General features: G+C 42.1%; 2 protein-coding genes across 2 annotated transcripts; both read right to left on the reverse strand.

Moving 5' to 3' along the window:
* Positions 1–5,973: 5,973 nt before the first annotated feature.
* Positions 5,974–34,292, reverse strand: GAN (gigaxonin). The gene is made up of 11 exons (XM_048958147.1): positions 34,035–34,292; positions 23,202–23,316; positions 22,002–22,352; positions 20,949–21,166; positions 19,986–20,107; positions 19,406–19,518; positions 18,613–18,762; positions 18,215–18,351; positions 17,443–17,571; positions 11,699–11,808; positions 5,974–10,577 (listed from the first exon to the last, which is right to left on the reverse strand). Exons 1-11 carry the CDS (start codon positions 34,199–34,201, stop codon positions 10,396–10,398), a joined length of 1,794 nt encoding a protein of 597 aa, XP_048814104.1. The 5' UTR covers positions 34,202–34,292; the 3' UTR covers positions 5,974–10,395.
* A 2,726-nt stretch (positions 34,293–37,018) lies between these two features.
* Positions 37,019–50,107, reverse strand: BCO1 (beta-carotene oxygenase 1). Its single transcript, XM_048958122.1, has 11 exons — positions 49,934–50,107; positions 47,800–47,928; positions 46,101–46,230; positions 45,642–45,789; positions 44,648–44,795; positions 44,304–44,524; positions 43,235–43,492; positions 42,023–42,125; positions 40,831–40,925; positions 38,644–38,755; positions 37,019–37,983 (listed from the first exon to the last, which is right to left on the reverse strand). The coding sequence occupies exons 1-11, from the start codon at positions 49,995–49,997 to the stop codon at positions 37,811–37,813; spliced, it is 1,581 nt and encodes a 526-aa protein (XP_048814079.1). The 5' UTR covers positions 49,998–50,107; the 3' UTR covers positions 37,019–37,810.
* Between the last annotated feature and the right edge of the window lie 7,402 nt (positions 50,108–57,509).

A 57,509-nucleotide genomic window follows, 5' to 3' on the forward strand; every position in this document is an offset into this window, starting at 1 on the left:
AACAGTAAGTGGAGTTAGGAAGGAGACGCAGTACGAGGTACCACGGGGTGAGTAAATGCCACGTGTAAGTGAACTGCTCAGAAGGAGGCATGTAGAGGTGAGAGGACATGACAGAGATGAGCGACTCGTGGGATGCAGGACCAGGGGAACAGCACACAGATTGAACAGGGGCAAGAAGAGGAACACAAGGAACAACCTGCACTGGAAAACGGATGCAATGGGAGAACAAAGGATTTTCAACAGTGCTGACCACATGAGCATTTATCCCTGAACGGTGATGGAAGCAGCAAAATCAAACACGCACATACATGCGCAAGCAGTGGAAACAAAAGAACTGGATTTGAGACATGACAGGTATTTGTCACTGTAAGCACCAGCGCCACAACAGGACAACATGGGGGACGTGAGCAAGTCAGACCTACCTGGAGCGTGCAGCACACCCAAAATCCTACAGCAAAGAGATGCAAACACTGTGAAGTGGCCCCAACTGACCCAGTGGGTGAGCTGCACTGGTGGATTTACAAGACAAGCTCCAACTGCAACAACACGAGACTGACAGGGGGTACACTGTGACACCACGCCATTCAGACTCAGAACATCCAGCAAACCAGACAGAGAGAGGCAGAGGAGAAGGAGGAAAACCAGAGCACACAGTTGATTGCGACAAAGAATTCTTGGGCAGCCATTTAGTACAAGTTCTTCTAACCTTGGACCAAGGACTGGGTTAGGAAGGACACAAGAGCCGTGCTTCTTCTGTACCAGCAGGAATCCCGCTCTCTGGGGCTCTATGTTGCATAGTTTGACTGAAGCCAAAGAGCACTTCTTATTTTTCCCCACTTTTTCACAGAAGAGACACTGCACGCTCAGGTCAGAGCATCCCAAGGCCTGGCCCTCAGCAATGACTGGGTTCGTTTTTGAGGTAACGCAAAGATTTGGGGATAGGCACGTCAAAAACACACACACAAAAAAGCAAAAGCTCATTCCCCACACAGGACAGAAAGACACAGAGAACACATGCATATAGAAAGCCTGTAATAGCAAACATCCATCGCACAGTAGTCAAAGCGTGACAGCTGGATGACGGCAGTAAATCGAGCTGTCCCACTGCATGCCAGCAATGGCGACCAACGAAAGTGAGAGTTTCTACCACAACACACAGACATTTCTGTAGAAAAGGCAACAATAAATTCTGACCATATCCTGGCAGTCGTTAATATCTTACATCTGACAGAAGGCTGAGCCTTCACGAGTAGCAGCAGAGTGCTTGGAACGGCATGACACCCCATCGTCCTCCTATTGCCTGGCTCATGGAACACAGGTATCATTAGCTGTTAATCAAGGCGGTTATTTCATTCTCCTATGCTAAAATAAAAATATTTTCATAGTACAAAATTATACTGAATACATTAGTCAGCATTCACCTGTGCATTTTAATTTGTTAGTCCAATCCTGCAAGATTCCTAAGACTCAATAAAGTAACATACAGAGGCAAAACTCTGAAGGCAGAGCACTCATCTGAATAATGGTACTTTGTTTTAAGTTCGCCTTCAAAAGAAAAATCTCCAACTGTCAAGGCTGCTGCTTCAGGCCATTAAATGCTAAGTATACAAAGAGGGAAGCGATTACACGTTTGTTTATTTAATTAAAGAAAAAAACCGGGAGCCAGGCATTCCCAGGCTACTGAGATCTGCACTCATCCACCCTGCAGAAAAGGTTCCAGAGCCTCCAAGCTTTCAGATCTCAGTGCACTAAGAACTCCTTGGATCTCTGCTAACACAGCCCAAAAGCCTTTCCATCCTCCCATGACAGGGCAGTGAGGACGCTGTAATTCACTGAACAGCCACCACAGTGCCAAGCTGCTAATTCCAGAGCCTCCTGCTTGGTACAGTCATCAGAAGCACCAGCAGCCCCTTCTTTCAGCCTATTTGCGTGCCCAGTACAACACTTGCTACATTCACCTCAAGGTTAGGATGAGCTGCCACGCAGAAGAGTTCCTGTGCAGCATTCCTTCCTTTTGTCTCGACAGAAAGGAAAGAAAGGCAGCACTTTCCCATTACACCTTGCATTATTAAGGCCTTCTGCTGTTAGGAAGCTGTCTAATGAAAACGGATTATTTGTTAAGAAAGCACTGAGTACACGCAAACAATAAAAGCACAAACAAAAGCTGAAATCAGCTTACATTGTTGCTTTGTGGAGCCAAGCACAGCATAATGAAATCAAAAGTATGTTAAAGCAGCACCTTCAGAGGCAAAAAGAGGGAAGGGAGGGAAGCTTTTTTCCCCTAAAATTCTTCAAGCTAAGCAAAAACCCCACATGCTTGAAGGTCCCAAAGAAATGGATAAAAATACAACCCTGGGTATGGCAGGTCGGTGTTCATTTGGGCAGCTTTTCTCTGCGGATCAGTAAATGGGAAACCCCATGTAAGTCCACATTTCGCATTACAGAACAAACTGTGAATCTGTTAGGAAAACAGAGGCTCCAGCTCAGAGGCAAATCAGCACAGAACAGAGGCAGAGCAAAAACCCAATCCGCCTTTAGAAACAGCTGACATCCCTATTTTGAGTTTTCTCTTTATAAAAATCACCAGGTCAGTCTTTCAATTGCTTCTCTCATTTACAAGTATAATAGTTACTTTCAAGTCATAATTTTTATTTACTTTTACAGCAGCTGCAGGTCAACCTTGGTCTTTTCGTTACAGAAACATGCATTTAAAATGAAATTAAAGTAAACTGTCCTTGGACAACGGCATCACTCTGCCCTGCTTCGTGTTTGGGTCCAGGTTTTCACTGAAGGACAAAATGCAATGTAAGAAAAGAAGAGGATATGACAAAGTGCAGGAAGAAAAACAATAAAATGAGGTAGCTGGGAACAGGGGCTTCCCCCCTATGGACCAAAGGCAAACGTGTGCCCAAAAGAACAGAGTACACACGGTGTGATACACATGTCCCACATCAAGGATTGCTCACGGCAGCTCAGGTGATGATTAACCTGCAGACAGCACCAGCTTGATGAGCAGCCGTTTTATCATCTGTTAGCCACAAGCACTGAGCAGGTTGTCAGGGGACGCCAAGACGTGCAGAAAGCAGCAACAGCAGCACCGAGTTTGTGCAGACCTTCTCTGACCCACCGAAGCATTTCTGAGTGATCATCTGCAAAAGCACTTGATCCAAATGGAAATTTGGGACAAGGGTGAAATCAAAGGCATGCTAGTAAGACTGAAAGACAGAACCACCAAGGCCAGAAAGCAGTAGTGCACTGAGGGCATGCACAGGAACCCAGATGTTTTGGGTCAAGGCTTTGGCTGGGCCGACCCACAGACAGCCTCTCAGGCACCAGGCCTGACACATCCCAGCCCTGCTTCCCAACAGCAGAGGCAGCAACGGGCAGCATCACCCCAGCTCTGTGCCACAAAGAGCCTCGTCCCATTGGATGAGTACAGCTAATGCTGTGCACAACAAAAAAAAACACTGACACTTTATTGTTCTTTTTCCTCACTGCTTACCAGGCAGTGTTAATACTACCCTGAGATGCCCACAAGAACACAGCTCACTGTTTAAATCAATCAAACTGAGGTACTGACAGAATATCAGAAGTTGCAAAACATCACCTCCAACCCTTAGATACAGAAAGCTTCAATTGGGAGAAGCAAAACTTTAGGTTTGGGAAGCCAGAGAGAGGAAGAAATGCTCAAAATTAGCTGGGCAGGTGTTTGTCCATGCAAACAAAAGCTAGAACAGATCTCAGCCACTGTGAGCAATCCTGAAGAGTCCTTTGGAGTAATTTAAGACCTATTCTCAAAGAGTTTTTGAGAAAGCACCACTTGCAGGGCTACCCTTCGGCTCCCTATCAGGACAGAACTTCCACACAGCTTCAGGGAATGTCTGTTCAACACGACCACCCTGCCATGCCCTGCAGTGCCCCGGTTCACTTATTCCAAGATGGAAACAGGCTTTGCTTTTTAAGAAATGGTGAAACACGTGGCAGATGAGAATGCTTTCCCACTTTCACACACAAATCAATTGAACAGATGCTGCCAGGCTGAAGCTGTAGCGTGTAGATCATTAAGCTGAGACATTCAAGAAGAGTCACAGTGATAAGTCTTTACAGCATACTGCCTACCCCATGCAAAAATGTAGGCTTTCCAAAGTGGCTCCTGCTTTTTAATCAAGTGCAATTTTGTTCCACAGTGCTTTTGATTTCTGTTCTGAAATGCACGCAGGCGGCAGCACACTGACAATGCAGACAGGCAGGAATGATGCTGTAAAGGCAGCCTGCAGTACAGCCCACCTTAACAACATCCCTCAGGTTGTGACTGGGGCTAGGAGCACAGATGGAAGAAACTCGCCCTTGACAAAACCAGAGGACATCATAGCATCAATTGACAAGGCATGAAGAAAGGAAGGCAAAGAAAAAAAAAAGGGCAATACGTGGTGATTCAGAAGCACCCAGCATTAAAAAAAAATACATATTTGTGTTTTATCAGTAACATAATAGATGTTCCTTACAGCAGGGATGCTTCTGTCTATCCTATCATTGTAATCAAATCCATCAGCTTTTACAGGCCTATGGTACAGCCTCATTTCATTACAAACATTCAAGGGCACAGGTAGGCAATGGCATTGAGCATGTTCATTCACTGAGGTGCTGGGCAGGTGTGCAGCAGCCACACGCAACTCCTGCACAGATACTGAGCAGCAAGGTTTAACTGTTTGCACTGAGAAGTTCCAGACTTTCAGCACATTATTTCAAATAACCTTTAAACGCTTCTCCTAAACAAGTCTGACACATAGATGACAACTTCTGGAACTACTGAGCAGCTATCCTGAATAAGCTATTAAAAAAAAATTTGTATCACTAACAAATTTACACCATTATCAGCTGTTGGTAGCAGGTTATTGTTTAATACCCCCATTACTATAAATAGCTTCTAGCAGATGTTCATCTAATTCATTAGGCACTTAGAATGGTTTTAATGCATTGTTTCAGGGTACCTGTTAATAAGGAATTGAGAAAACTGGTTACTGGAGCACAGCAACATAAGGCTGCAGTTCCCACAGGACAAAGCTGACTGGGGTTGTTGCTCTGAAGCCTGGTTGCAATCCCTCCCATTTGAATAAACGTAAAGAAAAAAGAGAACCGAATCATAAGATGACCTGTCAGTAACATTCCCAGCACACAGATGTCATCTTCACAGCAGTGCTTCACCCACATCTTACTGGCTTTACACTTTATATCTCCCAGTGAGCTTTACTGGCCCAGCTTCTCCACCTTCAGACATCTCTCCTCCCTTTTCTTGCCAAAGCAATGTGCTACAGCAAAGCAGACACACCCAGCCCAGCTCAAGGCTCCAACAGCAAACAAGAACAGCAGCAGATGGCAAATATCAAAAGGCTACAGCATCAGTGACTGCAGCACAGGCCCCAGCTCAGCCTTCAGCAGGAAAGTACTCCGAGTGAACACAGAATAAGTAGCCTCTGCCTCAAAAAACGAGTATGCACATAATTAACACCACGCTCTGAAAAAGCTGGTTAATTACTCCAAGGAGTAAAGAGAACACAAACCCTAAAACCTTGATGCTTATTACAGGAAGGATCCATGCTCTACATCAAATAAAAGTCTTTTGAAAGCGTCACTGAGCAGCACAAAATCACTCCTCGGTTAAAATCTGAAGCATGCCCGTGTCCTCTGCCATATCCACATCGCCCCAGAGACAACCTTCCTCCTGCAAATAAGATTAATTCAGCTGAATTGTACTTTACCCAAGTATTTGTCATTTTAAATATTAAAACCTATTGTCAGCTGCCATTTATTATACACTTGCATGGCATCAGTGCTCTAATAGAGAGCAGTGTCTGCATGCACCACACGGAGTGATGGCTGAAGGCAGCTGTGAGGAGTAACACAAAACTGCAGAACAGTACTTAAAAAAAAAAACCTGAAGATTTACAGTGTTTTAAGTAACATTCATTTAAAAAAAAAAAAAAAAAGAACCGCTACTCTTTTCTGGAGCACAGTGAGTTTTCAGCACCTCCGTACAGAACAGAAGAGTTGAATTACTGCTATACACAGAGGAAACAGAAGTTTGGCACTTGTAACAACTACTGTTTGTTATTGCATCCTGCACTTGGCATGGCAAATGTGCATCACCAAAACCCAGGCAGGCAGTACAGACAGTGCAGTTACTGAGCTCACCAGAGATGCTGCAGCCAAAGCAGGGAAAGCACTCCCTAAACCCTTTGCTTCTTGTTCTTCTGCATTTACCAAGTCACGCAGGCACAAAAAATACTGCACAAAAAAATTAATTAAGCTGCCTGATGTTCTCTGGAAGGAGAGTTGGTAAGAAAGCCAGGCACTTGGGAGCTCTGATGGAAACACTTGTACCTTCAGCAAGAAGTCTGACTCAGAAGCAGATGCTGCGACACGCAAGTCTTGTGCTGTCAAACACCAAAGAAATGCAAGCCTGTCTGCTCTCACCATTGAGCCGGCTTGGTAAGTTTGCCTATCGTGTAATCTCATGTTAATTTCAGTTCAATTTAAAGATGAGGCACTGTCAAAGCTACTGAAAGCCACTTGACCCAAACAGTTGAGCTGATATAGCATTTCCACAAAAGTGAAAACTTGAGGAATAGCTGATGAATTATCTAAAGATGTGCAGACCTTGCTGCAGTCCGGAACAGCGCAGAGCACAAGGCCCTACACAGGATATCCCTTTTTCAACTTAGGAAGAGGATGAGAGTTGGAACCCCAGGGCTGGAGAGCAGTCCACGCAGGACAGGTGAGCAACAGGAACCAGGCCAGGAGTTCTGTTACCCAAAAACAATCTCTCATACCCAGGAAAAAGAATAAAAGTCTTTTCTTTTTGGGAGGGGGACAGTGGTAGGAAGTGGAGTGAGGGGGGAAAAGAAACACCACCATGACTCCTGTCTTCTGCAGCCTCCACTCCATCACTGGTGGCTTTCTGTTACAATTACCAGTTTGTCCATCCCTATCACAGTGAAGGGGAAAAAGCCACCCCTGCCGTGTGGCCCAGCCGCTGTGCGGGACCATGCTGGGCTCAGTCCAGGATACGGCCACCCCAAACCTGCAGTGGTGAACACAGTGTCAGGGGGCACAGGGATGAACATCCTGGCCCCAAGAACCTCAGCACTATGGCTGCCTGCTGCCATGATCCCCAGAAAGCAGCACAGTGCCCAGGCAGCTCACTGAGAGGACGGCTCAACGAGTGACCTGTGGGGCAACCGTGCGGATTTATGAAGGCCGATTCAAGCTGGAAGGAATTGAGCTGGACTGGCTATCAAGAGCACCATGCCAAGCAAGGACAACTTAAATAGTTACTAAACTGCCAAATCATTGGAAAACTCCTGGATTGCAAGCTGAGAAAATGCAGGAGCTGCCTCAGGCGTGGCTTGGCCATCCTGTGCAGGGGAGGCTGGTGCCAGGGCAGCACAGGGGGCTGGGTGGCAGCACCTACAAATGAACCCAGTTCAACCCTGTGGCTCAGGAAGCTGGTCAATGCCTTCCAGTCAGTACTTCTGGAATCAAATCCTATCAAGCCAAACATCTCTTCCACCTTGCACAGAGACCAGCCATCCACCTTGCACACCATCAGCAGTACAGCACGGCTCTCTTTAGGAAAGCAGGGCCCTGTTTTCCAGGCCCAGCTCCAACCAGGGGCACAATTTCACATTCCCAGAGAGGCACCGGTCACTGAGCATGCCAACTGACACCAACTGACACCAACTGACACTTCCCACCTTCCTCTGTGCCCAGCGGCTCTCCAGGAACCGCTCACTAACGTAACACAAAACCACAACACGCAAACATTTCCAGGCAAGGCCAACAAAGACAATTTTGAGATCTCAGGAGCGCCTACATTTTTGCCTTGAGAACGTACCTGAAACTCAAGGCGCAGGTGTTGGCACAGGGTTGGTCCCTGACCTCCAGCCACATGCTAGGAAATAAAGTTAACTGTTTCAGGTGAAGAGACTTAAGCTTCTCGGTCAAATCTAGCTGAGCACATTTGCAATACAGCTCGGTTAGAGCAGAACTGCTCGCTTTATTTACCTTTACAAAAAAAAGTAAGAATACCTACTGTTAATCCTACTTCAACTGTAAACATTTGTTCAATAACTTTAACCACAAAACACTGCTAATGTATATATGATTTGGATTCGTTATGTGCATTTATTACTTAGGCCTTCTGGACACTAAATGCCCTCAAGTGTACTGGGGAGCTACAGGGACTCAGGAGATAGCAGCCTGCAAAAGTCTACATACAGTTTCTGAGAGTTTTCTAAGCACTTAGAAAACCAAGTTCAAATACTTAGAAACATTCAATCACTTTTGAATACAGGATCTCAGCACTTTGCCTAAGAAACAAAATTAACATGAAATTTTTGAAGAGGGGAGATTTTATAGATAAGCCAACAGCACTTGATTTATTTCACATGATGGCTGAAGATGGAAATAGTGGTTCACATTTCTGTAGTAAAGCATTATATATAAATTTAAAACCTAAAGACTATATATACACACATATCAAGTTCACCGCAATGCATAAATATATAAACTTTTTTAATATGCCATCTAATAGAGGTCAGAAAATCGATGTCTACAGTTCAAGTTTTGCAGCACTTAAGCATTGTAAAAAATAAAAAAAAATAAATAAATAATGGCCAACAGATTGATTGCTGCCCTCTTTTGTTGCCTTTTTTTCCCCCACCCCTTTTCTCAGAACCGGAGTAATTCCCACTACACATCAGCACTGTGGAAGGACTGAGCAAAAGCAAGTTTCAGAAAGCCTCGTCAAGGAACCTTTAGTTGAATGTAACTCTTGTGTGAGTTCAGGATTGTATTTCAGCAGATCTAAGGAGATTCAACAACAATGACAAAGGTTGATGCTAACACAACCGAGGGCAGATTGGTGTCTGAGGTCCATGAAGTTGCAGCGTGGAAATTACTGTACTTAGTTATAATACTGGTTGTACAAAATCTTTTTCTGAAGGGCAGGAGGCCTCATTTCTATTTCTACCTCTCTCATTTCATTACTTTTAAATAACCTTTAAATAACTACAAGTTGCATCCCACCCATCATAAACAACAGTGAAATCAAGAAGTGAGGTACAGTGTTCTACCAGCCCATCTTTACCAAGAACAGAAGTCAGTCGAAATCACTACTGACGTGAACACGACTCAATAGGAAATAAAATGCAAGATACTGAATTCCTCACTATAACCACACCGTAAAGCCCAGCTTTCAAAATCAAACAGCAGTAAACAAGACTCTGTGCCCTAGCATGGAAATCATTAGCACACCAACTTTTGATCCCAATTTAAAATAGCCGTACAAATTTCCCGCAAGTGATAATACAAAAATCTGATTTCTGTGAAACAAATGTATCTTTGCCATATTTCACCTTTGCTCCAGAGATAAAATGTTTCTATAATCCTCAGTCTTATAAATAAAAAACAACATCCTCCTAGTTTTCAAGTGCCCTGAAGTAGGAAGGAACACAACCTATTCTCTTTAATTTCTCAAGCTTCGTTGTCTTCTACCAAGAGCAGCAGTCGTCATGAACCATTCCAAAAACCATTTCCTCTTATTGCAAGGAAACGACCTCCAAAACCCCATGCAGAAACACATGCTGCCCATCTATATACCAGTTCATCAGGCTATCCAAATGTCAGCATAAAAAAACCACAGTTTACTTCTCTGTAGTATACTGCATCCATTTTAGATTAGTCCATTTTAAATATATTAAAAATATTTTTAGGAATGAAAACATTGCAAATGAATGAAAAACATATGTACACACCACCACCACTTTTAGGCACAGACCTTAGCTTTGAGGAAGGACTAGGAGTGAAAGGTGCAACAACCAACGCCTCCTGTGGCATCACAGTCAAACAGCAGTCTTTGCAGTACACCAGGGAGGTTGGTTTTCATATAGTTTTCATAATAATCTGCATATTAGAGCTATCTGGTGCAAGATAGCACATTTATTCTTATCGGTTCCCCCCAAGGGAAACGCACCTTAAATCTTTCTCTCTTTCCAATAAACTTCACCAAAGGAATACCAGCTCCCACCAGTTCCAGACACAGCAGATCTCCTTCAATAACACACTGTAAAGTCCAAATGGTTACGACTGAAGGTGTTTCCTCGATCCCCCCTCATTTTCCCCCTCTTCTTTTTAATGTTTACGTAAGTTATTTGTTCCCGAAACAAGAACTGAGACTCAAGCTTTTTAAGCATTTAAAACAAAAACAGTTACCATACCAAAGCACAGCATACAGTGTAAGTTTCAGTTGTAATTTCTCAGCTTTTCCTTTATATAGAGCTACATATGGTGGACTGCGCAGAACTCTTCCAGTCTCCTCCACTGCCAGCACACGGATCACGGGGAAGGAACGCGGATGCGGAACAAGCCCTGCTGGAGCTGCAGTCGGAAGAGCTTGCAGTTTGCAATCCTCAAGGCTGCACAGCCGGTACGGCGAAGGTCCGATGGGAACAGCGGCTTGGTGCGCTGCCACGTCCCCGTGCTTCTCTTAAACTCCCTAACGTAGTCGTAATTCGTACCTAAACCCACGTGTGGAGAAAGAGAGAAGAATGCTTAAAGACGTATTGGACCCAGCAGCACATTCCACCTCTAATAATGGAGATGTGGGAACAAGAGCACGCACAGGACTGCAGATTGGCTTCTGGATACCCTGCTGAAATCGTTCTCAAAAGGAAACTGTGACATTTCTTCTATCCTAATACACATCACTTGGACTTTTACTGTTCTATATTCTGCAGAAAGCCCTGTTTTACACACACACAGCCATAAAACATGTACTCTCTCAGATATCTTTTACAGCAGGGCCAGATGCTGAGAGCTGTGTGGAAGGAGTACAAATGTGTTTGTCAGTACACCTGTGTGGTTAAGACTTAGAGGTAAGGGCCACTAACACAGTCAGGGACAGCAAAAGATGAAGGCCCAAAATGCAGAACTACCTGCTTACTGCTGCAAGGATGGTGCAGCAAATAGACAGATCAGTACGATGGGAAAGGCATTACAACAAAGGCAGGATGACAGAAGGACCAGCACAACAGAAAGGTGCTATGAGGAAAGGGAAGAAGATTGCTCACCTGTATCAGAAGATTCCAGGTTCACAGGGGAAAGCTCACCAAAGAGGGATCTCCAGAAAGAGATCCTACCCAGTGGCAGTCAGCCCTTAAATGAGGTCTAAGAGGTGCAGCCAGGCTGCAGCCCTTCTGCTCACACAGCTGAATTGCCTTCACCTGTGCCTGCAGGGCTGCCCGGGTCCTTTCTCCAGGTGCTCAATCAGTGGGTCAGGCCACGGCTCAACAGTTCTCATACAGATGGGATGAACAACCCTGGCACTAATTTTGTTCTCATATTTACATGAATGCAGTAACAATCTCTTAGTCCTGATTTCTTCCGATCTTCAAGCAACAAATCAACCAAATGTTTACAGTGCTCAATTTCTTTTTGAAGAGGTACAGCAATAACAACAAACCACTATAAATCTCTCAACATCTAGCATTAACTCTCTGAAGACAACAGTAACAACGTAATCTGATCTATGATTACAGAGAACTGAAGTTCTAGGTTCTTATTCTACATGTATAATATTAAAAAAAAAAAAAAACATACTAGAAGAAAATAAGCAGAAGTTATTAGTTTTAATTCTGACCTGTATCAAGATCTCCAATCACGTAAATGCTGGCTCCAATAGGCACAGCTCCATACACAAAAGAAGAGCTAGTTGGGATGCATAGGTTCTGGTCATTTAGATAAATCCACCTGTAAGAAAATAATAACAGAGAACTGCTGTATGTTTATTTTTTTTCAATCTAGCACATTAAAAAAAAAAAAAAATCCAGGTTCTCTTTCCAGCCACCATCCTTGAGTCAAAAGCAGAGTGCACAAGTGACTTTAAGAACTGCTGGGAACATTGTCCAGTTCAAGACAATCCTGGCTCCTCCTAGCTGGGAAGCCCACACAGTACTGCTATTTGTCAAGTTCTGATGCTTCATGCTGAAGTTACTTTATTTCAGAATTGCTTCACTCTATAACCCAATCTGAAACAAATTCTTACACACAACCAGTAATCTTATGAAGACAGCAATCATGTAAGAGCCCTTTCTGCAACAGCTGCAACAATCAATTGTCCCTACAAAGACAACTTCAAGGAACTTTACCTTAGAAAAAATAAATCAAAATCATAATTGTAATAGTCCACAGCACAGGAAATAACATGTTGCTATAGCAAGGGCTTGTCACGAAGCAATGCCTTCCCATCTATAGTTCCTCAACTTCTTCAATTGCACATTATCAGCTACAAGAATCCCCTTGCCCAGTAAGAGGAATGCAGCGCTTGGCAGTGCTTCATTTTAAACAATTAAACATTTAAACAAGATTGGAACTCAAAATTGTAAGAGATTTGGAGACAGAAACGTCCTCACCTCGGAATTTAAACAGAACTTCTCAATCAGGTATCAGGCTCTTCTCAATCACCTCCCAGCTCCTTCTGTAATCTTACAACTCTCCCGTGTTCCCATTTAAGATATTACATCTTAACACTACAACAGCCTGACCTTCCTACCAAGCAAAATTCGCTTTTCCTTGCTGAAACCTTTGGTAGCCAAGTGAGTACATACTCTTTACCCACGGTGGCCTTTAAGGATGTCCCCTGTCTGCAGCTGTCAGTTCCCTCTCTATGGCTTTGAACAAAATTTCTGCCACTGCACTTGAGCAGCTGCTGTCATAGTTACTGAAGACAATACAAATTAATGATGCTTCAGGTGACCGCTCCTGGATCTTTTATTATTTAATAATTTAAAGAGAACAGGAAAGTTGGATAAACCTTGCCAACAGCTCCACCTATTTCCAATCCCACACCTGGTTAGTTTGAGGGGAAAGTTCAGAAATATTCTCACAGCTGACCTTTGAAAAGCCTGTATTGCCCTAACTCATGATTCAGAAGTAAGAAGCCTCCCTTCTGGCACCAAAGGAGATGCTGTTACACACCATTTGCCTCGGGACAGCTAATCCCTTAGTTTGGCTTTCAAAAGTTTCTCTCTCCAACTTTGTGTCTGTGCTATACAATAAATGATTGGGATTTTAGGAAAAGCACAGGAATGTTGTCCTCTGCAGCTGTCGCAAAGGACAGCAACCAAACCATGATGAGAGGAAAGCAATCTTTTTCTGAACCACTGTAGCTCTGTTACACCACCAAACACCTTTCAGCAAGTTTCAGTAGCTCCCTTCCCTTGCTGCAGGAAAGGAACAGATTCAGTAGCTTCACATTTAGCACCAAGTTACCTCAAATTAGGAAGGGTGCATAAAAGGCAGAGAAATGGAGGAGGAAGACTGTAGGTTTGTTGGGTAGGAAGGGGTTGTTTTGCTTTCTAGTGGTAAATACAGGCCTATGTCAAGGGAAGGAAACACATAACACTAGATGGGTTATTTTAGCTACTCATCAAGTTCAGAAATCACACGAACTCTGGGGGTTGGCTCCACTAGAAACCCAAGGTTCCAGTTTAAAGGAAAAAGTGTGGGACCCAACCGTTTTACTACTGCTGCACTTCAGAAAAGAAAGAAGAAATTAAAGCATCTGTGGTTGCTTGTGAAAATTCACTCTCAGCCTTTCTCAACACGTCTTTTAAAAGAACAGCCACAACTTTTCAGGAACACTTACAGCAGTTTTCACAGTTAGAACTAGGAAGGAACAAAGACAGGAAGGGCAAGGGGTCACATTTCATCAGCACTTGACGAAGCTCCAGCTCAACGTGGGCTGTGCCTACTGCTGGAACAGTATGGAAAAAACACCATAAAAAAGGAATGTGAAAACACTCTCTGGAACGTAACTCTCACATGCTTCTCCAGGATGGGTCTCCTCAAACCCAACCCGAGAGCAGCAGAGGAGACGGCGCCTAACTAGAGACAAAAACAATTACTATCAAACTGAAATATGCTTCCACTGAAACCTTTTAAAAAGGGAAGAAATCTTTTTTTTCTTTCTGTCTTAAAGTGATACAGACAAATAAATTCATCTGAACTGCTGTAAGCTGTAAGCAGGATGGTAACTTTTATTTCCAAACGGGAAGCACGCTGAGGCACAAAACAGAGCCCATGTATTCCATACACGTCACCGAAAGCTAACACAAGCTGTGAAAGGAAGCCTACAAATGAATGAAAACCTCTTCTGTGTTCCTCTTAACTGGCTGACTGATAGTGCTGTCAGATTTCTCATTACATCTGCATAAGCATTTCTTAGTAACGAGATTCCAAGATACTGTATGTAAGACTCTTCCTAGTACTATGTTACAAAATCAGTTGGTTTACCATTCACGTATCACTGAAAATATCTTATTTCCATGATGGCCCATCAGCACAATAAATATTTTAAGTAGTTGTTAATTGACTGTTCAGAGCAGTTGTTAACTGACTTGTTTCAGAGCAAGCACCCCTCACCATTACTCCCCAAGATAGCAGCAAACTTCTGAATGAGGAGCTAAGGAAAACAAAAATGGTTTAGAAAACCACTCTCCACTGACAGCCCACCCGTGGCTATAGCCAAGGACAGGGCACACCAACAGCTCTGGCACATGTTGCACATCTCCCACTTTCACATTTTTAAAAATCAATTCTTATCTTGAGTAGTGTTTTAAAAGAGAGGATGCATGCACACAAAGCTCAATCCCTGCCTTTAAAATCTGCATCTGCAGCCCCAAGAAAGCTGCGCTCCAATTGTATTCTACTTGCCTATGCTCACTCATGTAAGTCTAAAGACAAACTGACAAAATATTTATTAACTGAAACATTTCAGTTACAGAAATTTTTCAAGTACAATATAAATTACTACAGTACTCTGTTTATACTTCATGTTTATGTTAGTATTCCATCTCACTTCATTTATCTCACTACTTGTTTATGTAGCACAGTGTAGCAGGACTCAGTGTTTGTTTTTTTCTAGGGTGAAGAACTCTGCATATTCCCAGTCCTTGGAGGAGTCTGTATTGTACTTAAGAACTACAATTCTCAAAGACCATGCACTGTGAATTATCTTGGACTCAGGTACCATCAAAATAAAGCTAAGCCTCAGCCTTTTTACCCAATCCAAAGCAGATTTACACACTGATGTAATTGCATATGCTTATTCATATACACTAAACAAAACTTGTAACTCAGTTCCTCACAGGCTCTAGGGTTCCTAGGATGATGCTACATCCTCTGTTCACAGGTAATAAGAGCTATGACACATAAATGAGACGTGCCTATTGCTGCCCATAGCTGTGAACCACCAATATCTGAGAGCTGAACTCAGAGAACCAGAAGTGCTTCACACTCAGAAAGCAAACGTGATGGAGTTCTGAAGTTAATTAAACCCAGAAAACTCTGTGGTTCATTAGGAAGAATGAGATAACAACATGCAACTACTGAAAAGTCACTAGGAATTTTGGCTACAGAACCCTTCTGGATACACAGCTGGAATTTACATGCTGTGCTTTTGGCTCACTGTCATTAAACAGTCTTGCAAACGTATACCACCTTTCCACAAATGTTCCCTTTTATCCTCATGCTTCTAGATTTTTGTCAATCATGTCATCACAGTCAATGTGGTATTTCAGGTTTAATTAGATTGTTCCAGTACTATTTCTTCATCCTGACTAGAAAATGAATAAGCTCTTGGCAGTTCAGAGGTGCTCATTTCCCTCCTCCTGACTCCTTGATGTTGCTGGTAGTAGTAGGAGACTGATTACTATTATTTGTTTTAGAAACTATTACTGCAGAAATACATGCTTTTCAATAATAAATTAATAATCTGTAATAACTGCAAAACATTAAGATGACGAATCAGTCTCTGTACATACCACATTAACTATGCACTAAGGAGGAACTGCCCCTAAGCAGGCCCAGCTCAGGCTCCTCAAGCCCTGCCTTGCCTCTGACAGACGGCACTCACCCTGCAAAGTGTAACTGTGTCTGGATCTGGAGATAACTACCAGTCCGTGCTGGCTGCTGCTGTAACAGACCATGGTATCACAGCACCCTCTTCTGGTAAGGAACATCACTTCTTGCTCCAACGGTGACAAAGGGCTCTCCCAAAACCAGAGAGCAGAGAACTGCTTAGAGCAAAGGTAGATCTGCTGCCTACAGCCCTAACTCAAGGTCACATTAAGACGCATTTCCAAAACAAATGACATGCACTGGCAAGGCAGAAGATAAAGAGACAACGTGAGCAGCTCCCTACAAGTGCCTCCAGCTGCAGCTGGACAGTCAGACTACTGCTACCTCACCTTGTGCCAGCACACCCTTGTGGCACTCACATGACAGAAGGGGTGCAAGATCAAGAGCTGAAGTGACTGGAACTGTATTATATCTTTAGTCGAATCCTGTAACTCCCTAGGATGCCACTAAGCAAAAATAGAAACGCAGGCATTAGAAATGCTGCCTGGCAGGTACCTGTGCTGCAGACAGCAGGTGGCACCAACTCACCTGTGCTCAAACTTCACCAACCAGTGAAACAAGTTTACAGTCACTGGTAAGGAATTGTGAGCCACAGAGCACCTGAAGAATGGCATCAATCTGGAAACATTTCCATCAAATCAACTAAAGCAGGAGGCAGTTTGTTGGACACCATCTATTTCCAGAATTTTTCTTCTGCAAACTCTCCTGCCCTAAGGCTTATTCACTTTTAACATTTCCCCATGCCCCCAGAGGAACAGAAAACACCAGGGAGAATCAGCAGGAACTCTTATAATCTGTCTGCTTCCCATAGCCACCTTGAAGTGTGTTACCTCTCCAGCTTCTTCTGGTTAGAGCTCTTTTGGACATCACTTACAACAACAAAAAGTCAATTTCATACAGAGATTAAAGTCTCCTTATATCTGCACCTTGGAATAAGACTATATAACAAATTCCCCACTGCTATACGATTTTTATATGCTTTTATACAGGTCACATCCTAAGATGTGGTTCTTGTAACAGATTTAGTAAACTCCACCACAGTCAATTCTCTTTGAGATATCTGACTGCAGAGTCCTATTTCAATTTGGTTGATTAAAAAGAAAACACGAAAAGAAATTTATAGTTAAATGCAAAAAGAAAACACTGGAGGTACAAAAGTTTTCCAATTACACCCAAAGCATAAGGTAACTTATCCATAAAATTCAGACTAATATAAGCAATGTTTTAAACAGTTACCACAGGCAGTTAAGTAGATTCTAAAACAAGAGTCAAGAGATAACAAAGTTGTCAGAAGCAGATTCAAAACAAACAAGAGGAGATCAGCCACACACAGTGGTAGAGGTAACTGTGGACTGAACAGCACCCACAGCATCTTTTCTATGACAAGAATCTACACTGTTTCAAAAGCCAACTGTGACTGTTGATTTGTATGTATTCCCTAGGCTTATGGCTATAATTAGTTACCTTTTAAATTCATCATGATAAAACTCAGATTTACACGTCACCATCTCGCTGGCTTGGCTGTCATCACGACTCCTGACCCCACCAAACACATAAAGCTCAGAGGCAACTCCACAGGCCACTGCCCCAAACCTAAGAATCCAATAATGAAAAGAAAAAAAACAAAACCCACAAAAAACACACAGTCAGAAGATATACCAAAACATTCCATCCTTCTGAAAGCTTTCAGTTTTTTACATGTATTTTTATATATACCATTTATTGATGAAATATACACATATACACATTTACCACTACATTATGCATTTATCTCTAATGTTGAAAACGTTGAAGTTCCAACTGAACTATGATTTCTACTCTTCACTTTGCCTCAGGATAGTATTGCTTGTAATATGCTAAGCATACCTCTACAGAAACATTTTGATTGATTGAATACTTCTCTTTGCTCAGCCACATCTTGGCATTACAATTACAGGCCACCATGATCAGGAAGACAGTAAAATCCTCAGTGATTTCTAACAGCAATACATAGGGATTTACCCCATGAATAAAGGCAACTTTCACTCATCAGAGCATCAGCACTTCAGTGTTACAAAGGCCACACACGTTATCAAACACACACTGACACAGCACTGATGACATCATCAGTCAACTCTTCCTTTACTTAAAAACAAACAAAAATAATACTGGTGCTTCAGTGACTATTCTGGGGGGTTCTGACTGACTCCAGCAGTCTAGCCATCCCTCTCCCCTCCCAAGCTCCATCTTCACCCACCTTCTCTCTTTCAGAGGACAGATGGCCGTCCACTGTTGAGTCCTGGGGTCGTAACACTCAACAGACTCAAAGAGCTTTCCATAGGAGCCTCCACCCATTGCATAGATTTTCTTCTTCATAGCTGCATAGCAGCCAATCTCAAAAAAAGAGAAGAACACAAGATTACCCACAAATGCATTATACCAAGAGCTCAAAACTAACCATACACACACTTACATACACTTACATGTATTGTGCACAAATGTTTTCAGCCATGGTTCTAATATACCTAGACAAGAAATGTGCTCTCATTCCCATGCTACTTACTAGTTTCTAGTTGAAGCAAAGCCTTATGATACACAGGATGGTTGCAACTGTTTAACAGCAAGGAAGGTGGTAACATACAAAGTAATTCTTACCTTTCTAACCATAGTCAAGTCTGGCTGCTTGGTCCAGGTACGGTTATAAATATCATAGCTCTCCATAGAGATTAGTTCCCTTTCACCATCCTCGCCTCCCAGAATGTACAGAATTCCATCAATCTCCACCACACCAAAATTATGTCGTGCCTAAGGAATATCAACGAGGTTAGCACTGTAAAAAATAAGTGCTAACTGTGAACAGTCAATACAATCTTCTCTTGTGTCTCTCAGCCCAATGATACTGGTATCAATTACTACAGTGCTTTTCCTATATATATATTTTTTAAATACAATGAAGTCTGAATCTCACAAATAAGATTATTATATTCTCCAATTACAGAATATAAAGGATATTCAAAGAAAAAAAAAAAAAAAAACAAGAGTAGCAAAAGCGACGCTGCAGAAATCTAATAACAGAGCTTGGCCATATTTCAGTTTGCACAGCAGTGATCTCCAAAACAAAGCTGTTGCTTTTCAGATCTCTACTCTCACAATGCATCACAACTACAAATGTGGATTTCCTTTGAGCTCAAGTACAGGCACTTGACAGCAAGAAATTCCTGAAGTTCAACTGCACAGCAAGCTCTTCAGTAACAGTCTGTGTTTGCCAGTCCTGCAGCCATTAACAGGCTACAGGTAGCAACAGGGTATAAGCAGAAAGCAATCCCTAGCATGACTCTGAATGCATAAGATGCAAATGATCAGAGATTCAGATAATAATTCTGCAGAAGCAGAATTTTGCCAAAGTAGAAAAAAAAAATCAACTCCAACAGTTAAACAATGATCTTGCCTCATTCATTGGTGGCAAGGAACTCCAGGAATTGGTGTCTGGATCGTATTTCTCTCCAGAGCTCAGCGTTCCCTTGTTTTCATCCTGACCACCGAGCACAAATAAAAATCCTTCTGTAAAACAAAAAGCAACGTGATCTTAAAAACAGGACTTGTGTTCACTGAGCAAGGCAACAAGACTGGTGAGCTGTATCCTACGTTTGCTGAGTTTCAGAGCAGTCACAGGTCACACTCTGGACTGCAAGAAGTAAAGTTCTACCCACACTGAAGCCTACCACTGCAGATACTCCTCAACACATTCAGTGATGCAGCAACTAGAATTCACTCAAAACACAATACACTCCTGGAAAAACAGATGAGCAGATTCCAACAGGTACTTTGGGGATGGTGACTATAAGACACTCATATGACAGGGATTTTCACAGAATAAAGTGATGTTTTGGGCAGACAAAGGGGAAGCATGAAATAAGCCCAGTGCAACGTAATCTTAAACAAAAAACATATATAAACTGTATCTCATATTTTGAGGCACTGGTAAGTTTCCATAATACTGCCTTTACAAAAACAAAGCTCCCCTTTACCTGCTGACAACACTCCATGATTGATCCTTGGAATACTCATAGGAGCAAGTTCAATCCAGAGCTGTCTATTGGGATCATAAAGAGGACACATACACCGCATCACTGAGGTTGGTTTCCGGGATCTGAACACAAGGTGGGGAACAAACAAAACCAAAGCACAGTTTTACAAGTTCACCATTAACTAACTACTTGTATCTAAAGCTATGCTGTCCACAACACACATTCATAAAGTGCAGCATTTCCCTGATAAGGTAAGTTTAGTTTTCTACGCACTGGAGACATAAAAAGCAGGCCCTCCTCATTCATACTGCATTTACCTGTATTATTTTTTTAGGAGCAAACTTGAACAAAAGAATGGATAGAGATTATCAGTAACCTCTCAGCAAAGTGACCTACAAACTGATGAGCAAAAAGTTATTTGAATATTTGTAATAATGAGTTATCTTTTAGAGTGCTGCAAGTACTAGAACTGCTCTGGCACAGAAAGGGATTATTCTGTGACACGCCAATTTTCACCTGGCACCTCAGGTGCACCAATAATGACTTTACTTTAGAACCACAGCTGTCGTAGACGAAACAGTTAAAGTATATGCTCATTATCTTTCAGATTACTATAGATGCTTTTTAAGACGATTAGAAAAGTGTTTCTCCAAAGTTCTGCACTTGTTTTGAGTACAATCTATTGAGTAAGAAACAAAATAAAAAACACCAACAAAGCAGCCAACACAACTGATACCAAACAAACACCACATCCTACTAAGTCAGAGGATTATCACAAAACAACTACTTACTGCTGAACCACTCGAAAAATATCTCAGGCGTGGCTGAACAACTCCAAACCAAGTTCAAATGATAGGGTAACAAGCACACTGAGGTGCAAATACTGACTCCACGCTGCATTCTCAGACCTAGATGCTTCTATTTGACCATTTGTACCAACCTGCAGTGCCACTCAATACTTACACTCTTTCTTCCCCACCAACAGTCACGATGCACTCTGAGTAGCCACGGGGCTTGAAGGAGGCCAGCATGGCCTCTCCCTGCTGAGGTGGTGTGAGTGGGATGTTGTTGCATTCTTTAACAATCTCCCGTACCAGTGGTTCGCTCATCATCTGCTCACGTAAATACGCAGCATCCAAGCCTGAGACCCACACTGCTGACATGACATCCTTCATGTGAACCTACAGAAAGAGACCAACTCAACATTCCCAACACTCCATGGAATGACACTAAGGCATTCACACACACATTAACAAAAACTTTAAAGAGCATTTCTGATATTTGGAAGTAGTAACAAGATCTACTGCAATGTTACTAAGAATTCTTTGAAGTCTCACTAGAAATGTGCTACTTGCTTTCTCTCTCTGAGAACAACATTATATCATTAAGTGTCAAAGGGTTTCTTTCTTCTTCTTAATGCCTATTAAATAATAAAGACAGGAAAGAATATATCATCAGCACAGCTTTCTTTCATGCTTTTACTACAATCACACAGTCTGCATTTCTGGCAAAATTCAACTCTATAAAAATCAGATTAGCCCTGAAAATAACATTCCTGGAAAACAAGACCTACAAGGAGCAGCTGAGAGAGCAGGGATTTAGTATTGAGAAGAGGAGGCTGAAGGGAGAACTCGTTGCTCTCTACAACTACCTGAAAGGAGGTTGCAGCACAGGAGTCAAGCGACAGGACACGAGGAAACTACATGAGGTTGTGCAAAGGGAGGTTTAGATTGGATGTTAGGGGGAATTTCTTATGAAAGGAGTTGTTAGGCATTGGAGTGGGCTGCCCCAGGAGGTGGTGGCATCCCCAGCCCTGGAGGTATTTCAGGGTCACGTGGACATCAAGCTGGGGGGCATGGTTGAAGTGGTAGACTTGGTAGTGTTACATGATGGCTGAATTCAATGATCACATGAGTTTTTTTCCAAGCTAAATGACTCTATCTGAAGTTCCCACCCATTAGAATAAGCATACTGATTGAAGTCACATGCAAAAAATAAACCATTTAGTATCCTGACCTTTCTCGATTCTGAATCGTGAGAAATCCACCTAATCACTGCTTCAAAGACGTATCTTTCATTTCCAACATTGAGCTTTTCCATCGACAGCACTTCTTTCAGTTTTTGAGGAGTCAGTTCCAAGAATTCCTCTGTGCTGCTGACATCTCGAAAATGAGTTTCCAGATACTCTGAGGCAAGGTAGTGAACATGATGCAAACAATAGTGCAGTGCAAAGTCCCGAATACCAATACAGTTCTCAGCAGCTATGCAACCTTCTAAAAACTCACAGCAGAGAGTTTTTAAGTCTGTAAGCAGCAGGAGATCAGCTGCCTGTACCACATCTTGGATAGTTTCTTCATTTAGCCTGATCTGCAAGAATTAATTTAGAAGTTATGCTACTATCACCCATTTGCTTCATGACATGTCCATATTCACTACAATCATTCTCAGTGGCTGGGAAATGGAATATTAACAGCATTGCAAAAGTTATGAGAAATCAATACGACTACTACACGTATATAAATTAATCAAGGAATGGGAAGGGATTAGATTGACAGAAGGTGTCACTGCAGGATTTTGCACCCCAGGGAACCATGAAATTGCTACTCTCATCTGAGAACCTGTAATGAATTTTTCTGCAATAAATTAATAGTCTTTAAAAAAAGTGAATGTCCAGAAAAGAATCTCAAGGCATATCTGCTTCTTTGCTTCTGCCTAAAGCTTAAGCAGTTCAGCAGTAACTCTGGTTCTGAACGAACTGCACACATTGATTCCTGCTAAGGCTACTGGAATAAAGACACAACGGGCACATGGCAGGAGAACCAGACGTGAGAATGCCTGCAGTACTTCAATACATGGGGTCAGTGACGTGGTCTCAGCCTACACTGCTGTCAATCCAGTTTACTTTTCTGGTAGTGGTCTGTTTTAAAGCAGGTTACTAAACAGTGAACAAGCACAGGTTACTAAACAAAAACAATTACTCAAAATGGAATTTTTCAGAGTCCTCCTCCATGGTGTGACATGAAAGAACTCCTTGCAGAACTTGCTGCCTTTATTTCATGGGCAGAGCCTATGTGAGATGTACCACTCTGCAGTTGCTTCATCATTAATCTTTAAAGTGTGCCTCCTGATGGATTTGTCTTTCAGTACAGTACTGTTAAAACCCAGATTATTTTGTCAAGCAATCCAATTTCCACCTAGTTCTTTTTAATACCATACCTGTCCACTGAAGATGTAATCTAGTATCTCTTTCATGATATCAACAGATATCCCTTCAAGTTCAATCTTGTATGTTGAGCCATCATCCTTTGGAGGATTATAATTCAACTTTGTCCTAAGAGAAGAAGGGAAGATGAACCAATAAATAAGAAGCACTCATGAGCTGGGCACAGCATTTCTTTCTAAAGAAAAATGACAGCAGGCAAGCTGCAAATTACATTTGCTGAAACAGAAATGGTAAAACCTTACAACATAATCTGAAAATTGGCAAGAAGACGCATGCTCTCTGGTACTGCTTATCACATGTGCAGATAGAACAAGCAGGCTAGCCTTGGAAACTACTTATGGCATTGGAGAGCCAAAGCAATTTTCTCCTGGCTCACTCATCCCAAGCATTCACAAGCATCACCCAAAGCTTCAAACAGAAGGGCAATTCTGCTGACAGATGAAAAAAGAATCTGCTTTGGTAAAGGTGAAACAAACTAACAAACAGCCCCCTTGCTTTCCCAAAAAAAACCCACACTGGAATGAGCACAGGTGACCAAATGTACACTGGCAGCACAACAGGACCATTCTGTCTGGTTTATGAAGTTATCAGATCAACGTTACGACTGGCTTTCAGCTGCACTGTGTGCTCACAGTTCCAGGAAACAGACCATGTTCTGCTCAGTCAAGCTGTAAATATTCATCTATGTCAGCAGACACATTACTGGTGAGCAGTCTCTTCAAAAATCCCAGGAAGTTTGGATGTGCTTTTGAATAGAACAGAGAACTGAAAAACACCTCACATTGTCACTGTCTTCTGTTATCCACACTCACACCAAGCAGATACGACCTAGTTAAGGGCTAGATGCTGCTTCACTTACACTCAGAATTAATCATCTCAAAACATGCAACTCACATCAAATAAAATCTGTGTTATAAATAGTTATTCTGAAGTACAAATAAAGATGGTAATTTCAGCCCTCCACCATATCTGCTGCCTTGTTTTCACATTGCTCTTCTAAGCTGTGAGCAAAACTCTGTCAGAAATACCTGCTCCAATTCATGCACATCACTGCAACAGCACTGACACTGAGCTGCTTTGCTCTGTGTTTGTGTAGCACCTCGCACAAGTAACAGAACAACAACATCATTTGGATGAGCAAATTGCTTATTTCCTAACTCCTGGAATGAGATTAGGAAAATTAAACACCTTCTGTAAATGGCCCACATGACTCCCAATCATGTTGAAAGAACAGACACTGATCTGTGAACTGCCAGCTAAAAACTTCCATAGCAAATGTAGGGCTCAAGCAATTTCGTGCAACTTGTCTCCCAACCCACCCCTTCCTGCCCATGGGAAACAGGCATTTCCCACACCTACAAGCTCCAAATGAAGGAAAGAGCATATGCACACACACCAACATCCATTCCCAATTCCAGGGTTAGGTTTCTATACGCAGATTTTTCAAGTCTATCCAAATTACCTCAATTTTATGTATGTTGGTTACACTTGAGTTCAGGGTTTCTTGCTTGATAATGAAAGCTATTCCTTATTTCCTGGGACAAAATGGCATTTTTGTTCAGTAACTCCAAACAGATCTACATTTGCAGTATCTGGCTTCTTCCCAGGAACAGCAGCCAGATGGGATCCATTCCACACCAAGCACCTATGTGCAGCAGCTACAGAACCACACCAAACCAGGGCAGCCAATGCAGTGTGGGTTTTCAACTGAGTGCAAGCATATAATAAACACATTGCATGGCAGCACTAATGGGGAGATTAGGGAAAGGACTAGCACTGCTTATCACTAACTTTCATCTCAGCATCACCAGCCCACACCCAAGCTAAATCACCTCCTTGCACGGACTTTACACTGACACCTCCTAGTAACAAGGAAGCATTGCCCACAGCTTTGGGGTCTTATCAGGCTCTGTGTTCTATTTCCTGTGTACTCCTTCAGGGTACAACAGTTGTTAACCTGAAAAGTAACAAACCAATTGCAGATGCCCAAAACAAACAGAGCAGAGAAAATAAACTTGAGAGCACATGGAGAAGTCTGCACAGTTACAGACTCTTGTGTGCAGACAAACACTCACAGTATGCAACTGCAGCCCACTCAGTTTCAGACGACGCTTTGCTGTTTCTCAGATGATAGGAGCAGTTTTCCATCTGTCTCAGAGCCTTAATTTGCTAGCTAATGAACTACAAGGCTCTCTGTTTCGGCACAAAGGTATCTGAGCCATGACACAAGAACCACTCCCAAACAGCAGCTGGATGGGATAGCGGGGCTTAGGGCTGGAAAAGGCTAAGATAGCAAACTGAGTGTAGCAGTTCAGAGAAATCTGGAAGAGGAGAAATTAACAGGGTATGTAAGAGGAAGGAACAGGGACCTGCCTCCTCTTGCACCACCTGCATCCATTCCTCACCAGCAAGAAGAGAGCTCAGGTATCCTGATTACAGCACATCCAGCTCTCAGAACTGGGAAGTTTCCAAACACGTTTGTTCCCAGCTCAGGTAGAGCAGACAACAGCACGAGCAACACATAACCCCAGTTTTTCTCCATTAAACTTCAATCTAGAAGAAAGCTTCCAAACCACGCTTGAGCAAAGGTTTCCAGTCTGTGAATACGCCAGGAAGGATGTTTGCTTTCCCTGCCAGCATGCTCTTTTCCACAGTGATTCATTCTTCCTATGATCTGCATGGATGAAATCTGGAATCCAACAACAAACAGCGACGCACTACGGCTGCTTCTAATGCATGCATGTGAGAGCTTCCTACTAAGGACAACATTTCTGATGACTTTAAAAGCACTCTAATTTGCCAAACCATTGCATAAATAGCTGCCTCGGTCTTCCTCATCTCAGATGAAAGACCAGACCATCCAGATTTGGAAGGAAATAAAACCTCAAGGCACAGAGCACAGCCCAGATGCATACAGAGCTAGGGGAAAACAAAGCAATGGAATTTCTTAACCTTATTTTCTCACCTAATTCAGTTTTGAACAGTTTGACTCCATGCATGCAAACAAGCGCTACTGTGCCGTGCTTGATGTTGTGTGGCTGTCACAGACAAATTTAGAATCTGCTCTTCCACGTCACTTAAGGAGCACAGTCCTAATGAGTCACCTCAGATGTCACCGCATAACGCACAGCAAGGAAAAACACCCCAACATCTCTTCTTGAGACGTGAGCAATAGCACCAGCAAGGTAAATGAGAGCAATGCAGCCTCCAAAGAGAACGCTTCAGGTTGCAGTTACTTGAGTAGATTTTAAATATCTGTAGTGAAGAACAATCAGAAATTAGGAAACAAAGCTAGTTGCTTTGGTTTTGGTGCTCTGCAATAGAAGACCAGAGGTTAAAACAAAACTTTTGCCTACTTGGACATCACCACACTGCTAACAATGCAGCTCTGCAGAGCTGCTTACACAGCTGTGAGAAGCCAGAACCCAGGAGGGAAGAGGGAAATGCTCTTCTTTTTGAAAGAAGCTGCCTTTCCAGATTACTGATTTAGTGATTAACTCCAGATTAGCCACAAGGGCCAGCCTACGCTGCACAGGCTCTGCCAATGGACACTACTCTATCTCAGCACTAAGGAAAGAAGGCTATCCTTCTAAATCAAGGCACAATAAAATCCATTTGTGCTGACACATCCCTTATCTGCACTAGTGCTGTGACCTTCACAAGAAGGCATTTTCAAATGGAGCTGTATCTCTAACAAAAATTTCTGGCAAAGCTGCACCCCAGGCCAGAAGGAGATGGCCATGGGATGCCAGAGAGCACCAAAAATGCCAAGTTAAGTACATCATTGCTCCTCATCAGTAAGGAAAAAAACTTTCAAATTCTGGTTTCAGTGCAAACATAACGTCAGCAAACATCATTTTATCTCTTCCTTACCCTGGCTGCGTCTTCACACTACAAGCTTACTGGGTTAAATCTAACCCCTGCTTAACTTCACCATTACATTGGCCAATTCTTTCTCACATCTGCCCTTCTATCATAGAATGGCCTGGGTTGAAAAGGACCTCAAAGACCATCTGGTTTCAACCCCCCTGCTATGTGCAGGGTCGCCAATCAACAGACCAGGCTGCCCAGAGACTGGCCTTGAATGCCTCCAGGGATGGGGTATCCACAACCTCCCTGGGCAACCTGTTCCAGTGCGTCACCACCCTCTGTGTGAAACGTTCTATCTGCAACATTTTCCTTCCAGCCAGGCTGATCTTTCTGCATGCAAAGAACTTTAATAATTACACCGTTAAATAGGTCACACACAACAACATGATGCAGCAGTTCACTCCACCCACTGCCCTCCTCCAACACTGCACTTTACAATCAAATGAGAGGCTCTCCTGGAGGTTGCACCCTGGCCTTCAGCAGTGCACATAAAAGACTGACTGTCTTCACCACACCCTGGAAAGGGTGCCAGCTCTCAATGCGTTTTGGCTGTGCTTTCACTAGGTCTTTCTTTTTAAAATCATCTGTAACTGCAACTTCTGGTCGCAAGGCAAAATATTCCACCCAACAGCTCAGCATAGAGATCTGCACAAGTTGCTTCCTTTGGTTTAAAGGGGAACAAAGAGGAATAACCTCAACTTTCCAACAAAGAGAAAAATTCAGGCAAAAACTTAACTTACGGTTGGACTAGGAGATGTTGGAGGTCTTATCCAACCTTGGTGATTCTATGATTAAGGCTTTTTTCCCCTCTCTCTATAAGAGAAAAGTGAAACAAAACAAGAAGCAAATCCTTCAACAGCAGCACAGGGTGTGTTCACAGCTGGTGGGCTTCCCCCAATGAACTGCCTGTTTACCCCAAACATCTGGCTATGCTGAGCTCGCCCAGAGCCAGGCTGCAATCTCAGTTGGCAGCCTCCCCTCAGCCAGCACATCCTGCACAAACACAAGGTTAGCATTAAGCAGATAGAACACACACCTGACTAGAACAGCCTCCAAGCAGGGACTCCTGGCTTTAGGGCTCACCCCAGAGCTGCACAGAGCCAGGCCTCACTGGGTCGTGTAGCTGAGGGGAGCAGGCCTGGCTGCCACCTCCTCATAGGAAAATGACTATCACATATCTTCCTATAAAAGAAATACCTCTGAAATGTGGTATTTCTGTACCAATTGTTTCAGATAGGTCATTTGTTCCTTTTAAAAGGTGGGAAGAAATATTGAACTGCAGTTCCTCAGCAGGCTAGTTCCACGCAGCACTCATCAAGGCTGTTCCTCAGCTACTTCAGTGTCACATCCACACCATTTCGGCGCTCCAGAGCATGTTCACATCCACCCACTGAACAGATGACTCATGAGACTTCCATTCAGCATCAGCTGAACACTAGAGCTGAGTTTCTACCAAACAGGAAGCAGCCTGGAGCCAGGTCTTCCTTGGAAGAGCAAGGAAGGCATTTCTACAGCTTTAAACCAAGAACTGAATTGTACCTTAATTGAAAAGTCTTCTTTTAAATTAACTCTGTGTTTAAACGTGTTAATTTTTTTTTTTTTTAAATAAGCAGGAGCGAGAACAGTACCATACTCACACCACTAAACTTCTAATAAAGTCTTTATGAACTGTAACACCATCTAATACATCTCTAATAAACTAGACACATTGCGACTTACTGCAAACTTACTGGAAAAACACCAAAGAGCCTGCTGAGAAAACCTGATTTTGTCAGGTGGGGTTTTTAACTCTCTTACTCTTGCGGAGCTCTGGAGAACACCAGAAGCTGGAAAACCACAGTCTGCAAGGCTGCAATGAAAAGCAAAAACAGCCAAGAGGAAAAAGGAAAGTGAAGTATAAACTTCGCCAGCACAAGGAGCCAAGAGTCTGCAAGTCAAAGGGCTACATTCATAACGAATAGCAAGAGTCGCAGTCGGCAGCTTACAGTTGTTCAGGAGATGTAAAAGCAACATGCCTAAGGACATAAGCCACCAACTACATGGTATTACAAAGCTATTTCCTTGATAGGCAGCTGGTAGTTTCAGAGCTGTCCACAGCAGCAATTTTGTTTGTTGGCTTGGAACTGTTGGGAGATGAACAGGGGAGACTTCAGCATGTAAACACAAGTGGCATTGTGCTCAGCAGCAGGATCGAGAGGGGAAGATTTATACACACGTGACATAAAAGGTCTACACAGAGCAAAGAAAAACTCTGTCAGATCATTAGTTACTTCCCATTTCTTTATCTGTCAGCCCACATGAGGAAGAAGTTCCTTCTCTGTTTGTAGCTGACATCAATGCAAACAACACAATGAACGAAGCGTTCAAACTCAGTCTAGATTTTCCCTGGGGCGCAGCAGCACCATCAGAACAGCCCTGCTCCACACAGAGTACAATTTAAAGAAGAAAGGTTAATACAAAAAGCCCTGTTAACAACAAAACTTTGGGCAAACAACAATTAACAGAGGTGGACACACAACCTGCAGAGTGGAACTGACCCAGACATCCTGAACTGCTGCATTCTGCTCCCCTCCCTCAAACCAAGCATGTGCTTGAATTGCACCTCTTCAATACAGAGACCACAAAGGGTCACCTCAAGATCTCCTCTGTAAACAAGATGGTCTGATTTCATGCTCCCCCTTTGCCTGACATGGAACAACAACCGGCTGCATTGCCTGCCTGTACCTTGCTGGGCAGGAACCTTACTGCTTCCTCCCTCCAGGCTGTGTTTAGGGGCTTGTTGGAGCAGGAACGTAATTAGTAACTCCCCACTCAAGCCCGGCATAGCCCTTTTTAAACCATAAGCTCTTAATATACCTATATTGCTGCTGCCCCTCAACTCCTTACCCAAACACAATCCACATTTAGACACTTCTGGGCTGTGCCAGATAAAGAATTTCTGGATGCAGCCACAATTTTGATTCACTGCTCCTCAAAGCTGCAGAGACTCTACAACTGAGGTATCACTAAAGCATCACCAGTAACACTGTAGTATCATTTGGAAAGAAGTCTTGCATAATTTGCAAAACAGCCTTAAAAGTCCGGGAGGAAAACCTGTCACAGTCTGTTCCTACCTTACTGCAAGAGTTCACACTGTCAGGGCAGCCTCTGAAATCCCCGGGAGACCGACAGAAACAAGTCTCTCCTAAGAAAGTTTTGCTATGGCACGGCTTGAAACTCCTGCTTGTAGAAGCACTTACTACAACAGCACTCTGCAGCGGGGAGCAGACAAACGGAGAGGGATGGGCAGACATATGCCTTCAACCTGCAAGAAGCAGAGAGCAACTCAGCTAAAGCACAGCTTAAGAAAACAGAGCCCTCATCACCAAAGTAGCACCCAGCTTCAGCTGTTAGTTGTCTCAGTCCTGAACAGTGCTAAAACACTACAGAGTCCCCATAAATGCCAGTTAAAACCAAACAAGGATCAGGAAATAAGCAGCGGGAGCAAGTGGCACTGGAACCCACTTTGTGCTGCTCTCCAAAGGAAGAAGTCTTACTGGCTGCCTCCTGGTAACTCCAATGGACCAGTGGTGGCACTGAAAGGAGCCAGTTGACAGAGGACATAGCACAGATCCACTGCAGTCTGTGGAGGTTTGGGAGTTGCAGAAGGGTCTTGCAGACGGGTCTCACAAGGTGGGCTTGTGAGCATGTTTTAGGCATGCCAGAAGGCTGAACAGCACAGCTCAGAAGGTGCAAATGCTGTCATGTTATTTCCAATCAAAACAGATCTACAGATAAAGTACCAGAACTTCACCTTTCATTTTTATTTTGGCTATATTACGCTTGTCTGGCAAAAGACACAAGTATGGTTACTGGTCTGTTATCGAGTCAGAAAAATGTTGAGGAACAGCATAGAGTACATACACCCATCTACAATCTGTTCACACAGATGTGTGAAAACCAAAGACGAGACACACTGAGATAACAAAAAATTCCTGATTTGTTAAATACAGCACTTAATTGAGATAGCAGAACAATCCCCACGGAACAGCGCGAAGTTCATTCACAAACTTGAGTTCCTACATCCCCCTTGCTCTCGGTGTGGACACACGGGGAGCAGACAGAGCTGCCAGGCGCCCAGAGCTGCAAGTTTCAGCCGGCCTCAAACTGCTCAGACAGCGACAGACCTGCTCAGATGAGAAACCTGCTGCTGAGGATACCAGGAATACTTAACCAAACCTATCCTATAAAAGGGTTCTGGATGAATGCTACAACTTATACCATGCTAGTGTAAGCAGTTTATTCTGTCAAAAGCACTCTTATGCTGGAGTAATTTACTCTGGGTTCTCAAATCAAACAAACTGAGCCAAAGGAAACCATCTTGGGAAAAATGTGTTACAGCTATTGTCAGGACAAAAGCACAGAAGAAAAAAGCAGTAGTGCAGAGCTGTGGCTGATTTGTTACAGCAGAGAAAGCCAAGAGCTAACCTGGCTCAAACCAAACCTCTCTGGGGAGCAGAGCAGTGCCCATGAGCCAAACCATGCTTTGCCCTATGGCAGACTCCTCATTAGGACCACTCCTTTTCTCAGGCTCAGAAACATACCAAGAGATGTTAGAAATATGCAGGAAGACTTCTGGTTTGTTTGTTTGCTTTTTAAATGTCAAGATTCGCTCTGGGGCAGGCTAAGGGATGAAATAAAGCTGCACAAATACGTCCATCCCGTAGGAATTCACACAGCCACCCAAGGCCCTGCTGCCCATAAGAGAACTATGAGCAGCCTGGCACTGAGCAGCTGGGGCAAGACCTCAAGCTACCACACAAACGCAGTCTCACTGGCCCAAAGGCTGACAGCTCATCCTTGAAGCTGGTGCTTTTTCCTGCCCCTGCAGAAGCCAGCAAATGAACAAAGGCAGATGGGGTCCACAGCATCAGCAGAACTTCCGTGTGTCTCTGCATTGTCTTCACGTCTTTCTGCCTCTTCCCAGCTGCCATTTCTGAGCTGCATGGATACTCAAGCTGCCAAGTAACAACAGGGAAAACCACATCACTGCAATTTATAAATGTCCTACTCATAACCACTCAGCCAAATAACTTCCATGCAAAACTCAAAAACAGGTAACGCTCCTCTCTCTGTGGCTACACAAATCCTTCAGCACACAGTGCTGTGCTCACACCCAACCACCCCCTCAGAACATCCATGCCTACTTATTTTCCTGCTCACACCCTAAATTCAGCATTCATGCAAACCATACGAAGTTTCTGAACTTGCCCACAGCCACAATATATAATGACAGAGCCAGGAAAGGCAATGCCAGCTAATACTTCCACTGTTACATTCCACATATCCACTCATTTTTCTTCCAAATGTTCTTCTGAAATTAGTTATTGGATTTTTGGAGCTACATATTGGAATAAATGCAACTCAAATCAATTGGCAGTTGGACTTTCAGACTCTGGTAACATAGCATGCTTTGGAATAAGCTAGCTTTAAAATAACATGACATTGAATTCCTGCGTCTCCTGGTAACTCTTTATATAGAAACATAAATCAATCATTCTGAAAACACTCAGAATAAATAGGACTTGCAGAAGTTTGGGTACAGCTAGAGCTGCATTTTATCACCAAAGCCACTGAGATGTTCATTTCAGCTGGAACCACAGTTCTCCAGTACTGGTGCCCTACCTGACCCATTCCACCCAAAATAAAGGACAGCTGGAGTAAGAAAGGGATCCTACAGTGATGAGAAGAGACAAGCATCACAGGTAAAAATGTGGTTTTGCAAAGGCAGGTAAGGCAAACATGTTTCTTAATGTGCTGCAGAATTGGGTACATGTATTGTCACATCTTGTAAGCCCAAGGAGAAAAGATGAGTAAGCTCAAAAAAAAAAAAAAAACAACAACCAAAAGAAACAAAGGGACCAACACTACATCATATTTATGTACTAATGCAGGTAACCTACTTTCCACATAGTCTAATGAGTTCCTTCTTGGATATGAGCCTGAGCAATCCCGAGTTACAAAAATACCCACAACTCCAAGGAGTGCAGGTTTTGTTGGAGCCAGTGCAGCTCTGTCTAACTCCAGGACACCTAACTTGTGTTTCCCAGCTGGTTTTTCAGAGATCAAGAACAAAATGCAATATATTGACATGAACATCTGTGAAAAGGCGCCCTTCTATAGAGTAGTTTATAATATCTTTGAACTACAGAGGTTGTGCAACCAGAAGTCACACATTCTGTGTATGCCTATACTGCTGCTGCAGCAGAACGACAGCATCTCCCACTTACAGCAAGCCTTCCAGTCTCGATTTTGGATCTGGCATTGGGTCATCTACAAAATGACAAACAACAACCAAAAAAGGATTCAGGCATTTGAAGAACATTTCATTGACTGCTCACCCTTACTTCATGCCTTCAGCTTGCCTTTCAAAGCAGCCTTCCACAGCTGACTCTGAGTACTGAAGCACCTCAGCGTCCGTTCTGAGGGTTCTTTTTCCTGCTCTTCCATCTCGGTGAGTTTTATGGCACCCTACTCCCGGCCTCAGCCGCGCCTGCTCATGGCTACGGGCAGGGAGAAGTGCTCCTTTGGACCAACATCCATTTAGAAGTTAATCACCAACTTCACACTCCGTTTGTTTTTACTTTGTTTTCACGCTTGAAAACGTTGAGGCTGTACCACAAAACACCGCGCCGCCCCAAAAGCGTACAGAAATAGAGCCGCGGAGCGCTCCGCGATGTGGCAGCAGCAAGCAGGCAGCGCCCGGCCCGTGCTCCGCGCCAACCCAGCGTGCAGGCGGGCGGGCGGGCACGACGTTCCGCACCCAGCGTCCCAACAGGCCCGGCCGCAGCAGCCCGGAGCCGCGCTGGCCGGCGCTGCCCGAGCCCCGATGCGCAGCGGCCGGCAGGCAGAGCGGCGGCCCGCAGCCCGCGCTCCCCGTTACATAACCGCTCCGGGACGGCCCGGCTCCGCCGCACCTTATGTAGGGACTGGCGGCCGCCAGGATGTTCTTCTGCACCGGGATCTCCTCGCCTTCCAGCACCAGGTGCGCGTCGCAGAAGCGGCTCTCCTCTCGGAAGGAGCTGAGGGCCCGCAGCAGCCGCGCCGGGTGCTGGGGATCCGACACGGCGCTCGGTCCCGACATGCTGCCCGGCCGGGCCCCGCCGCCCGCAAACACCTCGCGCTGTGCCGAGCCGCGCCGCGCCGGCCGCCTCAATCGGTGCCTCGCACCATGGCTGACGTCATCAACCCGCGCCGCCCATCTGGGCGGGAGCGGCGGCGGCGGAGCGACGCGCCCCTGCCCCGGCAGCGCCCCCGCGCGGAGCGGAGCGGCGATGCAGGAGGGCTGGCGGCGCTGTTAGAACGTGAGGAGGTCACTTCTGGCTTGGATGTAATTATCCGGAATGTCAGATGACTCTGCTTCGAACCAGACCGGCAGGATGCAGGAGGGCTTCACGCACGTCTCCGCAGCACTGAGCAAGGAGAGCTCCCGGGCTGCTGGTGGAAGGTGTATTTTGCTCATTGTTGGGTAATTGCACACCCGAGGGAGCAGTGGTTTGAATTATTGCAAAAGCTGTCATTGAGTGGCCTGGTTATTTGAAAAGACAAACACGGGTTTGTTTCTGTGCCTCCTGCATGGGCTATAAGGGTGGAAAACACAGTTGTGTTACTGGTTTTAGCTCTTCCTCCTGCTGTGTATGTGGGGCACTGGGACAAGGCGTAACAGATAATACCCACTTCCAGAGAACAAATTAATGGTTACATTTTGTTATTCATTTCATTTCATGAAACTCACTGATAAAAAACAACAATGCACCAAACCTGTGCCTCCTAGAGGGCTGCTTGCAGCATCTTTGAAGTGACGAGTTGTGTCCATCCCGCTCTGCTCAGCTTTCGCTCAGCTGTTCTTTCCCTTTGAGGGAGCAATCTCTCTTTACTATTTTTATTTGCAGCCACTGAGTGTGGGTTCTTTTTCTGCCGTTACAGGAATCCCAGTAGTTTTAGGGGCTAGCTTCAGACTGGAACTGGTGCAAAAATCCAGCCCTTATGACCCTCAGGATCTCATTCATGGTGAAGGACGTCAGGGAAGCAAAGCAAATTAGGAACTTGCCTACCATGTGTTATACTACCACAACAAAACACCCACAAGCCTTGCAGCCACTTGGCAAAGCACGCGTGCATTCCCTCTTGCTGTTGTCAGACTCGAAATTATACTGTATGCCACTGTACTTGTGGTAAATGTTTCATCACATCACCATTGCAACCACTAAAAATAGTCTCAGAAATCTGTGATTAGCTGTATGGTCTGATCTATATTGTCTGTGGTGCAGGATGACCTGGATCAAACACTGAGATTAGCAAATAGTAGTCTGTAGATAACAAATCTGATCTGTTTTTATGATGAATATTCCCCTTTCATGTCTTCTCTGTGGTATGAGTTAGCTCCCCAGAATCCTGTCACTCCTGTATCCAAACTCATGGTCATCCAAACATGTAACACTATGAAATCTCAGATGGAATTCTGGAGATAAACTCTTAAAATGAGATATAATAATGGTTAGACCTTTGGCTGACGTCCCTCTTATAATTTCAGAAATATTTGTGGAGATTTTGGTAAGTCTGAAAGTATCAGCTCCTATTTATTTCCATGGAAACTACAGGAGATGCAAAGAGCACAATAACACTACTTGATAGAGCAAATTCTCAGCTACAAATCACTATTTTGCAACATTGTCACCACCATTAGCACTGCATTTTTGCCAGTGATGAACAAGAGCCTGCATGCCACACTCATAAAAATCTGCACCAGAAGAGGTGACCCACTGTCACTGTCCCCACCGCCTCACTGTGCTCACTTCCACTGTTTGGTCTCCATAAATGTTCAGCAAGCGATGAATGTCAGTGGGTGCCATTTTTTTCTGCACAGAGGAATTCAGTAACACACCTTTGCTTCATACGCGCTTTCCCGTCTGATGTCATTCTGCCAGACTGCCCCTCTGCTGCCATCTGTCACACGGCAACAAAATGGAATGGAATATCGGTGGGAAGCTTCAGCTTCTACTGTCGTACCACAACATCCGCCTCTGATTCGTGGGCCAACATAATAATACAGGAGGCATTGCTTTTGGAGCAGCCTTTCTACTGTCCCAGCACCAAAGGTCGGTCTGCCATTTCAGTACTACTTCTATGTTACATACAAAACGGAATTCAGTTTCTTCTTTGGATTATAAAATTCTCATATAGGGTGGTGGTAGCATGCCTTGAAAACACTGATGATCACTATTTCTGCATACGCATATTGCGGAGTGTTTATTTCCATTTTAGGGAACATATAAACATTTGAAAACCCCAAACTGCTTACTTCAGCTCTAGATCTGACCCCAGTGACTTTTTAACACGAAAATTAGGCAGTGTATTCTTTATACATGCGAACTATAAAGACAGCAAAGGGAGTCATAGCAGAGCAAGCAAGAACTGTGGATGGTGTTGGTTCTATTGCTGCTCTGCATGCTTACATCTTATGTAACCATGAACAAGTCACCAAAGCCCAGTTGTTCTCATGTGATGGGGCAATAGATGACAGTGATCCCATTTTGTTTCCCTCCTGCAAAATACAGTGAGTAGCAGAAACACCAAGAACAGGTATGTGAAAGTGAGAGATACCCAAATAGTGTGGTGACACATACAGACCAAGTGAACACCTAACATGGATGGATGGATGGATGGATGGATGGATGGATGGGTGGGTGGGTGGATGGATGGATGGATGGATGGATGGATGGATGGATGGATGGATGGATGGATGGATGGATACACAGTTTTCTCACTCATTATGATTCAACCTCCATCAGAAAATAAACTTTTACCTAAAGAAATTGTTGAACATATATCTGAGTTATTCTAGAAATATATTGCTCTCATTCATATGCATTGTGTTAGTAACACAAATAACAATATTAACGAAAGATACACTTCTATTCATCTTTAGACAACATACTCATCTAATTACATGAAATGTTATGTTAGATATTGTTAAGGAAAACTGATTTAAGTACAAATTGCTTACAACATTAGGATAGAATAGCACTGAAGTATAACTGAATGCTACATAATGCTACATATGTACTTGGTTTTGTCATCATAAAAAGGAAAAGTATGGGATTATTAGCAAAGCAAGTTTCGTTTGCTTGTTTGTTTCAGTTTTAAATTAGAAAGTTGTAGCACCTGAATGTAATACTTAACTTTGGTTAAAGTGGAAATCAAGCACCAAGAAAATGCATTGGTATTAATTACCAGTAGCAGATGGTTTAAAATGAGGTTTTCTGGCTGGAGAAAACTTGCATCACAAGCTGCAATCTTGAAACGATCTCTGAAAGATACACGAGCTCCAGACCTATGTGACTCATGCCATGCATCACACTATAAATACTGTACTTCATTTGCTCAGAAATCTATATTCTACTTAAATATTCTCATTACCTTTCTCTCCAGTTCCCTCTACCACAGTTATGTACAACATTAGCACTTTTAAAATACCAATCATTCTTCTTTTGGAATAGTTATGTGCCAGTTGTGCATCTCGTTACCTGTAGTAAAAGTCATTGCTGTGTCTTAAAAGGATTGTATCTATTATTTAAGAGATTATATACAGTCATTTTGTGTCATAATATGGTTGTTCTTGAATGATAAAAGGGATATTATCCCACGCTCAGTAGAAAGCTGTCTCAGTTTGTGTAATGGGATAAATAGTGCTTTACTCCATCTCAGCCTCCAAATCATTCTGTGGTATAAACATTCCATGCAGGTCCAGATGCATTTCTACATTAACAGTGGCTCGGCCCAATTCTTTGAATGTTTTAGCATCCAAGATGAGTAGGAAGGGTGCTTTGTTTGGCTCAGTCACCACAACACAGGTCAAAACAACACCTGTGACATACAAGTGGAGAATTAGAAGCTCATACTGGTTACACCAAGCTGAAAACATAACACTGTGAGGAAATGAGTCTTGTTTGCTATGAATCTGAGGACACACACTGAAAGTGCTTACTAGATGAAGTCTGACTGGGGGAGCTGAGGAACTACTGAATGGTTCTCTTCTGTTCCTTTACCTGGCCTGCCTGCAGCAAGCAAACACTGAACTGTGTCTCTGACAGTCTTGTTGGGCAACTGAGTAGTGAAGCTTGGGACACATCCTTTCAGCTATTTATCATTTGTCTTTGCAAGGAGCCGCCTCAGAACAGAACCGGATCCAGATTACAGGGAGACTTGCAATGCCACTTTGTGTTCTCATTTGTAACAGCACTGACTTCCACAGCTCCAGCTTCTTCACTTGATAAATCTAGTTCCCAGTGGCAATCTGGAAAGTCCTAAGCATGGATTTTACTGTTTATGAATAGTGTGGGACTTAATGCAAGCTCCTTTTGCTCTGTCATTGATCTGTCTTTAGTCTGCAGGAGTAAAACGGTTGGCAATAATTCTAATTGATCTGCAGAAACATCAGCCTAGCTGCCTTGTTCTGACTGACAACAATGAAACTTTTAAGACTTAATGCAAAACCCAGCTTTCAGAATGTTGTTGCTATTTTACCTTCATCCTCTTCTCTTGCACCGGGGCTGGGAACGAAGATGGGCTCTGAGGGCCAGCAGTGCTCTTCTCCCCAGTGCAGCAGTTCCTTTGTTTGGACGTTCAGTTTCGCAATCTAAGTTGTTGTGATCAGAAAAGAAAAGTGTCAGTGATGGTGGTTGATCCCAAAGGTGCAGCACGAACAGATTGCTGTGTGGGACCAGTGCTGAGAGGTAAGGAGCAATGAGGCACATGGTATCACAAAAAGGACATGCCTGGAAAATGTTAAACCTAGGAGTCACTTCTGGTAGCTGCATAATCATGAGATGTTCCTGAATTTTATAGAGACTATTTTAGTGGTGTTAAAAAAGGCATAGATACCACTTAATTACATTGCAATTACATCTTCCCTTGTTGGGCGTGAAGTATTTGACAAATCCTAATAGGTGGTAAGATTTGCTTACCCTGCATCATGGCTAAATAACATCCTCCCCATACAGAGAAGAGTGCACAGCACAGCACTTTGAAGTGACTTGCCCCAAATGACTGCAGTTCTGTTGTAAAGCAGGAAACAGGATTTAAACCTTCCAATTTCTAATCCTGTGAATTATTTTCCTTTTGTTGTGACCTCAATATTCCTCAAGGCCTTCTATTGTTAATTGGGGTATATATGCCAGAACAAGGGCTATTAATAGTGATGTAAAGGTTAAACCAATGGAGCAAGAATTCCACACAGACACTGGCATTAACCAAAGGAACAGGGCACAGCTTTTCATCTCATTAATGGCTCAAGCGCCTGCCCAAACCACCTTCCACTGGGGACACACTTCCACGTAAGTTAAATGTTTTTTCTTCACATCCAGATGCAGTTTTATTCCTTTCCCCTTTAATGTTCACTCCAAAAAATAACTTCAAACAAAAATGAAAGCATTTAAGCATTGGAGAAAGAATTTTCCCTTATATCCAAGATGACAGCAGTTGTTGTGGTTGTTGTGACTGCATTCATTAAAGAAAAACTGATGTGAATAAGCAGCAATATAAATATAAACTGCTGTCAGATTATGTTTTAAGTCAGGCAGAGATTATCTGCACTGGAAATCACAAACATGCTTATTTGCTCAATGTCAAATGTTCTGCAATAAATTTCCTTGCATAGTGAAGAAATCCAGCTTTATTTTGTAATCAGAGGTGGTAATTATATAGAGCCAAGAGTGATCTCAATTTGCTCTCAGTACAGTAATTATAAAGTGTGAGTCTGTGTGTGCAATACTCCTTCACTAGTAGTACTTTTCACCTTAATCTGTTGGTAATTCAAAGCTGTCTCCTGAGAAGCTGCCATACACAGAGTGCCATACACATTTGCTATCCTGTTACACAGAACTAGCTCTCAAGCAAAGGAAAAAGCTTTCTGAAAAATTATATATTATTTTAATAACTTCTTGTTTTAGCTGAATTTCCTAAGGGAAAAAAAACAAACATAATTATTACAGATATGTGTCTGCCTAATGCTCTTCCTTTCTGCTACTCTCTCCTTTGTAGGTATTGGCACATGACAGAAGTTCAGTCAAATTGAGCAGAAAAGTGAGGGTCTCTGTAACTGCTGTATTCAGAAGACTGGAAACAAAAAAATGGATAAAGAAGCCTGACTTTATCCATACTTCACAAGAGAAATGATACAACTTGAGCTCACCCTTATGAGAATTCAGCCATTTCCTATTGCTTTGCACGTGGATGACTCACAAATGGGAAAAGTTTTAATAGAAACCGATTCTCTATTGAATATTACAGCATCCAACCTCAAGTCACACACCTAAAAAACCACTTGTTTGCTCTTTATGGAGCTACATGTTTTGAACAGCTGGCAACAAAGTTCCATACCTTCAACTAGCAAAACAGGGATATACTTCTTCCATAGTTTGGCCCGGTGGGGCTGTTTCGATTATACCAGTAAGCTAACATATGTGCCCAACTTCTAATCTCAGTGCTTTCAAGTGCTGAAGTTTATTATCACAGTACACTGCTGCAGTGTTGTCATTTAGAAGCTCTATCAGTTTCAGTTCTGTCCTCAGAAGCCCCCCCTTTCAATTTGGATTGATGACTGCAGATGACACTGTATTTTGGGCCAGACTGAAGCATGGTCTACTTATAACTGCTTACATTTGATTTGTGTTATATATATACTGTTGCTGACTTTGTAAATGTTAGTGATACCTTTGTAGGAACAGGACTCCACTGGACTTCTGTTGCATAGACATATTTGTATTTTTTGCCATTGTAGTCATAGTTGACACGAGGCAGCTCTATTCCTAGGTACAATAAAGCCCAAGACTTAGGAACAAAAGAAGTACAATTCTGAGCATACACTTACATAGGCCAATTCATCTTACTCTGTGAAAAAAAATGTTGACAGCATTTCAAACAGATTTTATATGTTTGAATTTCTAAAAAGCCAATGATGGTATTAACAGAGCCCAGTTAAGCCAAGGCAGTTTGTTCAAAAATGGTAATTTTTCATTCTTGGGAATCCATTATACTGGAAATGATTAGTATCATGTCATTTGTTTCATAAACACATTATATGTGAGCTTCTGAGATATAATTGGAGGGTAATATTCTAAGAAACAACTTCCTCTTTAAGCACATCCATACCTTTACAAATCCCTGTTATAACCCCTCATAAAATTTAAGTATCCACTCTCAGAGGTAAAACTCATAAAATACAGCACAGAACTGAAGTTACCAATTTTAGACCTCAGTACAGGTAGATTTGCAAGCCACATTAATAGCTGTAAGATCAGGCTTGGGACCCCACCCCAGAGCAATATAAAACTGATATAACTGCAGGCATTTAAAAGATTTCATGATTGATGAATACGTATCCAGGTGACAGCAACCCCTTCCTCAGAGTGCTAGGATGTTCACCTTGCGGAGGGATGCTGTTTAGGAACCAGGATCTACCTGACCCAGGAGATCTCTTGCAATCCCTTTAAAAAGCTGTGCAGATCTCCAGTAAGCAGGCACAGATCTATCTGTCACTTGCAAAGTGAAGCTCTCTGTCTTTGACACAGTGGTATTTTGAACTTTCTAAATATAAATGTTTCTAGAACTGGGGTACCATTATAAGTCACAACAATTCACTTATTCTCTAGCTTAACAACTCAGCTTCTAAATACTGCCTCTGAATCATTCCTGAGCAGGTTCAGGGTCTTATATTAATGGATGGACTCCAAGGAGTGAAATAAGAAAGATATTGTCCATATTATGCAAAACATATCAATTAAAGCTTTTGTTACTTTCAGCTTTATAAAGATCTGACATACAACTGCTAGGCATTGTTAGAATACAGCTAAGTGTAAGTGTGTAAAAGAACACATTTGAGATCTGTGTAGCAGACATTTCTTACCTTCACATAATATTTCAGGTTGGCAATAGATGCTGCCGTCTTTCTCTTTTACAGCAGTCGCGGAAGTTGGAAGTTTGACTAAATTAGAACCTACTTCTGCATCCTGAAAGAGAGGTATGCTGAAAATGTAATGTGTTTCTAATTTAGAACTTTCATCAGGTTTGATATTAACACGGACAAATTTGGGATTAACACAGATATTCCAGGTTCATGAAGTTCCTCCATTTATCCTGTAACATTAGATTCTGACCTTCTCTTCAGAAATCTGATTATACTCAGAGGGCTTGAATGTATCATTGTGTAACTGCTTTGAATCACAGTGAGCATTTAGAAAGGTTTAGAGAGATATGGCTGTGTTCCAGAAGCACAATAAATAGATGATACAGTTTGTGTATTTAATTAATGGAGATAGGCTTTAAAATGTTAGGGATAAAATTCACACTAAAAATCACCAAAGTTAAGGTGCGTTCTTGTTTTTAATATACTACAGCTGAATGTTTAACACTGCAGCATAGGTAGGATAGTTGAGATCCAACACATCCTTTGCCCTTGCCACATAAGTTTTTGAGACACGAAAAGCCAGCAAGATTCTGGGATGTAGGAGGAAAAAGTATTATCCGTTCCAAAGGAATCAAGCAGAAACTTGCCCAAGTTGCTGGCCAGTATATAATCTTTGCTGCAAACAATGCTGTAAAATGATGTTTTAAATTATATTGAAAGATAAGATCATTCCTCATGCTAGTAAATCTTGCCCTTAACTGAAATCTTCTCATTTTAATAAAGCTATTGCAACAGTGGGGAGTGTGAATATATTTTATATAGGCTTCCAGTAAAGTAAAAAAAATCATATTGTGCAAAATCTCATGAATACCTTTCTAACCAACGTCAAGTTGATATATCTGCTCATATTTTACAGCATCTTACAAATAATTGCACTGTTAAGGAAATGATACATGCTCAGCAACCCTCCATAAATCTCCATAAATGATGGTATCAGAACCCCCACCCATGTAACAGTAGGTCCAACTGCTCATTGCCATTTCTCACAACACATACGAAAAACAAAACTCCTGAACACTTTGTGAATATGTTATTTTTAAAGAAGTAAAAATTTGCACAAGAGGGCTGGCAGCTGCTCATCCACCCACTTTCCTAATTGATCATTTGACATTACTGAACAAAGAGCGGTTTAAAAAGCCCTTTTCTTCCTACCTTGTCATACTGCAGAGGCACAACAAACCGCTTGCAGGTTGGGATGGAGGTAAGCTTGTTGTTGTCTTCAAAGTCTTTGTTCAGTTTTTTCAAGTAAAACATATCATACAAGCTATTGTCTTTGTAGGCAACGATATCAAAAACAACATGGCCGTCTTCTTCATAAGCATTGATGTGGTGATAAAGCACCATAGCATCAGTGTAAAACTTGGTGGATACTTCTTTTTTTGTCCTTCTGTCTACAAAGTGAAACCAGGTCTGAAAGACAGCAAACATTACGTAAAGCCAGCAATGATCAGCAAACAGTTACATAGGAAATTATTTTTCTAAGATAGCCATCTACATTCTAAACCACTGCCTGTTTCTACTGAAGCATATTACAAATTCGGGATTTGCTGCTAGGAGGTGAGAGGTTCCAATCTTGAGACCAAAAAAATGCAGTAGAAAATGAGTGTGGAAGTGCTCCAAACTCATGTCACTGTTGCAGGTTGCTGTTTGGGCCAAGCTGAAGGTAGAAGTTTTCCAGTAAACCTGGAAAATCCCCTGGCCTATTTTTAATTTACATAACTCTGCCCTAGCATCAAGTCTCTGTCTTCTTCTGTGTCGGTGCCCTCTTCTCCAGCACTTTCCCCAAGTTGTGGGTCACAAAATATTGCCTCCACAAAACAGACTGTCCTTTTGTTGAATTCAGGCTTTTCCACAAATCTATCTCTACTTAATCTGATGAAACGGATCTAGAACAGATTTCATCCACACTGTACAGCATTTCGTATGGAGCAGGAGCAGCTGTACATGCCTGGGATGTTAGAGCAGTTTTATTTTCTCTTCTTGCACACATTTTGACTATGCCAAACTGTCACTTCAGCATCAGTATTTGTGAAATTTCTGGAGATGGGAGATAATATTTAAAAAATACAACATTAGTTTGAAAAAAGTGCAACATGACAGTAAGAGTTTTTAAAGAAAGTGTTATTACTGAAATTAATGAACTTGACAAAAAACAGAGCAGCAACAGTAACAACAGGTTACTGGCCTGGCCGACTCCATTGCTCAGCATCAGACAGAATACCTTATCCTCCTTATGAAAGGCAAGGCAGGAAGCCCAGTTCACACCTCGGATGTAGGCAGTAGCCAGTTTGACAATATCCAGCTTGAATGGCTGTTCTATGAACACAATATAATTCTCTGTCATTCCAAAGCTGTGGTAGTAACTTGGTTGGAGCAGGGAGCGAGAAGGGATGGAGCATACTACTTCTGTGTGTTTAAAACTAGATTTCTTCTTTTCTGTCTCTGAACAGAAATAAGAAAAAGTAAAATTACATTTATAAAATCTTGTGTTTTCACTCCTTAACCTTAGAAGAAAAGAAAACGTTGACAAGTTTCTAAGAAATACTGCTAAAAGCCATATCTTACCTGGTACAGAGGAGGGGATCTTAAAGAGAAGATATTTCGTTCTCCCTTTATCAACAATTGAAGTACCCATGTTGAGAATATTTCCAGCACTGTCGTAGTGTGGGTGAGCAGTTGCCATGTTTACAGCTACGTATTTGCTGTAGTCTACCTGGAAGATGATACAGTAGGAGAATTTAGAGATGTGTAAGTACATTAAAATTGATCATAGCTAACGGCACAAATCCACCCGCCCTTCTGCACTGGTAGCCTTATACTGGTGCCCCCCGGAGGTCTTGAAAATTCATCATTTGAGTCACATAACTCATGCAGGTTCTCAAATCATTTCCTAATTTGAGGCTAAACAAACTACAGAAAGTGAATTCACCCATCTGTTGTAGCCACACAATACAGCAGGGTGGTTGGCTAAAGGCATTACTCTGAAAATGCCCATTTCATTCTGAGAGCAGTTATTTAACAGGGCAATGAGTCTAACAATTTTCTGGAACAAAATTATTTCTATTCAATTTAAGGAAACTGTACTCAAACCATAGTGTACGACAGGAAAAAATCAATATTCAGTATGTCCACATTTGCTTTTAATAATTAAGTAATAGCTTGCATAAGGCACTTGAAAAGTCATCAAATAAATGACCTACCAAACTGTTAATTACGTAAATCGCTTCAGAACTACAGATGCATTATAATGGAAATCATCCAAAATAATCACGTCATAAGCACAATATGTGGAATTATGCCTGAAGCCTCACTATGCTGTGTACAGCTGTGCAATTGCCCAAAGCCCCACTTTTCTCTAAACTGCTTGGGATTTTCTTTTGAACTCCTGAGTTCTTACATGAACAGTTCTTACATGAATCTTCACCATTTCATTTTACCACAATTTCAAAAAAGTCTACTCTGCTAGCCTGGACATAGCAGGAAATACATCTTTCCAATTTTGTGTACTGCAGATTTAACTTGCAGGCAGGGAACCAGAACGACACACAGACATTTATACCTTTTCTAGTGTCTCCAGAGTCTGTGGATCAATTTTTCTGATGAAGTTAGTCTCACTGGTAGCATAATAATCATCCCCACTTTTCATAATGTTGATCAGGCAGTTGTCTGTGAACTCAGGAATGGTGTGAGATAAGTATGAGAATGCCCTGAGGGGAGGGAAATGTCAGATTAGAAAGAAAAGAAAGCACTTGCCTGTTCAAAACTACAACAAAATCTACTTGCACTGGTGAATAAAACAGACAACACTACCGACAAAGTGGAATTATGTTTGCCTTAGACTAATCCACAGAGCATACGGTACCGGGTATCACTCCTGACCTTATCACTATGTGGAAATTGTAAATTTACAAAATAAAATTCATATTTGTATACATTTGTCAAGAGTAAACAGAAAAGACAGCCGTGCTGGAGAGAGAGAGAGAGATAGCAGCACCCTGATGGGGAAAGCTTTGCTTACTTGGCAAATATGTTTTTGCATGGATCCGGATAAGCCATGGTTCCAAACTCGGACACCACAATTCGGTTTGCTTCTATATTGCAGCTGTATGTGTCACTTCGGAGGTACTTACTTCTGTAGTAAACTTCACCTGACAAAGGCCAAATGGACTTCAATCACATTTCATGCTAAGTTTTTTAGAAAACTGGCACAAAGATAGAGAAAGAATCTGTTAAGCAGATGTCCTTTAGCAAAGAAAAGTTTGCAGTGGATCAGACTGTCTAAATCCCTGCTATGGAAAGCAATCTCAGCTGTCTAGATGTCAAGAGGAACGAAGGATTGTTCTTGTGCCTGCTGAGATCAGCAACAATTTCATTACCTTCCTCAATTACAATCAATACTGGGACAATACTGGACAATACTGGGGTCTAGGGTGAAGAAAGAATGGACTTGGATCAGTGTAAAAATGATTAATTATGCAGCAATGTGTGGGTGGTGGTAAATCTCTAGTACTGGCAAAACTTACACTTTGCTATTGATGTCAGAGTAGCACACTGCTTGAAGGAACCAACTTCGGCACTAACTGATCTAATGCACTGATATACTTGAGCTAGCTGAGCTCTGTTTGCATCAGGGAGGTAAAACAAGTAGCAATTTAAAAAACACTGCTCATTACTTTATGTTATTTTGTTGGTGATGTAGACCTGATCAGGCTAGGAGAACCTGCAGCTGCACCAAAAGCCTCCAGTTACAGAAATGAAAACTAAAAAGGAATGGAGAACGGCAAGGGTGATCTCAGTTCTTTTACTGAACTGTACTTTCTGTGGGAAGAATAGATGTAAAACATCCTGCCTCACACTGAAAAGCACCGAAGCAACAGAAAACGCTTTCACTTCAATGTTTATGGAAAATGGCCCTCTTGGTGTGTGTGGAAAGCAAATGCTGCCCTGCGGTGACCTGCTTAGAGCTGGCTGCACGCCATCCCACAGCGCAGACAGCGTTGAACTTTGGCTCTTCAGAAAGAAGGACAACATAATCTGCCCTGGAGAACAGCCCTGGAGAGACACCTCAGCTGCTGTTATGGAGATTTGGAGACACTTTACTGTAAGTGTGTTATCATTTCAGACACTCCATTCTGCAGACAAGAGGCAGAAATTGGCCCTTGCTCACACTGTGTGGCTGAAACAACTTTTAGCCTCAGTTATCACAGCCAAAGAACTGTGGTTTTGCTTGCATGACTTTGTGAAGTTGGTCTTAAAACATGTAATTGTTCCAGAGATAGGACTGCCCACTGAACCATCACAACAGTTTCTTCTCCATCTCCATTTATGTCAGGAGGGAAGGGCTGTAACTGGAGGACACAGCTACATCTGAGATCCTGGCATCAAGAAGCATCCCCTCCAGAGCTCAGTGTTGTGACTGGGCACCTAACACACACAGACCAGTGCAGTGCCAGAATTGGAAACACAGGCTCCCCTCAGTGATGTGTGCACAGCCCTCTCTCACAAAGAACTTACAAGGAACAGCTCACCTGCTCTGACTGCTGGCTGTGACAGACTCACCAGCACACAGCGCCTACATGGCTGATTTTTTGCAGGGTTATAACCAGACACCTGCAATGTCTGGTTATACAATTCATGCTAATCTAACTTGGAACAGAATTGGCAACACCAAGGTTTGGTTTGTTTATCTTTCTGTGATCTGGCATGCAATAACTTACCGTTTTTAAATGTGAAGCTGTGCAGCAGAGCCAAGCCATCGAACCAGTGGTTGTATTTAGTGTCCCCTATTGTATGCATCCCTGGGCCATTTCGGAGAAGTACTCCTTGTAACCAAGTGGGCAACTGACCTGAGAACAAAAGGAGCATTCCAGTATTCATTCCTTTAGGAAAGGAGCATGCTGCAGGACAATTTTACTAAGGGCATAGGCTTCATAGACAGATGGGTTGTGAATGCAAGTCCGCATCTGTAGTAGCAAATAATTATGTTTCTGTTTCGGATAACTAAAGCACAACCTGCTAAAAAATGTTGCTAGTAATATTCTGCATAAATGTTGTGATATGACATTATCACTTGAGCAAAAGACTGCTGGAAATTGCTTAAAGCCAGGAAGAAAATAGAATTGGGCCTTTTCTTCCCTGCACTCAGTTTTTAAAGATATGTGTTTAATCCTTTTTACTCATGCCAGGAAAAGCTAGAGCTTCTCAGAAATCAACATATTTTATAGGATGTGTGACTTGTGCTGGTCTTCATTACATCAAGTGAAGTGTCAGAGTTAAAAATTTTTTATCTATATATTTAGATGTCTCTAGATATTATCTATCTATCCATCTATAAATAGGCACGCGTCTCTTTATACAGATGTCTAATAGAGAGATGTATTCCCTAAATGAGAAGAAAGATGCTCAAGGAATTCCAGGGCAGGAATAATGGGGAAAAAAGAAAGGTAGTCTTTTGTTTAAGGCACTGTAGACTTGATGCAGCTTCTGAATCTTCTGGTGTAATTCAGTGTAATTTCTGACACAGTTGCAGTATAAAAGTCATAGAGAAAATGGACATACTTTAAAGTTTTCAGATGAAAGTTCATGTAAGTGGGAATTAACATCTGCAAATCACAATAGGTATCAGTCAGCATTTTTAAGTGCTTAAACAGCTTTACAGATCTGGACTGCATCTCTTTTTTGCCTCGTGCTTTTATCTACAGTGAAAATAATAAAGCTTTTCTGTACTACATGAGGACACGAGAATGACAGCAAAATCTCCAAATATTTGGAAGAGTACGAGCTGTCACAGCCGTGGAGGATGGGATGTTGATGTGGCTGTACAGTCTTTAGGACAACAAGAGTTTTATGTCTGACGTTGGCATTAAGGGGTCGTATTTACAGTGCACATATTGAGTAACAAGGAGACAGTTCACGGGCAGGACACAGGGGTTGCTGAACATGTGAAGAGGTCAGAGTCCTCTTTAATTTTCACTACTGGTAAATACTGAATGACCATTACCACTGAAGTAATGTATTAATTTAATTTACTCAACTGTTCAGTTTTTGTTCAAATAAACCATTCCATAACACAGATAAGTAAAAGTTGTTGCTTGCAAACAAATTCATATATTTCAATACTAAGCTTTTATTTTGGGTGACAAACATTTGAAAGGCATAAAATCACCTCCAATTTAAACAAAGCACGTTGAAACAAAATCTTTTTCAATTCAGCCACCAAGCTGAACAACAACATAGCCATATGTACCTGATATGACCTACTGGGAACTGACTTTAAAACTGTCTTAGATGCCTGCTATATGCATATGTACTAGAAAGAGGTACTCAACAACAAACCTCTCCTGCAGCTGCAGCAAAAATCTCTTTAAGTCCCTCTTCTTCAAGGTGAAAAAAGCAGAAAAAAAAGCTAAATTGATCAAGTCTTCGTACCTAGAAAGCCACTTCAGGCTATCTCAATGGAGTATACTCTGCATTTTTTGCTAGAATGCCTTCTAGTAAAAGTACCTTCTGTACCCTAGAGAGGGTAGTGAAGGGTTACGGAGAGGAGAAAATGAAAGTCTGTACGGAACCATGGGGGAGGGAGTGCCACCAGATTAAATGCTGAGATTTTGTCCCTCACCACCAACTTCAGTGAATCCTGTTCAGACAGACTTTCTGAAAAAGCACGTAGAAATACCCATTAAATGAGAAAAATCCCACGGTCAGGGGCACAAATAAGGTCTGAGCTCAGCCCTTTAAACAAAACTCACTGACGTTTCTCACTTCCCGTTTCCCTTTTCTGCGTTGCTTTGAGAGAGCAAGTGTTTCAATGTTTTATATACTTGAAAACACAGGAGTTTGTCATTCACTTACCTTGCACCTCAGCTTTTATGGGCTCTGGATGTTCTTCTTTGTTTCTGCTAAATATTGTCTCCATTGCTCACGTAACCAAACAGTTCCTGCGTCCTCGACCCAGCTGCTCCTGCAGGCGTAGCGGTTCCCTCCTCTCCGGGCTAAGAACAGCTCTTTCCTGTTACATAGAAGGATGAGGTTAAAGTGCAACTCGAGCTAATGGCTGCTGGCTTATAGATCGACAACTTATAACAGTTGATCTTTAATCCCCAGCACATACACAATAATTCTCGCACATTCCTTTAACTCTTTCACTAGTTTGATGTTAGAGGAGCACAGCTCACCTGTTTGCTCTGTGTGAAGATAGCTCAAGCAGCCAGGCACACCAAAGGTAAAAGGAAGCTGAAATATCACCTTCAGCATTGCAGGGAAAATCGGAGCTGTTTGTAGGGGTGCCTGCCCTGCTTGGCAGGAGCAGAGAGAAAAACAGAAGAAAGCTCTACCCACCGTTCTGAATTTGTCTTGTTGGGAGTGATAGACAATGGAGCGTCATTGGTTTCTCTCCATTCTGCCAAATTTAACCTGGGCTATTCTATTAACTCACAAAATATCGCTGCTGAATAACGATGAGGTTTTTTTCTTTAAGTACAAACAGTTCCAGAGCAAACTGAGCAGCACACCTTTGAATTAAACACCTGTTTACAAACAGACACTATTATACATTCTCCCATATGTGACCTGATTCCACCTGGTTATCAGCTCCTTGAAGTCTCTGCGAAAGTATGGCAGGAATAATTAAGAAGAAGGGGGATTTTTAACTTCATGCATTTCTTTCAAGATAAGGTACTTAACTGAGTTCAATGTTGTTAATTTTAAAATCCTCTAGGAAAAGAATTATTTCAATATAAAGCATGTGATTGCAGAGGAAATCACAGGCTCCATTGAACATGAAGGATAAAAAGATTCTTTGCACAATCATATATTATGCAATTTTATATGAGGTTACCCTAAAATCCGATTTTTTTTCCTGCTAAATCACTGTTGTTCCCAAAATGTTTGAACATCCATTCCTAAGTCTAATAGATCACTTATAAATATCCACACTCGCTGTATTGAAAACACCATTTCTGCCACAGGTGACTGCTCAGACTCCTGTTATACACACACATTGCTCTTCTCATCCTTACCCTGTGTCTGCTGATTTATCTTTACATTGAGAAGTCACTAGGACAGCATGCCTTTGTCTCCATTTGGAAAGCACTGATGGAAACAAGTGATTAAAAAATCAGAACTGCTAACTGTGCAATTTTCCTCTTTTTACACTACTGTATTAACATCCAAGTATTTATTTACAATTATAATGTGTAACTGATGGAGGAAGGGGGTGTGGATGAGGTGACTTCTCTAATTTCATTATTTCACAGTGTTCCTTCTCCCTTTGCAAAGATGTGTTTGATGGGAGAGCATGGTGGAGGTTACAGAAGTCCATGTTCTAGAGAGCATAGAAACCTTTTCCACTTCTCCTTATTCTTCTCATCTATTTTGAACAAGAAGTTCAGTTCAACTATCTGAAGTTCAGTTCAGCTTCCCTTAGAGCTGAAGTTCTTCGTCAGCATGAAATTGCATATCCTTATGATGAATCTGAGTCCGTTTCCTATTAATATTTCCATGTCTGCATTTTGGTTTTGGCTCAAAACTCCTATACAGAACAACAGAAAGAGGTTAGAAAGGGAGCTGCTGCCTTTAGTGGGTCTATAGAACTAAAAGCCCTCCTGGATTTTGGAGAGACTGCCTATTTCTGATGTTGGGCTTATCAGACACATGATAACTCACACACCCAGTATTTTCCAGACCATCATAACCGTGGGCAGACTGTGCTGTATGCATGAAGAACAGATGGTTTTCTGTAGTGTGAAATTTTCGGCATGTTGCTGAAGCTGCTTAATGGAATAGTCTGCACTGAAGGAAAGAAGTGAGAAGAGGGCAGTGCCTACTTTCTGGCTGTATAAATAGTTGAACGTTTGTACAGCTCAAATTGTTAGTTAATTAAGCTTCTTTTATAACAATAATGTAATTGCCACGTGTCTACCTTTGTACTTTTGGTTTGCTTACACAAGAAGCAAATCAGTGCCTTTTGAATCAGGGAGAGACCAATCCTATTCCTGATCTTGATATTGAAATGGAAGTATTTATTCAATTTACTTTAATCACAACCTTTCCATTATAAAATTCAGATTATAGTTAGAGCCCATTTATAAAGATCAAATTACCTGACTACATCTTTAGGCTGTGCTAAGAACTTCCAACTAATAACTGTTATCTATTATTACCAAATAAAGGCTCCAGCAGTAAAGCTGATAGGAACTTAGGGCTGCTCTTGCTGAAATCATACTGGCTGCTATCTCACTGTACCAGGAGATGTAAGCTCCAACTCTGTTAAATATTCATCTGTGTTAAATATTCTCTTATTGACATCATCTCATTTCAAAAGACGTATGGCCAGCACCACTGAGGAATAATCCTCTTGTACTGTCGAAGTCCAATTGCAATTAATATCGTTTGTGTCAAACAACAGTAGTTTCCATACATTGTTCAGACTGGACTTTGTTTGGATCAAACTAATTATTTTTACTGGTTTTGGTGATTTTTTTTTGTGAAACTTCAATATATTTTGTAATAAATAAAACATTTTTTTTTACAATAGCATGTACAAATATTACCAGAAACACTGATTTAATCATTCAGATAAGAACATTCTGTAACTGAGCATTAAGACTCTTCAAGCACTGAGGCACAGAACTGCAGCCACAACCACGCTCGTACCTAACCAGACTGAGCTCACCCACTTATTATAACGCTCAAATATTCAAATGCCCAAACATTTAAATGTGAGACATTCAAATAAGTACAATATCACAATACCCACATAAACTTCCTCATCATGAGACTTTCATGACCCTGCCTGCACTTATCATCCCAAGACTACCTACATGTTTTGTTATTTAAGGACACTGTTAAGCAATCTACACTCAGATGTCACCTGACTAAAACAAGAACGTAAAAATACATGTAAAAAGCTTTTTACTTGTTCAGCAACATGTTCTCAAGGGGGCCAACTGCCAGTGTGGAGGACAGCATTTTCATCTTTGACTGAAGCTGTAAAAATAGTGTTACAGGCATCCAAATTGAGAAATGTTAATGTTGCTGCACACTGTCCTACCTTTAACCTACTGCACATCTTTGGGACAACATCAAATCAAAAGTGAGAAAGAACTGGTTTCTGGTTTCAGTCAGGTGGCATTTATTTGAGTGCAGGCTGCTTAACACTGTCCCAAAAAGCCTCTGGGACCTCTTCTCAACACGGGGACTGTGGGGCTGATCTCTTTGGTAAGGGTCTTTGAAATCTGCTGATGAGAAATGAAAATGTGTAACACAGCTTTTTTTCCATGTTCTTGTCCAATAAGCTCGGAAATATTTCATGTCAAGATGGAGCAAAACAAACAGAAGATGGACGTAGGACTGCCTCAGAAATCTCTTGTGCTCACAGAAATCTGAAGAGATGGCAGAGATATGAGTGAAGTTGCAATGGCTGTAATTTATATCGAAGCCATTTTTTTGCCTGCTAAGTATATGTACTAGGAAAAGTTCAGCCTATTTGTATCTACCAGTGTTAATGTTTTACCCAGATAGGGTGCCTTTAATCACTATTTCTTGCATTAACACACACATCTAAATTGTGCCACTTATGATAGTAAGAACACATGAGATGTCAGCAGATGTTTCAGATAGCTCTGCTACTTTATATGTGAATTCAAGTCTAACCTTAGCTATCAATAGCCCTAGCCTGATTAATGTTCTTACGGGGCACACATTTACTCTTCTTCCCAATAGTCCAGATTCTGCTGTGGACAGCAATAAAACATAGGAGCTATATGTGAGAGGGGGAGGTATACATGCATCAACTGCATGGCAAGCTAGGAAGTTGAGCTACTAGCCCTAAGGTAGCAGTACATGCTTCTATAAGGACACTTCTCAGAAGACCTCCAGGAACTTATCCAGACAACAGCTATGCCAGAAGGTAACCTGTAAACACAAATTATGTCCAACTCAGCAGCTCCTGAATGTAGTCCAGCTTATCTGCACTCTGACCCTATCATTCCAGGTATGCATATCTAAATTAATTATTGCACCCTATAAAGATAAGAATTATTTTCTGTTTTTCTTAACCAGATAAGATCACAATTGGCAAGACTCACTGGGAAGTTCACTGTTACCACATGGAAAATTAGACATTAGAACCACAGCAAAAACAAATCCCTTTGATTCAGCAAACAAATCAGGACACCCAGCCCAGAGATCAGCAAGGAAGGAGGCCTGATTGTGACCCACCTTCTAAAAGCAGTTGATAGATGGACTCTTCTAAAGCACTCTGCGGATATGGAAGATCTATGTGTCCATAAGTACTTTTCTCCATACCTTTCCAGACAGTCTGTTCCATACTCATTACTTCCTTCTTGGGTCATAATGAAACAGACCTTTTCAAGAAGCAGTTTGGCACACGGTGGAAGTGCATATGACACACAGTCTAAACTCAAGTTAGTGATACCTGAAAATCATATTTTTTCCTACCTAAATGGCAGGGTAATGTAAAATGGTTTTCCATTTATATGATGTTCACAGAACAGAGATACATTTCTATTTCAGATAAAATTTATACATTACACCCAGTAATATTCAGGAATGTAAAGATGGGATGTCCTATGGAGAGTAAACTTGCTCTTCCTTCAGGCAAATGAACAATGGCCAAAATGAAGAAGGGTGTGATTTATCCTTTCTTACTGGCAGCTCTTCACTTCCTTAACTCTTCCAATCTAATTCTTTCTGGCCTGTGGGGGAGGATTGTCAGGCTGTCTTGCTGGGCTGCCATGGTCCTTTGAAGCACAGGATGATGTGAGGCTGCACTGGGGTACAAATCAGGACCACCACAAAGTCAGTGTGGACACCACACCTCTCCTTGCCTGTGCACCAACAGCACAGTGATACTCTGGAGCCCATTTTCCTCAGAAAATCCCAGGGCTCGCTGTAACATTTCTGTGGAACATGAAAGGCTTATTCCAACATATGCAACAGAGCTCATAAACAAAGGAGTTATGTACAGCTTTATCACAGCTTGGAGTGAGGGTGTGAAAATATTGAGAAAGCTTTGTCATTAATTTCTAGTCGAAGCTTGCAAAACACAACTGTTTTGTAAGCCTTATATTTGCTGGACAGTGTTTTAGTTGGAGCTGCTGGTATGTAATATGTGCTACAAAGGTACACAGCCTTTCAGGTGGACAGCTACAACTGAACAGAGATGAACAAATCTCAGCACGATGGGAAACTTCCATGGGGACTTCTGACATTAAGAAAACTCTTTTTAAAAATGTACTTCTGTTGAAGCAGAATGCAAACAGCATGTTTCCCACAATATGAAAAAATCCAGGAGCAACGTTTATATGAAATAAAGTCATTTTTTAGTTAGGAGTGAAAAAGGCTTTCAGGATTTTTTTTCCTGAGGACCCTAGTTGCTAATTTTGATGCTATTAACAGATTTTTTCTTCTTTGTAAAAGCTTTTCTCTTCCTCATGGTAAGCAAAATAAATGGCAAACTGATTTAATGACACTAAAATGCATGAAACCAAGAAACTGCAAAAGAGAGAAAACTGTCTTTCTTCCATTCCCCATCTGCTGCAGGCAGTTGAGGAGTCATTTACTGCTACTGTAGGTTAGGAAAAAAAAATCATCAAGCTGTAGAAATTGCTAACAGTATGTTACTTGAAGAGCTTGGCTTCATTTGTAGATATTTCCAAGCATTGCTCGTCCTTTCTGAGGCCTGTTTCAAAATCCATCAAAGTCAGAGACAAGATTTCCATTAACTTCAATTACTTTGGAGCAGATCCACAGGGGACAGCCTGTGGCACCTCTGGCATTTGTAGCAGTGTGTTCATGTATTCAAGTTTTCAGTTGCAGAGTCAGAACTGGATGATGCTACAGAATTAATCCATCACACATGTGAGTCAGTGGCACTTACTGGCAATGCGGTCTGTATCACTGAGTCAGACACATTTAAGGACAGTCTCCTTCTTCATCCTTACATTTCTCACCTATGAGACCAAAACAGAAGGGCTATCTGTCAGCTTCTCCAAAGACAGGCAAGTCAGCACGGCCCAAGGAAAAGCAAGGACTCTATAAAAGGGAATGTCATGAAAACGTGCAGTGACATATTTCTCTTCTCTCCCAGGAAAAGGGATGTGTAGACAGTGACTGGGCCACATACATCAGACAATTGGAGTATGGAGTGGCCATCTCAGAGGTGGGAATCCCAGACTGAATATTCCATTCTCATCTGCCACAACAGCCCTCTTTATCAATCAGAGATTAATGTGGGATCTGGAGCAAGGGTTCCATAGCTGAGACAAATCTCAGTTTTCAATTGCAGTGGGAGAGGGGGCATCTCCCACTAAAGCTCAGTGATTATCCTTCCCCTGCATTACATTTTCTTTCCCTTTCCTCTCCTATTGTCTCATCCATTAAACACTTTCCCGCAAACTTTCTCTTGAAAACCCTGACCATAATCCTGCTTTATCCAGCTGAGAAAGGTGACTGGAGTAAAGGTCGAGAAAGGTCTTCAGGCTAAATATCATTCTTAAACATTTCTTGGATACAGTGCGCACACATTACTCTGCAAGAAAGCTGTAAGAGATAGAGCTGACTGGCACACTGCAATCAGTGCGTTGCTTTTAGGGTGACAGTGTAATGCAAATGGTATTTCTGCAGTGTGGGAATTCAGAGATCACTGCTTCCTGCACCTCTGTTGTGTAGCTCCTAAGTCCAAATATAAGCGTGTGTTCTTTCACTGTCAGGCTATCACGGCATAAACTAATGTTAAGAGCATCAAATTCAGTGGAGCTGATACCAAGGACAGAAGGATCACAGTAGCTACAGATCCTTATTTGTGCTGTGTTTCTGCTAATCCAGTGGCTTTACAAATCCAATGGGTATCTTTTGTAAGGAAGTTCAGAAGCACTGAGGGATTTCAGCTCTTAAATGTTGCTGAGCTGGCTTCACAAAGTCCATCAGCAGTCGGTGCAGTGTCCACATAAGGCTCCCAACTAGCTTTGGTGATAAAGGCAGTATTTACATTTTTCCAGATCACTATATTAACTTCCAGCTTTCTCTTCCACTTACCAGCAGGTATGAGGTAGCTCTGTATAGTTAAGCAGCTTAGCTTTTAAGGGCTGATGGGAGCATTTCATATGGGTGTGGAACTTTAAACAAACACAACAATTAGGTCTACTTGGAATAGCTGAGATTAACCCTGGTGTATGTAAACAGGTGGGCAGGATGAGTATGATACAATAATTACAGGCATCACATTAGTCTCCAAAAGAAGTACCTCAAACAATCACACTAAAAGAATAATAATTATTAAAAACAAAGCAATTCAAAACTATTAAATGTATCTAGAGGAACACAGTGTGTTTTCCCATCTAATGACTTCTTGTGTTTCGCATTTTCCTTATTCTTACTGTCGTGTCTCTGTTGTCATTGTAAAGAC

This window comes from Lagopus muta, chromosome 12 (genome assembly GCF_023343835.1).
Source record: "Lagopus muta isolate bLagMut1 chromosome 12, bLagMut1 primary, whole genome shotgun sequence".
Classification (NCBI taxonomy): Eukaryota; Metazoa; Chordata; class Aves; order Galliformes; family Phasianidae; genus Lagopus; species Lagopus muta.

Bases quoted from the DNA above. Each gene is read 5' to 3' on its own strand.
- BCO1 (XM_048958122.1), bottom strand. From the start codon at position 49,997: ATGGAGACAATATTTAGCAGAAACAAAGAAGAACATCCAGAGCCCATA. The intron at 44,525-44,647 runs GTAAGATATGGC...ATTTCTGTTCAG, and splicing joins GATCCCCTCCTCTGTACCAG to AGACAGAAAAGAAGAAATCT. The intron at 37,984-38,643 runs GTAAAATAGCAA...TGTATGTCACAG, and splicing joins TGCAAGAGAAGAGGATGAAG to GTGTTGTTTTGACCTGTGTT.
- GAN (XM_048958147.1), bottom strand. From the start codon at position 34,201: ATGTCGGGACCGAGCGCCGTGTCGGATCCCCAGCACCCGGCGCGGCTG. The intron at 17,572-18,214 runs GTGGGTGAAGAT...TTGGATTCTTAG, and splicing joins TGTCCTCTGAAAGAGAGAAG to GTTTGGGGCAGTGGCCTGTG. The intron at 11,809-17,442 runs GTAACTAATTAT...ATTTTCTTACAG, and splicing joins TATCATGATGAATTTAAAAG to GTGGATTTATCTAAATGACC.